Source organism: Castanea sativa, chromosome 3, assembly GCF_040712315.1.
Source record: "Castanea sativa cultivar Marrone di Chiusa Pesio chromosome 3, ASM4071231v1".
NCBI classification, from domain to species: Eukaryota; Viridiplantae; Streptophyta; class Magnoliopsida; order Fagales; family Fagaceae; genus Castanea; species Castanea sativa.
Window position 1 is genome coordinate 27,557,267 of NC_134015.1, and position 72,089 is coordinate 27,629,355.

The following is a 72,089-nucleotide window of genomic DNA, read 5'->3' on the forward strand; positions in this document are numbered from 1 at the left end:
TGTTTTTTTTGTAAGGAATAATAATTCCTTATGATATCTATTCCTTATTTTAAGGAATAGACATTCCTTATTAAAAGCATTGAATCCATATTCCTTTGTTTAATGTAATACGATCTATTAAAAAAAGAGATATGTTACGTCCACAACAGTTTTACAACATTTTCACAACATTACTTACTTGTCACTGCCAAGTCACAAAACACAACTTAAATAATCTGACTAGGAAAAGAAAACAAAAAATAAAATAAAATGAGAATTCAAAACAAAATAAAAAGATTAAGAAAACAAAACAAACAATATTTCGGTGAGGAGGGAAAGAAGGGGTTTTGGAGAGGGATGAAATTCAAAACAGCAACATATTTCGGTGAGCCAGAAAAGAAGGGGTTTTTTTTAGAAGGAAGAATCTTGCTCTCACACACCGGAGGCAGAGGTGGAGGCGGAGACGGAGTCAGAGGGCAAAGGGCAGAGGCAAAGATGCTCACTTCTTCTCCCCGCCGTCGCACATCATCGCTTCTCTATCTTCCTCAAAACGGTGAGACCCACATATTTTTATCTTTTTCAGATTTTGTTTCTTATTGGAATTATTGAGTTGTGATTGTAATTTTGTTGTTTCTTGCTCTGTAACATTTCATTCTCATTGAAAGAAAGCTGGACTTTTCTACATTCACAACAAAAAATAATAATAATTAGACTTCTCTATTTATTTATTTTCCACATAAAAATGTCATTAAAATTTTTAATCTTTTTTTTTAAGAACATAATTTTTGTTCTTGTTTTCCTGTACACACAATTTAAAAAAAAAAAAAATTCAAATCGATGCTTGAGGTGGGAGGGTTGAAAATTGAGGTATAAATGATGCTCGCAAAGTGTTTGATACAATGCCTGAAAGAAATCTTGATGAAGCCTTGAATTGTTTCAGATTGATGGTTAACGATGGTAGTGATCCCAATAATTATACGTATGTTGGTGCTTTATCTGCTTGTGCTAGTTTAGGTGATGCAATAGCTAGTAAGGAGATTCATGGAAGGATTTCTAGGCATGAGCCATGAGCAAGAGTTGAATGACAAAGGTTGGGATGCAAGTGCATTCCCTTGTCATCAAGTGTGGACTCAACCTTTCTATTGAGGTGTAAATAGGAGCAGCAGAAAATGCATTCCGCTGGTCATGTAATTTAGTCCTTTTTTGCCCCTTTTTAAATATATTATTTTGTCATAGTCTACTCATGAAATTGGTACTTACATATTTGCAGATTGTGCGATGATGTTGTGGATGTGGTGAAAGAAATGTATGGAGATTCACCCCCTGCAATTGTACTTGTTGGCCACAGGTTGAGCTCCTTCCATCCAATGTTCTTGTATATTATAGTTCTCTTGGTTACATACATGGGTACATTGATGAAGTGACAATTTAGTTAAGTCAAAAGTGTTCAATGCCTTTGGTCTAATTGCTTTTTCTCTAGTAAGATGTATTAGTAGTTTCCTAATATTATAAAGTTAAAATTGTAGTTTTGTATAAGCCATTAATCCGTATAAAGTATACAGACACATACAAGAAGAGATAGGGAGAGGGTGTTATGTACAATTTCATATTTTAGTGATAGTTTGGAACTTTGGTGATGTCATTTCATGTTCTTAGGATTAAAGTGGATGACATCACTTTATCTAGAGAGAAGGAACAAGTTTCAGTTGTTCATCTGTAGTCATCAACTATATGCAATTTTTATTGTCTTTTTTGCTTTGCATGTTGGGCATTTCATTTTCTATGTAACTGTTAGAGGAATATTTATTTTCATTCTAAATTGCTTTTTGAGATTCTGCCAATCACTTGGGATTTATTTCCTCTCATAAATTTTAATCGCTTTTATGCACATGGTACAGTTAGATATGTTGGAAACTAGTTGGAAAATATTGGTTAGAGTGTGAAAAAATTCTACTATGGTGTTGTCTAAAATGCATTTCCATTTGTAGATCTCCTAAAGCATGGAAGCTCAAATTCTGGCTTTGGAAGGCAATGCTGCTACTATTAGCACCAATTCAAGTGGGGTATTGTTCAAGATGTACTTCTTCGAGTGGATATCATAAAGCATAGATGATCAAGTGTTGGCTTTAGAAATTGGAATGTAATGCAGCCAAAGCTGCTATTTGCAATCATTTGATGTATTTGTTTATTTTGGGTGTTGATGTATATTTTGGTCACCTATTGTGTTATATACTTACCGTTTCTTTGTAACAAGAGTCTATATTAGTCGTAGAATTAGTCTATTAGATTTTTTTGTTAATTAGTTGTTATAATATTAAGTGGATATTGTAAAACCAGTTGTGGTTAATAAAGTTCTAGAAGATTGTTTTTGTTTTTTGTTTTTTCCTTTGTTGTGATATGATATATATCATTTCTAACTAACTACCACAACTATTGTCAAAGATGGGCCATACTAGCTATGATGCTTTTGTTTGGTTTCAAAATCTGCTGCCTATGGTGGATCATCCTTGCACCTCAATAAAGAGAGATTATCTTGTAACAGACTTATTACTTCTTAATATTAGCCAACCTATGTTAGCAAAGGATAAAGAAATTATGTACAAACAGATGATGATGAAAAATGATTTGCATTTAAAAAGAACTTTTACATTAATGTTCTAGAGTTAGAGAATGTTCCTACCTTATTACAAAAGGTTGCACAATGGGCTACATTATGAGACAAAAATATTAACTGTCAAATGTTTAAACTAATCTTATGATCCTGTATATCATAAACAAACTAACTGCCCCTGCCATCTTCGTGTAATTTTGGATTTCCAACCTTTGTCACATCATTGGTACCAAACTTCCCAATAGAATTGCTTGGATGCTCATTTGACAAATCATAACATGCCTTCTGGAGTGGAGAATTATCCTAAAAAACAAAATGAAAATATTTAGTTTCATTATAGAATCTACTAATCGCTAACCCGTGCAATGCATGAAATAGTTTAATAAAATTACATATATGAGAAGCAATTGAATAAAAACGAAAAAACAAAAAATGCCTAATCTATTTAAATTCAACTGCATATTAAAAGGATATTAATCTCAATAATACCATGCTTTACAAATCTATCAACAAAATTCACAAAATATTAAAATGTACATTTACGTAATTAAATTTATTAAATCAATGAGGTTAAGTTAAAACTTCAAATAGTCAAGATGACTGCTATAGAAGCATCAGTATGTAGATTTTCAATTTTCTTTTGTTTCTATATGTCTATAGTACTAACCTGCATCAATATGTAGCTTTTCAAATTTCCCTTGTTTCAATATGTCTTTAGTACCAACCTTCATGACTCTTTTACAATCTTTTTTTTTTGGATTGTGTTTTTCAGTTCCTCTTGATTTTAAACACACAACTATTGGGTCCTAACATTATACCAATACAATTATTAATTACTTAAAATCCAAAAAAAAATATATATTTAAACATGATAAGTTACAATTCAAATTGAGTCTCATGAGTTCTTTAAATGTAAAGAGAACACTACAAATACAATATTTAGAAATTAGGTGTAGATAGACAAATAGATAACCCTATACTAAAAAAAACAAAAAAACAAAATTAGAAACACATAAGAACAACAAAGTAAATAAGTACATGTCTGAGATGTGTTTTCATGGTAACTAAATGGTTGCATTCCAACCACTTGTCTATCATACTTGACTGAAATAGCGAGTTTCCTCCTTGTAGCATATTTGGTAGCCCATAATATGGACTCATTCCGATGATATTAGGAGGGCAATTAATGTTTAGCCACATGAGGGATTCTTCATAACTCTCTTTACCAATTTGTTGTGATTGTTTCAGTTCCAACTCCTACATTATGTATAATATAAAATTCAATATACTTAAATGATTAAAACAAATCTTAATTTCCTTGTGATACAAATAAAGATTCCTACATTTAAGTTAAAACTCTTTTGTACTCCAAGTACACTCAATCCTAGGTAGGGGTTGTACAAGACACATTCTCAACCTTAGTAGTTATTTACAAAATGTAAACAATAATAGTTAGTAAATATTATAAACAATTATTAATTTAAAATCAACAAGAAATATACTAAAACCTTCTTTTTCTTGAATTCATTTCTCTCACTTACTTTGGTTTTCTTTTGCCTTTTCCTTTCCTCCTTTGTTCTAACAACTTTTCAACTATTGACTGCTTCCTTTTAGATGGCGGTCGTCCCTTTTGTCTAACCACTACTGGATCAAGTATGTTTTTAGTCTCTTTAGAAATTGCAAGATCATCTCCACATGAGGCTGAATTTGTAGGAATACCTATAGAAATTTTTGTTGGGAAATCTGGTTTTGTATCTCATACAAAACACACAGTGAAAACAACAAACATGGATCTATTTTATTTATGATTGATAACATACACTATGTAAATTTCAGAATTTAAGAACAAGATAGCATACTTTGGTGCGGTGAAATTCAAAACAAAAGATTAGAAGTACTTGAGAACACTTTTAATCTTCACTCCAATTCCACTTTATACCCAAGAAGTGTGGTCTCTCAATTAGTTTTCAAGGGAGAATAATTGAGTGGTTTTACTCACACATACACATCATTTCACAAATGATGTCTCTCTTTTTCTCTAATAAAAAAAATTATGTATGTTTTTCCCTTTATATTTAACTAATTATCTAATTGGGCTGGCCTATTGGGCCTTTCCAATTGGACTTTAGTATGTGGCTTGGAGTGGGACCAAAATGGACCAATAAGACACTAGCTCTAATGGGTCTTGGGCTTTTATGTCAACTCTTGACAAGTCCAAAATTACTATTAATTATATTTAATATCACTATATAAATATAATTGCACTCTAGACTTTATTAATAAATTATATCTCAAGACTTTATTATATGTGCAACCCCTTCATAAAATATTCATAGTAATACAAAGTCATGAATGTAGACTGCTACTTTGAAGATTACTACATTTTAATTCTTGAGTACCCGGTTTAATCTTTTAAGTTATTTATCATATATTTATAAAATTCAATTTCATAAATATATACTTTAGTATCTTCTTACAAAAGTGGTTAGGCCTAACACTCTGAATAACCAAACCCATTAAACTTATCTCAAGAGAATATTTTATATCTCTGTTGAGAGATTATGAATTCCATCTTGAGAATATATGTTCCATCAACATTAAATGTGGCTGCCTAACATACTGAGGTTTTGATCGTGACTTTAGATCTCACTCTTGATATATTAAAGCAATCTACATCTCATGATCAGATCCATTATTTTCTCAGGATTAAGAGTTCATGCAAATAGAAGTCGTGAGATTTATTATTCATTTGACAGTCATTAAGAGAATAATAAATCTCATAGCGGTCCAGTTCAATATGTTTTAACTCTTAAAACATATCAATATATCAACTAGAAGTCTCCACTTCTATGATCAAGACAAATCATCTTAATTGATACGTTATAGTCTTTGTAGATGAAATGCCTAATTTCATTGCCGACTACGAACTATAATTTTGAATTTACAAAGAACTTGTGATTTATATCTTTTGTGACTTTTCACATAAATCAAATACTATGCATCTTATGGATTATATGATAATGTCCAAATATTCATGTTACCATTATTTTAGATAATAATAAAACAACTTTATTAATCATAACATTAAGTCATACATAATACCATACATTGCATTATACAATAGGATTTAAGGGCACACATCCTAACAATTTTTGATTAAGTAAATAAATTTATTAATAGAAAAGTGCAATCCTAATACACAAGTAGGCACAAAAATAATGCAAAATAAAATGATAAGACAAAAAAAAATCAATAAACAATTAATACTTGCAGAAATGGGTTCATTACTTCCACAAACAAGTTTTTCTTGTTTGAACTCTCCTTTTAATTTAAGAATTTGTGCCACCACCTTCTCACACTTATCTTCAAAATCTACTGCCAAGTTTGCAACCTCATTGAAGACTTTGTACATTTTATCAAAGCGTTGTGTTTCAGGGTTGACAAGCCGGTTGTCATAGTTGATGCGAACTTTGGTGTGACCCCTCTTAATATTTTTTCTCTATCTTTTCAAGATGGACTTGTTTGGTACCTGATCAATCTTCATGTGAAAGAGCACCATAATTTGATGCCTACACAATATTCCCCTAAATTCAAAAGACTGGCAATTACAATTTACTTCATTAGTATCCTTGTTAAAATAAACAAGGAAGGTTGCATGTTGGGAATTTTCTCCAAATGCTCCGTCTTCACGTATTTCATATTTTGAAATGACACCATCTTCCTTACATGAAGAAAAATTACAACAAACCTTCCCTATCAACTCTTTTCGAAACTCTTTGTATTTTGCTCGTGTAAACACTTTGAAATTGTTTCTCTATAGCATAATGAGTAAAACATGGTATGGATGATTGAAATGAATTGAAATCTTTGGTATTTTCATTTACCACATTTTTTGCCAAAGCCTTATCATATTGTTCTACAAATTCTTTCAAGGTTGTTTGATGATGTACATACACATCAAAGAATGCATTTATGCTTTCACTCTGCTGTGTGGTTGACATTCCTGCTTAGAATGTATCCTTCACAAAGGCAGGCACCCAATAAAACATTTCATTATACAACTCAAGTAACCATTCATTGCTTTCAAGATGATATTTTTCAATGAACCTACCCCACCTTTCTTCAAATTCTTCTTTTGTTAAGGAATCATAAACAACATTTTTCAAACAAAATTTGATTGATTTATATTTTTTGTATCCTTTAAATTTTTCAGGCATCTTTTTCAAGATATGCCACAAGCACCATCGGTGTCATGCTTTTGGAAAAACAATCTCTATTGCTTTTTTCATGACCTTGTCTTGATTTGTAATTATTGCATTAGGAGAAACTCTAGACATACATATAAGCCAAGACTCAAGTAGCCATCTAAATGTATCTATATCTTCACCTAAATTCAATCCACATCCTAGCAATATTGATTGTCCATGATGGTTTACCATAACAAAAGGAGCAAATGGCATGCTGTAAATGTTAACCAAGTACGTCGTGTCAAATGTAACCACATTACCAAACTCTTTAAATGCTTCTCTGCTTCTTGCGTCTGCCCAAAGTACATTTTTTAATCGACCATTTTCAGTAAAATCCATCGTGTAAAAGAAGTTAGAATTGTCGGCTTACATTTTTAAAAAGTACTTATTCATTGCTACAACATCTCCTTCCTCGAGCTCCAAAAGCTCGACTTTATCCATGTGGTTTCTACAATCTTTCTCTAGAAATAACAAGTTTTCATGCCCCCTTGCCTCAACCATGTGAATTGAAATTCTTGTTCATTTAAATACTAGCTTTAGCATTTAACTCAAGTTGTCTTTTCACATGTGGTTTTAATACTCTGTTGCATTTATAAGATCGGGTTTTGCTTGGACTTAATCCATGGTTATGGTAAGTTCCATGGATTTCAATATCCACCCATCTAAGCATCAAATCAGATTAAAATGAGCTTTGCAACCTGTTTTCGATTGTGGTGTGCTTTAAGTGAGTTGCTAGCTTTAATCTTTTGCTTTCTAGCACGATTACAAGCTACAGTCAAAGACTCCACCTCCCCATCATTTCCCTTTCTAGATGTTCTTTTAGCCACTACAAAACCCTTTTTATTACCATACCTTTTAAAATATTCCATGACATCATCAATGGAACCAAACAACATTCCTACACAAGGATCCTCCACTTTATCCTTCATTTTTTTATCACTATTGTGCTCATTCAACTCTACAAGCCTAGAACCACTTGTTATTTCTTCTTCCACGTGTCTGCAATATACATTATATAATGCACAGTATTTTAAAACAAAGTATGAAAATGGAGTTAATTTTTTTTAAAAAAAAACTACTACTAGTCTCTACCTGTAATAAGCGTAAAGCACAATACTGACTCATAGCAGGATCTTCAAGTTTAGTAATTACCTGAAACATTCAAGATGAAATAAGTTAATAGATTCCCATAACCAGATATAATGCAAAAAATGGGGGGCATATAACGCAAGAAATGTAAAAGTCTCCCATGCTGTATGATGGTTAAATTAGTGAGATCAATGATAATAATTAGTTAATGTAGTAAAGGAAGTAAAGTATAATCAAACAGAAGAATTAAGTAAGATTTTTAAGTTTTGTTAATGAAAACAAAGCAAACTAAGAGTAAAAGTGCGTCACAAATACTCTCCACTCTTCGAAAACATTCTATCGACACCATAACATCCATCTTATAATAATATCTCTTTACCAGTTTACATAGTTCAATTACTCTTCATTCCACCAAATTTTAGTGTTTAATAAAAATTTATTTAACACCTCCTTACCTTACCCAACCCCTGAAAATTTTAAAATTTCTCTTTATTTCCCCCTCTCTAAAAAGACTAATTAGCCCCTTCCCTGAACTAACCCTCTACACAGAACATTCAGAAAACATGACTCCACTTTATTCCTAAGAACATGAAATGACATCACCAAAGTTCCAAACTATCACTAAAACATGAAATTGTACATAACGCCCTCTCCCTATCTCTTCTTGTATGTGTCCATATACTTTATACGGATTAATGGCTTATACAAAACTACAATTTTAACTTTATAATATTAGGAAACTACTAATACATCTTATTGAAGAAAAAGCAATCAGACCAAAGGCATTGAACACTTTTGACTTAACTAAATTGTCGCTTCATCAATGTACCCATGTATGTAGCCAAGAGAACTATAAGATACAAGAACATTGGATGAAAGGAGCTCAACCTGTGGCCAACAAGTACAATTGCAGGGGGTGAATCTCCATACATTTCTTTCACCACAGCCACAACATCATCGCACAGTCTGCAAATATAAAAGTATCAATTTTCATGAGTAGACTATGACAAAATGATATATTTAAGAGGGGGCAAAAAAGGCCTAAATTACATGACCAGCGGAATGCATTTTCTGCTGCTTATATTTACACCTCAATAGAAAAGGTTGAGTCCACACTTGATGACAAGGGAATGCACTTGCATCCCAACCTTTGCCATTCAACTCTTGCTCATGGCTCATGCCTATAAATCCTTCCATGAATCTCCTTACCAGCTATTGTATCACCTAAACTAGCACAAGCAAATAAAGCACCAACATACATATAATTATTGGGATCACTACCATCGTTAACCATCAATTTGAAACAATTCAAGGCTTCATCAAGATTTCTTTCAGGCATTGTATCAAACACTTTGTGAGCATCATTTATACCTCAATTTTCAACCCTCCCACCTCAAGCATCGATTTGATTTTTTTTTTTTTAAATTGTGTGTACAGGAAAACAAGATAAAAAAATAAGTTCTTAAAAAAAAAAACAGTTTAAAAATTTTAATGACATTTTTATGTGGAAAATAAATAAATAGAGAAGTCCAATTATTATTATTTTTTGTTGTGAATGTAGAGAAGTCCAGCTTTCTTTCAATGAGAATGAAATGTTACAGAGCAAGAAACAACAAAATTACAATGACAACTCAGTAATTCCAATAAGAAACAAAATCTGAGAAAGGTAAAGATATGTGGGTCTCATTGTTTTGAGGAAGATAGAGAAGTGAAGATGTACGACGGCGGGCAGAAGAAGTGAGCGTCTCTGCCTCTGCCTCTGCCCTCTACCCTCTGCCTTCGTCTTCACCTCCACCTCTGCCTCCGGTGTGTGAGAGCAAGATTCTTCCTTCTACAAAACCCCTTCTTTCCCTCCTCACCAAAATATTGTTTGTTTTGTTTTCTTAATCTTTTTATTTCATTTTGAATTCTCTTTTTTTTTTTCTTTTCTTAGTCAGATTATTTAAGTTGTGTTTTGTGACTTGGCAGTGACAGGTAAGCAATGTTGTGAAAATGTTGTAAAATTGTTGTGGACGTAGCATTTCTCTTAAAAAAATTCTCAAAATCCCCCATTACCCGCTTCTTCTCCAAAATTTCATCTCCTTCCTCTTCAAAATTTTCTATCTCCCTCCTCTCTAAAATTTTAAACTCTTCTACTAGAGATCTATTTATATGACTATTGTCTTTCTCTCACCTTTAGTTGCCACTCTCTCTTATTATGATTTTTTTTTCTTCCCTTAGGTCTATGATTTCCACCGGTACTGCTCTCTCTCTCTCTTTTGTTTTTTGGTAATAGAGATTTATTTCTATGGGTACTACCTTTTTTCTCACCCTCAGTTGCTACTCTCTTCTCAGGATATTTTCTACCCCTAGGTCAGCAATTTCTATAGGCGCTGCCCTCTCTCTTGTTGGTGTCCTTATTGTATCTGTTATCCATAACAATTTTAGATTTGCCATATTTGTTATTTGTATAGCTATAGGGTTGAAATTGTCTCTCATGTATGATACTACCCATATGCCGTTGATGCGTGGATTGCAAACACAATGCAATTCACCATAGTTTTTGCATTGCTTTTCTCCTTTTTATTTTTATTTTTTTTATTGTGTGTGATTCTTTATACTTTGCTTTATAGTGTAATAATAAAAAGCACTACCTTATGCTCTGTTATTTCTAAAGTGTGTGTGTTTCTCTACTATTTGCTTTATGCTTAGTGGTTTCTATATTATGCTATATATATTGCTAGATTAACCACTAATTTAATTTTAGAGCACTTCCTTTTTACAAAAAAAGTAAATTTAGTATTCAAGATTGGGAAAAACTGAGATCGAAAAACAGTATAATTATCTCAACTATAGTCATGTATATTTAATATTTTATTTAAATTATCATCTTGTTCAATTATTTAAATTGTGTGCAAAATTTGTTCAATGCTATTGTTTGCAATTATGGCCCATTTGAGTTTAGCCACAAGAAGTAGGATAAAGAAAAGGCAATTGGTTTTGGCTAAATATGTTGCACATTAGTAGTGTGTTTTTTCAATTATTATGCTTTATAGTAGAACATTGTGTTAAAAAAGATTATTGAAAGCAGCATATGGTCATGATTTTCATTTGAGGAGAGGGAAAATTACCGTTTATACTATGAGAATGACGATACTTGCATTAAGTAGCTTAGGATGAATATAAATACATTTACCAGATTATATGATATGCTTGAAAAAATGGGCCACTTAAAAGATACAAAACACGCCATGTTCCTACATACACTAGCTCATCATGCAAAAAATTGAGTCATAAAACATCATTTTAGGCGCTTAGGAGAGACGGCTAATAGACATTTCAATGATGTATTACATGTTATGTTACGTTTTCAAGGAGAGTTATTGAAGAAACCAGAGCCGGTTCTAGAAAACTCTTTAGATGAGAGATGGAAATGATTTAAGGTATCCAACATCGTGAATTTCTTTTCTATTTATGAAGTAGAAATATAGAAGAATTGGCTAATTGCATTTTTTTTTTGGTAACTACAAAATTGTTTAGATGCATTAGATGGAACATATATTAGGGTGAGAGTGCCTTAAGAAGACAAACTTAGGTACCAAAATCATAAGGGGGAGATTGCCACAAATGTACTGGGAGTTTGCTCATAAAACATGCAATTTATTTATGTTTTGCCTGGTTAGGAGGGCTCTGCAACTGATGGTAAAGTGCTTCGAAATGCAATTGGTAGGAACAATTGATTGAGAGTTCCCCAAGCTAAGAGAAATATGTTGCCTACTAATTATTAATTTAAAAAAATTATACACTCATTATACTAAAGACATTACAAAATATGAGTTATTACTATCTTGTTGATGTTGGCTATACAAATGGTGAGGGATTTCTTGCCCTATATAAAGGACAATGATATCACTTAAATGACTGGAGAGATGGATAACAATCAAGAACCCAAGAAGAATTCTTTAATATGAAACATTCTTCAGTTAGGAATGTTATAGAAAGATATTTTATGCGATGAGCAATTCTTAAGAGCCCTTTATTCTTTTCTCCCAAAACCCCTCCAATTGGAAATGCCTATAGAAAATCCCCACCATTCCTAGGATCACCACACCTTTGGCTAATTTGGCACAATAGCCTTCCCACCAAAGAACTCCACACAGAGAAGTCATGTTTGATGACAGGAGTCCTCTATGTCAAAGCTCCAAGAATCAATATCTCATATCCCAAGAGAGTGCCCCTCGATAGCAACTATTTGGATAGAATTGGCCAACCAACAACTCCCATAGGGTTTCCACAATCAATCTCTAGCAAATTGGGTGAAGATGATGGTTATACATGCCATCTTGATATACATTGGAATGTGGCTTTCCCCATTGCAGCTTGGGATATTTGGTCTACTCACAACAAAAATATCATGGGAGGTCTACCCTTTGAGCATTGCTTTACTTCTTATTACCTCTTAAAACAAGAAAAACCAAACAAAACAACATTCTTCATTGGTTGGAAGCCCCTTCCCCTTGGTTTCTTTAAACTCAACACTAATGGTTTTGCTCGTGGAAACTCAGGTAGAGCTAGTGCTGGTGGACTTATCAGAGTTTGCATAGAAAGTTGGATGGTTGGTTTTTCTAGAAGTATCCATTCCGTGGTAGCTGAGCTTTGGGGACTTTGTAATGATGTTGCCCTTGCATAAGACCTCAACGTCCTCAAGCGACCCATTGAAATAGACAGTAAATATGTTGTTAGCATTAATTGTGACACATTGCCCTATGACTGGCATTTCTCATTCTTGTAGACGTAGTACCCTGATCTTTGATTGTTGGTCCCTTCTCCAGATTTTTGATGAGGTTCATATCCACCACATTCATCGTGAAGGTTTACATTGTGCTCTTATTCTCCTTGTATCTTGTATTAACTTTAGCTGACACTTGGGATGTTGTATACCATAGATCTTGCACTTAATAATCTTTTTACATAGAATTTGTTTGTTTAATGAACCATTTCACATTGACTTAGTCCAACAAAGTACAAACGGGTAAACCCCTAGAGACAACCAATGACTATTACAGCAAAAGCCCACAGATTCACGAAAACCGCTTTCAAATTCAATTTGAAGGTTTTTTCTTTGGCTAGTCCAATAAACGTATTAGAAATGGTAAATTTTCGTACCAAACTTGCAAAAGTTACCTCAATAGTCAAAAAGTTTTTGTGGCACACTTTTCAATTCAAAATTAGAAACACAAGTGCCGTTAGAGAATTGTATGATTCATAAATGCGACAATTAAGTGCCGAGGCTTGAATTAATAAAACAAAATGTTAACAAATAAACAAACAAAAGCGGTTTTTTGCGCGGAGCCCACGCGATCCCCACTCTCCTTCACTCCCATTCTGAAACTGAAACGCACGCTCCCTCTTCTCTTCCCATTTCGATAGCCATGACCCCACGAAATCAAGGAGAGATCATCATCCTCGAGATATTAAAAATAAAAAATAAAATAAACAAACAAACGAAGAGTTGACTGAAAATTTTTGTCTCGAAGTGACGAATATGCTCCGATCTTCAACGCCATTGGTAGTGGTCGATGCTGATCCCACATCGATTAATGCGTTGCCAGCGGAGACTATCGTTCCAACTACCTCTGCCTACTTCTTCTTCATCTTCTTCTTCAACGCCTTCGTTTCGCACAAGTAACAGCAGCAGCAGCTCTCATAGAAATACAACAACAACAACAACAACAATGATGGTACCAGAAGGTGCCTCTCTCATCCTCCGCCGTTTTCTGTTGTTGGTGGCGGTTTCGCTCTGTTTCTTAGTTCTCTTCAAAACCTTCTCCCCCAATTACTCTCTCCTCCGCTTTTCCTCCGCTTCTCTCTCTTCTATTCCCTTCGACGATTCCTCTCTGGTTAGTCACTTCTCTTCTTCTTCTTCTTCATTTTATTCATTTACTGTTCCAAATCACTTTTTTTTTTTTACTCTACTAATCACAATTCACAACTCTAAATATGGCGTTGAGATTGCTAAAATTAAGTTAGAAAAATAATATTGTTGGATTAAATTATTAAATTCACTGTATTCTAATAGTTTAGGAGCGGTAATTTATCATATTATCAGAGTTGGTGGATAAGTGACTAAATTCACTGTTTGTTTAACGACTTAAGTTTTTGGGACAATCGATGATTTCTCTCAAACGTGTAGAAGGTGGGGAGAGCGGGAAGCATGGAGAGTTACGTGGTTCAGCCTTTTGGCCTATGTCTGTGATATAAAGACATTAGGAGTGACATCTTTGCTATATAGGATTATCGAAATTGTGATATGCATGATAAATTAACTGAGGCCTTTGTTAAGATTTTGTAGTTTTGGTGAGAAAAAGTGTGGATCAGGAGGGTTAGTACAATCATTTTGTTGACAGAAGGTGAAAACTTACTTAAGGATTCTTTGTTCTTGTGAAAAAAATACTCATTGTGGTATGTACAAAGACTCATGTGAAGGCTTGCAACAAAATGTGTTTAATATGGTAAAAGATTTTGAGAAGATTCTATAGCCTAAAGTAGGATTTACTGGTATTGCTACCAAGTGAGTGTTTTTTTTTTTTTTTTATAGTGCTGAGGGAGAGATGTGTGGAGAAGAATATGGTATGTTTAGTTAGTCGCAGTTGGCAGTGACTATGTGACGTGTTTTTTAATGGTGTTGAGCAGCAAGAGTAATAACTTCCATTAGAGATTGCTAGGCCCTAATAGAGGGTTTATTAAATTAAGTCAGGCTTTGAGTATATTTTGTCTTCTTAGTTAAGGGGGGCCACAGAGTTTGATTAAAGCTAAAAAGGATAAGAAGATTATTCTGTTGAGAAAGAAAGGTATTGAATTTGATGAGGTTTTTTCAAATTTTTTTGGAGATAATCAAACACTTGAGATTTATAGGATGTCGATTGCTACCGACTCCAAATTAGGGGTTGTGGTGTGGTTCTCCTACCTAATGGGCTGGAGAGAGATTTATTAGGCTGGCATGGGTCCAAGCCATGAGGAATTGAAAATTGGTGTTAAGACAAGTGGGTTGGCAAAGACAAGGGGGAAAAAACAGGTAGAAAAGTAAGAAACCAATTAAAAGTTGGTTTCTTGTAGGCAAGGGTAAGAAAACCGTACATATTTGTATTAGCCTCAGTGGGGGCAGTAGAGTGACTTTGATGTGAAAAACCAAAAGAAAAAAGAATAAGGTTTTCCACTTTAAAAAAAAAAGGGTGAAAGGAGAAAGGAAGCAAGTTTGGTTTTTTTTTTTTTTTTTTTTTGGGGTGTGTGGAGTGCATTCTGAGGCTTGGTTAAGTTATTGCACTGCATTATATGATTTGTTCGAGCATGGCGACTTTTTTGAGGCTTGGTTAAGTTACTGCACTGCATGTGTTGTAATTCTTAGATTATATATATTTTTTCCCCATTATTGGTATGGATCTATAAATTTGAGAAGATTAACATATTTTCTTATGGTTCAGTTATTTGGAATTATCTCCTGGTTTTATCCTTCAAGTGGAAAGGGTTTTACTGTAAATGTCGATATTTTTGTACGTAGTTGATTTTCTTTGTGATTGGATGCTGTTCTTGGCTTGTGAATTTTTATTAGAATACTGTTTGGGATCGGTTAAAATTGTTAGTTGGATTTTTTAAATACCCATAAGACTAGGTTGTGGCCCAAGAAATTTCTATGGTGGTAGAGCTTCCACAACCCATGCTAGTATATTGTGAAGATATACCCACTGCTTGAACCAACTTTTTTGTTAGTGTGCTTCATTCAATTGTAAATGGGTGCAATTTATATTTTGAAAGGGGAATTCTAACCATAACCTGTTTGCTTTACTAAATATTTATATGAAGTTTTTTTTTTTTGATAGGTAAAGGTTTATTAAATGCAAGGAATATTTATATAAAGTTACTCAAGGTCATCGAACTATTTACTGAAAGATCTTATTTTGTGAAGTAACAATTAGTAGTTACTGATAATGATACTATTTGAATTATTTTAGTTTCACTTACTGATGAATAAAAATAGCTTGACCAGGCTACAGTCCTAGAAGATCCCATTTCAAAAAGGTTTTTTTTTCTTTTATCCTGTTCAAGTTTTGGTACAACCACTGGGCATTCTCATCAACCCCATCGTCTTATGCTTCATAGGGAATTTATTTCCATTATTTTCTTGTATACTTCCTTTGCACTTGGGTTCCACACCCCAACCCCCCCCCCCCCCCCCCACGCGCGCTTTTTAGCTTTATCAATGAATCATTTACTAACAAAAAAAGTGAATTTATCCCCAATAATATATAGTAATGTCATTGAATACATGCCAAGGGCATCAAATTAGTCACAATTCTTCTCTTGTGGTTATGTGTTTAAAAGTGTTTCGCCACAGAAAAATTTGTTGAATAATTTTTTTCTTTTATGTTGAAACTGTTATAGGTTAGTGATGAAGCTAGGCTTGAAAAGGTTTTGAAGGATGCTGCCATGAAAGACAAGACTGTTATTTTAACAACTTTAAATGACGCATGGGCAACTCCAAATTCTGTGATTGATCTCTTCCTAGAGAGCTTTAGAATTGGAGATCGCACCCGTAGGCTTTTGGACCATTTGGTGATTGTTGCCCTGGATCAAAAGGCTTTTGCACGTTGTCTGGTTATACATACCCATTGCTTTTCTCTTGTCAGTGAAGGAGTAGATTTTCATCAGGAGGCATATTTTATGACCCCTGATTACTTGAAGATGATGTGGAGAAGGATTGATTTCCTGCGCTCTGTTCTTGAGATGGGATACAATTTTGTTTTCACGGTAATCTCTTTCCTCTAACCTATGCACACTCACAAGTGCACAAGCACTCATGCTCAAAATTAATTTTACCAATTTGTAAAGCCTTCTTTTAGTCTGTTCCTTTTGCTCCTTGTGATTGTTTTTCTTTGAGATTGGTCATTACTGAATGTAACTGTCCTATTATGTAAGGGGTGGAGCTAGGATTTTCATAATGTGGGGCCCAAAATAGGGAGATGAGTGTGTGTAGACTTGTAAGTGCCATGCACAAGTCATGTAAGTAACTATCTTATAGGTTGACCAAGTGTATATCCTTATCACTTTCACAACATAATCAATTGGCATTTGAAAATGAAAGAAAAGCTTTAGATATTGAAAAAGTGAAGAGTTGAGTACATCTGTGTGTTTCATTTGACTGGGGGAGGTGGGTATAGATAGTGAAGTGGAGAGTTTTTAGCAGAATCGACAAGGAGCATATATTGTAAATTACATTTTGGTTTTTGATATTGAAGAAGTGAAGAGTTGAGTACATTTGTGTAATTTGCTTGGCGGGGGAGGTGAAAGGTTGAGATAGTGAAGTGGAGAGTTTACTACATCTACATTTGGTTTGATAGGGTAGATGTATAGGGTAGTGGAAGATTTAATGCTGGGTTTCTTGGGCCAAAGATAGATAGGAGGTGTTTGAGGAATGGGTGTACTAAATTTTTCAACCAACAAAAATAGAGTGATATACTTTCAACGAGGGATTAGAGTAATTCCTCAATTGATGATAGGAAAGCAGATAGGATTTTGTCAATGATTTGGGGATAAGAAAGACTAAATATAAACTTGATGTGCATTTACATTATGCATAAAAAACCTTTAGCTGTTCTGTGTATGATTTGCTTGAATGAGCATTTTGAAGAAGCCTCTACCCAGTTATTGTTATAAAAATAACTAGATTCTTGAGTTCAATTTACCAAATTACTTTTTAGATAACTTCAATTTGATTAAAACGAAAATAAAAAGAGGAAAAAAGAGCAGGAAACTGTTCCTATTGAAATTGTGAAAAATATAATATCAACCCTTTTGACTAGAACTTTTGCCAAAATTTTCACTGTAGCTTGAGGTCTGTAAGAGGGGCTGAAAATGAAATTTTGAAGTTTGTAGAGAAACAACTCAAAGCATTATAGAACACACTCTTTAGTTCAACTATTAAAAGTTGGAAAATTGAAAAATTGTGACACACTTGATAAGAAATGTCAGATTAGATGTACTCCAAAGGTTTCTTCAGTGGTATTTAGAATGAGCAACTTCCAAGGTATTTCTATTTATGGAACACATTACAACTGTTAGGTAGTATGATAATGTTGATGGCTTAACATTTTATCATTACTATTAGCTGTAGCCTATATTATGTCTGTATCTCCTGTTATGTTTCCTATCCAATTCAGAAAAGTTCTTCATATGTGGTTTTTTTTTTTTTTTTTCTTCCAGGATGCTGATATCATGTGGTTCAGGGATCCATTTCCACGGTTTTATTTGGATGCAGATTTCCAGATAGCATGTGATCATTTCGTAGGTGATTCTGATGATGTACAGAATAGACCCAATGGAGGGTTTAACTATGTAAAGTCAAATAATCGGTCAATAGAATTCTACAAATTTTGGTACTCTTCGCATGAAACTTATCCTGGATACCATGATCAAGATGTCCTTAATATAATCAAGTTTCATCCATTCATCATGGAAATCGGTCTAAAGATGAAATTCTTGGACACTGCTTACTTTGGTGGGCTCTGTGAACCTAGCAAAGATTTGAATCAAGTTTGTACAATGCATGCAAATTGTTGTTATGGTCTGAATAGCAAGCTTAATGATCTCAGAATTATGCTTCAAGATTGGAAGCAATTTTTGTCTTTGCCACCAAATTTGAAGAGACTGTCAATTTTATCCTGGAGGGTTCCACAAAATTGCAGGTACAAAGAACATTTATTCCTGGCTGTGTTGATTTCATTGCAAAATTAGTGCTCAAGATATTATGCATATTCAGTTACTGTATGAAACCTTTATTTTTATATGGATTATTAATCTGTGCAACTTTCTTTTCAGTCTTGATTCTCTCCAGCATTATGATTCCCCGGCCCCAGAGAAGGATGCTCAAGGATTGCAAGAGTGACTTGACTTGTATATATATTTTCCTGAAAAACCTTACCTTGAATGTGAATTTGTGAACATATCTGATGTCAATGTATCTCGGCGACATTTCTCGTATATGTACGGCTGGGTCAATTGACCTTGCATTTCTCTACCCCCAAGTAAGAGGAATTTGGGAAATAGGTGCATGCCACACATCTGAAGAAATGTCTTTTTGGAAGAGATGCCAGGAACCAGGAAGGAAAGTGCTATGCCAAAACTACTGGTCTGTTGTGGTTGTGAGAATTTGAACCTAGTGGAACCTCAGAGTTTCATGTGTCTCTTCACAGTGGTAGGACAAGCTTTGTTCCACAATGGTTGCTCAGGAAGATCTTTTGGACTATTTCCACTTCAATTGGAGATTTTTGGTAATAAATATTTCATCATGCTTGTATGCCATAAGAGCATTCACTTCTCATTCTTCAAATCATTTCTTAGCCAAACTGTATCTAGTTACTCATCATCAGTTTTTGTAAAATTGCTACAGCATGTGCTGTAGAGATGAGTTACTGTAGCATTTTTGTTTGGTTTTTTATTTAAAATTTTTTTCTTCTTCAAATTCTAAGAACGCTGTCTGATTACATGAGATTTGATCTGATTACTGAAGAAGTGGAAGGTGTAGGATAGGGAGTGGAATGGTAGGAAAAGAAGAGGAGCTTTGATCTGATGGTCAAGGAGGTGTAGGTGTGGAGGGGGTCAAGAGATCTAATTGCCAGAGTGATGTCTCAACTCCACAGTGTGACGCCAATGGATCTATTGCTATTGTCACTATCGTGACCCCAGAGTAGATCATTGTCTACTATGGTGACCCTTGCATTGTACTTTGCCGAAACAACGTTGCTTTCCCATTCTTAGTCGATCATACGGTCATCTATTTTGAAAGGAGAGATGGTTGGCATCTCCCCTAATAGTGACGGGAACAGCCATCAAGCTTTACCTGTTACCTAGACATCCGGATAAGGTCATTTATCTCTGAAGGAACAAACAAAACAAAAAAAAAGTATTGTGTTATATTTTTTGTGAGGTTCTTATGCTTGTGCCGGCTATGATTTTGGTGACTCGAGTTGATGCAGTTGGGCAGCGAGCAGACCAAAAGGGGAAGGTAGGGGAGGTTGGTGTTGTGAGTACGGAGATTTAGATGATTTAAGTGTGGATGTATTGGGTGGCATGTAAAGATGGTTGGGTGCTGAAAAAGGAGTAGAAAATAATTGAGAATGATTTGAATGAAGATAGGGAGTGGGATATGTAGTGTATCTTAAAAGTAGGTAGCTAAATTAGAAAGAGTTTTTATTTCAAATTTTGGCTCATTCTTATGGCAAAACCTACGAACCGTGCGTGTGCCTTGTAAGTCACAATACGGGTGGTGAGTGCACAAAGCACACATCTTGTTTATTAGGGAAAATTAATCAATTGAGGCGTTGTACGCAACGATTCCCTCATAGCATGTGGCTTCCATACTTCTGAATGGCTATTTTGTTCCTCAAGAGGTTGATATGATTTTGAGTATCCTTCTCTGCCGTAGTCATGTTGAAGACAAACTCATTTGGCCACGTGTCCTCGGGAATTTACTCTGTTAAGTCACGGTATAATTTTCTTGCAAAAGAAAATTTTATGGCCAATTCGAGTTCTGCTCACCAGAGTTATCATCAAGGTTTTTGGAAGCAGTTGTGGTCCTTGTGGAGTCTCTCAGTTCCAAATAAAATTAAAAATTTCTAGTGGTGAGCATGTAAAAATGCTGTTTCTATCAAAAGAAATTAGTACATTGAAGAGTCCTCACTGAAGATTTTTGTGTCCACTGCTATCACTCCTCAGAAGATGTTATCCATGCGTTGTGGGAATGCCCGGAGTCAACTCCTTATCTGGAAAGCAGACGCAATGTGGTTGTTTTGTCGTACACAACACTTGTCAAGCTTCTATGATCTAGTGCATTTTATTTTGGTTGAAGGAAAAAATTTGGAATTATTTGCAATGATGGTTTGGACAATTTGGTATCGAAGAAATCTTCTCAGAACCAACGACAAAGTTTACCCCATCTCACAAGTAGTTCCTTCTACTATCCAAACTCTTGAGGATTTCTTTCGAACTCTGCCATAGCAAACGATTCAGTCTCCACCTCTAATTTCCTCTCTCAATATAAATTTTGATGTTGCACTCTTCAGGGAAATAACTGAGGCTGGATTTGGAGTAGTAATTCGGAATCATCAAGGTGAGGTGATTGCTGCCTTATCCAAAAAAAAAAAATCAAGCTCCCTTCCTCTTCTGATGACGTTGAAGCCCTGGCTGCTGTCAAAGCTATCTCCTTTGACCGTGAACTTGATCTACCCTCTATTATTGTTGAGGGAGATTCAGAGGTCGCCATCAAAGCTCTGAGAAGTGTAGATGAATCTCTCGCCTCCTTTGGTCATTTGATTGCTTCTGCAAAACCATCTACAATTACCTTCCCTAGTATATCTTTTTCCTATACTCGTAAACTAACTAACTTTGTTGCTCATAACATAGCTAAGAATGTGAGACATGCTAGTGGTTTATTTGTGTGGATGTAGAATGTTCCCTCACGCCTTCATCATGTATTTCTAGCCGATTACGATTGATTTTTTTTAATAAAGTTCCCAGGTTTTCTTATTAAAAAAAAAAAGAAAAAAGAACATTTATAATAAACAAAGTCATAATAAATTTTCATTTTGTAAGTCACTATTTTATTCTTTTAAGTCCCTAGTTTAATCTTTTAGTTATTCATATATTTTATGAACTAATTTCATTTTTTTAATGAAGAAAAAAGAAATTAGTAAAAAGCTATTAAAGTAGCTAGACCCAGCACCTTGAATAATCAATTCCCTCTTCCCATTAACTATCTCAAGGGAATATTTTGTCTCTATAGAAAAAGATTATAAATTCTATCTTGAGAATATGCGGTCTATCAATACTACGTGTAGTTACTAACATACTAAGTTTTTAACCCGTTAGATTAGATTTTACTAATGATTTATCAAAGCAACCTTCATTTCTTGATTAGTTTCACAACTCTAGTTTATGAGCTTTATTATTCAGGTAAAATTTGTTAATTGAATAATTAATTTCATAGTGATGTAGTTCAGTGTGTCTTACACATTTAAGATATACTAATACATCAACTAAAAGTTTCCACTTCCACGATCAAGACAAACCATCTTAGTTGATATGTGTGTTATAGATGAAACACCCAATTTCATCACAGACCACGAACTTCATATTTGACTTTGCAAAGAACTTATGATTAAATCTTCTGTAATTAAATCACATACAATGCATCTAAATGACTATATGATACTATACATTTAATCCATGTACAAGTAGTCTCATATAATTAAATACTTTAATTACTTAAAATATGACAATAAATTTGATTTTAGGGCACAAACCCTAATAATATATATGAGAAAAAGAAAGGAAAAGAATGCTAATATTGGTAAATCTAAATCCTATATCCTTTTGTATGAAATAAGCATGCCATATCCTTAGATGCTTTGTTGTGAAACAACGGATACTACTCATGCGGTGGTGAATACCCTTCATCAACGTTCTTGACAGTAAAAAAAGTGTATACCATGTGCCAACATGGCAACATAATACTTCAATGTATTGTTTTTTGTTATATTATTTTTTTTCTACAAGTAGAATAACTTTGGATAGTTTTAAGAGCATTATAGCTCAACTTGTTGGTAGTTATTGGTGTTTTTATATAGAGATGTACATGGTTCAAATGTCTTATTCCTATTCATTTGAAATAGAGTCTGAGACACTTCATTATAATATTCAAATGCATTATATATGATTTAAGCGATATATGAATAATAAAAATATTTAGAATTTAGCAACTCGCTCCACTTGGACTAGTGTCTCTTTGGCATCTCTTGCTTTAGGAAATACAAGACCTTGATGCTTTAAGGCCGGCAACCTTTTGCCTTTGACAGTTTGACTATGTTGGTGTAAATGTACATTGAAAAAGAAAAAGAACTACACATTTATTTAAAATGCTAGGGAGAGAATGGATGGAAAAGTACACAATAAAATCGGCAACCTGTTTTTTTTTTTTTTTTCCTTGTATATTACAGCCAAAAAAGGAAAAAAAAGAAAAAGGAAAAATCGAAGAGAAAATATACATCTATAAGCGGATATAATTCCATAACAAGAGGAGTAAACAATAATTATTTGACATCAGTATCAGAGTCCAATTGCTTACTACTTACAAGAACACCTTGATCCCAAATCTCAAGAGACCTGTAAAAATGCAGATTGCACAGAAGAGGATCATTAAACAGGAATTTTCTGTTAATGGAACAATCCAAGACTATTCAGTCAGGGAAAAGAAGTGTGAGAAGGGAAGCTATTGCAGACAAACCTTGTCCCATCGACATCAATACAAAGAAAGTGGCCATGTCGCCATCCATCTTGAAAATGGCCAAAAAAGACATCACCAGACTTCGAATAGAAACGACCTTCACCATTGGCCTTTCCCTTCCAAAAGTTAGCAAACCAGCGATCCCCAGTGTGAAAATAAAACCAACCCTACAAGACCAAAGAGATTTATGTGTCTCAGGATAACCCACAAAGAATTCTTCAAGGTACAAAATATGTTGGTGATTAGTATTAAAGATAAGAAAACCATTAATGAAACATTTCACCACCAGCAATAAACAGGATGTGTAGTTCTAAACATTTATGCCCACTACGTCACTAACTAAAGAAGCAAAAAATGCATGGGTTTGAAGTATGTATGGTTGGTGGACTTTATGAGGTTAAAAAAAATATCCTCCTGGGAAAAATGAAGATAAGTCATGTATGATGGTAATGTGAAGTGCAATGAATGTTGAAAACCGATAAAAGAAAAATTTTATGGACAAACATAACTACCACAGTAGCAACACTAGTCAGCTAAGGCAAGCATCTGGACATTATCAAATGGGATAAATTTGTGTTCTTTGAGTTGAAATGTTTAAAGCATTCCATTTGAATGGTATTGACCACAAAAATTTCTACAAAAATCCTCACGATTTAATGTGCTCAGCTCCATTTAGCACGTAGACCGACTGAGATAGCACAAATTGAGGAAAATGTTAAGTATTATTCTAGTGAGGGCCACTTAGACAATTACATATACAAAACTTTTCATCCACCAATATTTACTCAATTCTCACCAAAACTAAATGTTCAGATAATGTAGATTCCATGTCCTTTGACAAATTTTCATTTTATTGTTATTTTTCAATCTTTCCATGCACATGTTTTAATCCATATGTTGTAATTATCGTTAAAATTAACAAAACAAACTGCAGAACATATATATGAACTCAAATCCATAACCATGTGTCCAGATCATGCAAGTCTGAGTCTAAAAAGTAATGAAAAAAACCACCTAACTGGATTTTATGGTGTAACAAAGCAATCTATTTACAATGTCACGATGACACATTTACCAGAAATAACGAACTCAAATCCATAACTCCCTGATATTGTTTAACTTTTTACGTACTTCAGATGGCTTCATGTGGATAAAAGCGACATAATAAGATCATTTCTACAGTACTGCATCTTATTAAACTTATATTTACTAATCAACTAGACAACATTCTTTTCCCCAGTAACAAAGTGGTATTAGTCATTTAGAATAGCTTCATGTAAGTTGTGGCATCACCCAATTATTCCCAACCAAACAAAAGACCATATGCCAACGCTTGAACTACTAGAAATTTAGGGACAAATGATCTATTGATTCCCCACCCTCCTTCACATGCAACATGAATCCATAATCATGATACCCCTTCTACGCAAATTATCTGTAGTTAGAATCTTGCTCCTTTCTGCAGTCCAAACAAATAAATTCACTCTTGGTGGTGATTTGATCCTCCATATACACCAAAAAAATGAACTATGACCCTCTGCTTTTAGTGCTTCATAATAGGTTTTAGCTTGGAAACCACTATAGCAGGAAGTCAAATCACCTTATCCTTTTCTCTTGGATTGGTGTGGATTGCATATAATAGTTCTAAAAACTAATTGGGGATTCCAGCTCCCAGTCATGCAAAGATTGGAATAAAATAATATTCCAAACATATAGAGATTGACTGTCTCTTTTTTGGGGATTTATTGATGACGAAACATATTGTCAGTTGTCATTCCCTATATTCGCTTGGATGATTAATTAGGTGATATTCTCACTAAGCCATTAGAGTTAAATATTATGTTTTATATTGGCCTTTTATTCTTACGTTAGCTTAAGTTTATTATTGTAATTATGTCATATCACTCCAATATAAATATATGAGCGGTGAAGGGCTTAATCAATTCTAACTATGCTATTTCCATCAAATTATGAAGTATTTCCAAAATTTGCATATCCAAATTCAATAATTGAAACATGTAAACATGAAAATATATTCGAAATATTCGAAATATTGGAGATATGATATGCAGTAAAGTGGAGTAGAACTTATCACATGACCCATATAGTGGTCTATCTAGTCAGGAATCAATTTTAGTTTGAAAGAAAAGGACAAACCTTACTTTGAACCCCATTGCTAGCATTATTATACCAAACCATCAGCTAAGAAAAGAAAATGACAAACCTTGCCATGCATAACATCTTCCCTCCATGATCCTTGGAACACATCCCCATTACTGAAGTAGAATGTACCCAGACCTGATTTCTTACCATAGCGCCACATACCATCATATATGCTTCCATCTCCAAGAACCAGACGGCCCTGTACACATTCACTCATAAACTGTCAATCCATTCTGTCTGTCCAAATGAAACAAATCAAATGCAGAAGATATTTGCTCAACATTTTAAGGTTATGGAACAGTACCTTTCCTTCAGGAAGACCCCCTTGGCATCGCCCCCTGTAAATCCCTCCTCTGTATTGTATCTCTAAAATAGGACTCCACTTTTTCGGTGAATCTCTTTCTGCTTCCTGTATAAAAAGTAAAAACTATACAATCAGAACTGAAATCATCAGATTCAGGAGAGCATAAAACAGGTCAACATCAAGATAGAAGAACAGACTATATCAAACTACTTCATTAGGCTACATCATCTTAAAGAAATGTTGGAACTTTTTCATCATTTCCAGAAAGTACAGCAAGATGTCATAGAAAATTTCAGTTCTAATGCTGAAATTACAGCAAGATATCAAACTACTTGAACAAATGATGTAGAACAATTTTCATGAGCTGCAGATTACCAACATAGATGCTGCACGAACAGAGACAACTCCTTGCTTCTTAGGGACATCAACATATTTTCCATTAAATAGAGTAAATGCACTATTATAAATGTCCTTCACTGCTTCAAAGCTTGCATCAGTCAATGCACTCCAAGAAGAAACGCTTGGATAAACAGTTGGTCGTGCTTTCACATCATCATCAGTTTCTGGATCTGGATTTTGTGTTGTGAATGAGATATTAACATTGTCTCTCAACTCATCTGAAGGTCGTACTCCAACTGGAAGGTGGAAGATGCTCAGGTCATCAATTTTTGGAGCAGTTCCAGTGTCAGTAGCTCTTTCTTTAGCCCACTCCTCTGCAATCTGATATGCAGGCCCCAAGTTCCAACTAACTAGTGGCTCCCTCTGGAAAGCAGGAGTTCCTAGAGAATGCATTTTAAACATGATTACTTAAAAACCATTGTTTGACTAAATCAGATGTAGTAATCAGGTGTTTCAAGAATTATCTAGGGAGCGCAATTCAAACTGCAAATTAGTGATTCACAATAAGAATGATTAAAAAGATACAGTGTGCTACCTTCAGTAATTGTGTTGTAAAATCTGAAAGACTTGGTACTGGTTTCTGCTAATCCAACCTCACTTTGTTCAGATTCACTATTATAATTCCTACAAAATCCAAAGAAAAATAGTATAGCAAAGATATCATTAAGCGAACTAAACCAAAAGGAGAAAAGCAATCAAACCTTGAAGCATATAACTCATTGTCATCTCTGCTCAAGACTGTCTGTAAATCTTCAGCTGTACTGTTTTCATCAATCCCATTTCCTCTCTCATGAGTCAGTCCTGAATTTATATCTTCACAACTTGCATTTACATGTGAATGATTTCCCTGAATGTCATTGAACTGCGGGTGGTGTTTCCTTAGAAGATCAAAAACAAAAGGGAAATGCTGGGCCAGTGTAGACAATATGCTGTTGTTTTTCTGAGAAGACTGTTGCCCAGTATCACTGGTAATCACATAATTTATACATCAGAATGTTGGAAAGAAAATTTATTAGCCAGACTAAATTTGAGGGACAACTTTAATTGAACAATATCACACACTAGTCACTGAAAATGAGGCATAGATTGCAATAAATACCAAACACATGAAGGATTACAACTAGAATATAGCAGGCAGTATGAAAGTTTCCAGGTTGCCTGGACTACATATTCAAAGAAAAGCATCTTCTCTCTTTCAAGCTACAGAGATAAATTTCACACATTCAAAAATATTTATGTCCTAGGGGGGAAAATGGAGTAAACTGCAAGAAAATTTCCATGACCACTTGTGACACCCAAGCAAGAAAGGTTGAGAAAAATTCCTCTTTATCCAATGGAGATCCTTTCTGTTAACATGAGACCCAGCAAGATTGTCCTGATCATAATGGAAAGCGAGATCGCATTTTGACGGAGCTAAATCAAGAAGGCAAGAAGCTTGCCAGTCAATGACAAAGACTGAAATTTCTGGGCTCATCGTTTAGTTTAGGCCCCCCTATTCAGTTGTTTTTAGTTTACTTATCTCTTGTAACTTCTTTTAGAAAAAAAAAAAAAGGGATTAGCCTCTTGATCAATCAATTGATTGGATCAAAGTACAAAGGGGTTTTTTGAAGTGTAAGATCAGCCCCAAGACTAAGGCTGAGCAACTAGCTCTGGCAGGATTGGATGTCTATCTATCTTGCCACACTCTCTGACTCCTATAAATACCGGTGGAAGGAATGCTCTGCTCATCTTTATTTCTTATGGCATAGTTGGTCTAGTTGCCATCTTAAAACCCCACCCTCAAGGCCATACAGTAAAAGTCTATATATATAAAACAAGGAACCTCTTCAAGGCAGGGCCACTTTGTGTACCCACTCCTAATGAGCAAACCCCGAATATATGACCCTGCCCGCAAGAACCATGTATGGGTAATCCTAGGACTCGAATTGAAGACCTCATGGGGGGTTCTCATGAGGGCAACTAGTAAAAGTCAATAATTTCAAGAACAAAATTTAGCTACAAAACTGGTTATAGTCTTATGGTTCTCCAAAAACTAACACCATAAGTTTCCGATACTTCATTTGTACACCGGCCACCCCAATCATTCCTATATTTAATGTTAATAACCCACCTCCGAAGGTGAGTTGTCTCCATTCCATATTTCCACAGCCATTTCCCTAACAAAACTTGATTGAAAATTCTCAAATTCCGAACACCCAATCCTCCAAACTTCAATGGGTTACAAACCTAAGCCCACTTAACTAGACGAAATTTGGGAGACTCGTCAATTCTACTACATAAAAAAATCCATCTGAAGCTTCTTAATACAATTAGCAATATCCACCATAATAGGGAAGAGGAATAGGAAATAAGTTGGCAAGGTTTTATAAGTTGACAAAGAATGGGGATTTTGATATTTGCTCGTTTTATAATAAGCTACGAGGTCCCTTGCCCATTATCTTTTCTTGGAAAGGTATTTGGAAGGTTAAGGCTCCTCAGTATGTTCCCTTCTTTGTTTGGACCGTCGTTTAGGATAAGATTCTTACAGGTGACAATTTGCGGGGTAGAGGGTTTGATTTTGTTAACAGGTGCATTATGTGTCATTGTAATGGGGAAACGGTGGATCATTTGCTACTTCATTGTGGAAAGGCTTATCGGTTGTAGAGTTTGGTTTTTAGATCTTTTGGGATTTCATGGGTCTTGCCAAGATTGGTTGCAGGTACTTTTTTTGGCTGGTGGAATTAGTTTGGAAAGCATTTGTCTAACATTTGGAATTTAGTTCCGTTGTACTGAATGTGGTGTATTTGGAGGAAGTGAAATTGATAAACGTTTGAGGACATGGAAAGCTCTGACAACCAGCTGCTTGCTTCTTTCAGTGGCTCCCTTTTTGACTAGTCTAGGGATTGGGCTCACCTCTAGTGATTCTCTCCCTATGTTTCTTAGTTCTCTCATTTGTAATTAGTATTTTCTTTGTTCTTTCATTTCTCTTTTTGTAATATTTGATCTGCCTTATGCCTTTTTGCATGAGGTAGCTTTTTGAATATACATCTTTATTACTTATCCAAAAAAAAAAAAAAATTAAAGTAACAATACCTCCCTTTGATAAATATCACTGCTTCCAACTTGCTACTCTTCGCTCAAGTTTTTCAAGAATAGGGGTCCATATTGCCCAATCCTTGAATTTAGCACCCTAAGGAAGCCCCAAATATGTCATTGGAAGTGAGGACTGTCTACAACCCAACATGGCCACAAGCTCCCCCACAAGCTTGATTGAAAATTACTTATATACATAAATAAATAAATATATATATATATATATATATATATAAGTTTTAGGGTTATTGTCTTAATAATGTTGGGACTAGATTATTCTGGAAATTCTATTAGTATTAAAAGAATTTTATTGGGTTTTCTTAAGTTGATAGGCCTTTAGTACTAGTATAAATTAGGAGTTCAGTCCTGGTAGATCAAGTCAGACAAGTCAGTCAATTGGTCTATATAGATATGCTTAATTGTATTCAAAGATGAGACCTTGGCCAATTGAACATTGGAATATTGAGTTTATTTTTTAGTATTGAGACTTGTCCGTTCACTCTTCTCTCTCTTTCTTTATCTCTCCATTACTATTTTTGGATACTGTTCAGAAAACCTTTGCGCAAGAAGAAACTTCTTCTTTTCCTTCTTCTTAGGGTCAGCTTGATACAATTTTATGTCCAAGTTGATAAATTTAAGTGAGGTATTTTCTTATTCATATTTGAGATTTCAATTAAATTTTTTGATATATTTTGTTCAGTGCTAGTAACAAATTTAACAATAAAATCACCCAATAACATTAGCTTTCACACGTAAAGCTAGATTCACTTTAAATCAAATTAATAATAGGTTTTTTTTTTTTCCTTTTCAAACCAACTGTATATAAAGCATAATATACAAAAAAAAAGAAAAAAAGAAAAAAACTTATTTTCTTAAATGTGTCATGAAAATAAATTCGTTGGAAATTCCTCAATTCTTATTTGGATTTAATTTCCTTATTGGGTTTCCTTGGTGCCAAAGGAAAGAGTTTTTCTTATTGAGTAAGTAATTGGGTAGTGCCAAAGTAATCCTCTTGTGCAAGGAGTAGTGTGGTAGTGTTTTTTGGGATGACAAACACCTGCGTGTGAGGTACACTTGAAAAACCCTTAAGATATTTCACAATGCAAGGGACAACCTCCTAGTGTGGAAGGCGAGGCACCACCATGTATTGACTAGCTAGGTTGACAACAAAGGATATATCTGGCCAAGTAAAGGCGATGCGGTTTAGTTTGCCAACGGTATCTCTCTCGATCATCCCATTTTGGTCATCTCCCATTATGATGATATCATCAACATAAACTATCAAGTAAATACAAGCTCTTTTAGAAGTGTAAGAGACAACATAATATGCAAATTTACATCACATTCCAAAACTGGCAATAACGTCACTAGGGCTGTCCAACAAGACCCGGACCCAAAAAAAAAAACCAACTGACCTAGAGCAATCCGAACCAAAACTCGCTCGATCTGAGCAGTGTGGTGGTCAACAGCGGGTCTGTGTCAAGAAAAACTGATATTGGACGGTCAAGTGGCGGCTTTCACTGTTTGAGAACTGATTGGACCAATTCGACAGAAAACACTGCCATTCTCCTCATCCCCTCACCGTGAGCTATGTTCTTTGACTTTTTCCGCCAATTTTTGCCAAATATGATGGAGATCTCAACATATCAGCCAAGATCTCCCCCATGTCTGGGGGAGATCTCAACAAATCTGGTAAGATCTCACTGAAACTAGTGAGATCTTGGTCTGATCTTGCGATTCCCCACCGTGCATGATACGTTAACAATCCATTGTACCTGAAACAGCTTTGACCGATCCGACCAAAGGAATTACAAAGCTTTGGCGGTTGATTCCGATTGAATCGGTGGTCAATGACGAGTCTGAAATTTCAACACCCATCAGGTTGAATGGTGGGTTCACCCTAAACCCGAACCGACTTGACTCATGGACACCCCCTAAATGTTGCTAAACTTACCAAACCATGTTTTGGAAGATTTTTCAAGGCCAACAAGGCTTTGCGTAGCCTAAAAACCGTCCTAGACTCTGGCTGAACAAAAAACCTAGGCGGTTACTCCATGAAGGCTTCCTTTGGTAAATCACCATGGAAGAAATAACTGCCAATCATATTAGTAGCTAGGGAATGAAAATGCAAACATGGAAAATCTTAGCAACTAGGGAAAATGTTTCAGAATAATCAATGCCATAGTTTTGGATATACCCTTTACCAGATGACGAGCCTTCAAGAGCTTAATATACACCCAATGACAGCCAACAATAGCCTTCCTTGAGGGAGGAGGTACTAAATCCTAAGGGCCATTCTTGTGAAGGGTTGACCTCTCTTCTTCCATAGCTATCTTCCAGCCAAGTATTGACAAGGCCTACTAGACAAACTTAGGGAGACAAATGGTCATAGGAAACAAAGTTGGATACTGGGTGAGATGGAGACCTTGAAAAATCTTTCCTGAGTCCAACCAGTGCTTATTAAAGAAGAATGAAGTTATAGCCATCTCAAGGCTTTAACTCTTCAAACAAAATGGTATCAGATCTTAAGTTTTTTCTCAAGTTTGAACACACATGACATGGAAGAATGGGTCATGGCCATGCACACAATTTCAACTTCTCAAAAAATACCCTAAACTAAATTAGCATATCGAATAGCCCTAGTGAGTGGTTCAAACACATTCAATTGTGACTGTGAATTCTTGATGACAACTATGAGATATTGTTAATATCAGCGAATTCCGGTTCCTGGAAATTTGCACAACATGCAACAATTTCCAGGATTCTTCTTTAAATATCTCTGATGCGAAGATCATAAAAATGTAAGAGGACACTAAAAAAGTTAGAGAACAAGAGAAATAAAAGTCAACGTATAAATTCAATTGATCATGCTCTAATATAAAGTTGACATTTTGCTCAGTTTCAGCTTTTGGAGCAACTGGTTATCAAAAAGTTTCTATTTACCAAGAAAAAAGGCTAGAAAAAGTTCAACAACAACAATGACAAGCTAACAACTAAGTTAAAAACATAGATTTTAGAATGCTCCTTGAAGATTTTTAGATTTTATAAGATTAGAAATTGTACATTCCTCAAAACTCAAAGATGTGGAAGAGAATAATATTAAAATTGATGCCAAATTTGTGATCTGAATTTCATTTCATGATGATTGATGGTCAAGGAAACAGTGCAGTTTTAATTAAGGAACAATAAACTAGCAGACAAACCAAGAATTAAGGCAACATTAACAAGCATTCTTATATAAATGACATCTCACCCTACTATAAGAACTGTTGTTACTAGCAGGTTGGGCTCCAGATTAGGCTCGTGAATAACAGATAAAATAATGCTTTGTGTGTATTCTGTAATTTGACGGAAAGTACGCAGAAAGGCATGTATATCAGTGTTGTTGACAGTATCTGAACTTGCAAGGATGCATATAACCATGCCATTCAAGTCCTACCAAAGAAATTGAAATAAAAAAAAAGCCACCATTAATGGAATGGAATAAGTAAACATGGTGGGGGGGGGGGGGGGGAATTATTTGCCACCCCCCACTTTGGGTTTGGTTTCTCTTTGGCCCCTGAACTGCCTATTCGAAGCAATATTGAGCCTAAACTTTACTAATTGTTGCAATGTCAACCCTCTTGCTTATGTGACCAACTTTAGCCATGATATCTGGCCACAGGTAGTATCCAAAAAATCTCTCTCTCTCCCCCCGCAATGACACCAATATTGGCGACACAACAGTAGCAGCACATCCTTCAAATTCAGGTAAATGATGAGAGCTGATTGCAATCACAAATAGACAGCTTCTATCGAGTATCAATGCCAAGAAGCAAGTGTATGCTGCAATTAAGTACACTAAATTTTTCTATAAACTGCAATTAAGTACACAAACAATGGTCTAAGGGGCACAAGCTATAGAATTGAATTATAAGTCATGAAACTTGATTGTTCCCCATGAGGAGGTTTTCTCAGCCATGAAAATGTAAAAGGTCAATCTTGTTGACCCAAAAGCAATTTCGTCTACTCCAATTGTAAGCTCAAGTTCTCCCAATTCCTTTTTCTTTTTCATCAATTCCAGCCAATTAAAATCCAATCATTGTCAATGCAAACTCCTCCCAAACTTCAAACCATTTATTTTTTTACCGGTAAGTCAAAAATGGTGGGTCTTGAATCCCAAACTCACTTCCACTGTACTTCTTACAAAAGAATGAGATCCCATTTGAGCTAGAGCTCATTGGCAAAACATCTTCTGCTACATGGATTTGAATTCGGATTCTTCCAACTCAAGAAATTCTAACTTCAAACCCATTTAATTTTACTTCAAAAAAATCTTTGTATGTAACAGATAACAGTGGTTCTTTGCTCTTTCATTGGTTCCTATTTCTTTATGGCAATGAGCTCTAGCTTAAGTAACACTTTCCCCCCTGTAAGACAGAGGTGGATAGTAAGGTGTTGTGTCCAAGATTTACAAGGTGAAAGTATAACTTACACCCCCTCCCAAAAAAAAGAGTTTCCATTTCTTTAGTCAGTCTTTTTGTGCTATTTTCTGGTTTTGGTATTACAAACTGATTGATGAGAGAGAGACAGAGAGCCGATGTGCACCGAGGGGGGGGGTGGGGGGAGAGAGAGAGAGAGACTATTTGGATTAATGCACATGGCCAGACACCTATGCTAAAGCATGTGATTAATCAAATGCTTATTCCTTCAGAAAAATCTAATAATGGGTAATAGAAGGTTGATATTGCAACAATTCATAAAGTTTAGACTCAACATTGCTCAAATTAGAGGTCCAAATAGAAACCAACCTCAAGTTTGGCGGGATAAAATTGTGGTTTGCTTAAAACTTAATGATGCATACCCTAATGAGATATATAACAAGAAGAGAAATATTTATAATTAGAGAATCTAATAGCAAAGAAAGCTACAAGAGGGAAATAAAAATTTATTTATCATACAACCAGAGCAACTGAACTGACAACTTTGATCATACCTTTACACCAACACCAAGGAAGGGACAGTCATACAGAGATTGTAAAATTGAAGTTTTGGCATTGTAACCAGCTCCAAATCCAACTTTTGCTTCGTTATAGTTTTGCAGAATCTGTAGATGGTTGCATTAGCCATACAAAATACTTGAATAGAAATAACAGAAAGGAGAAGACACGCAACACAGGAAATTGGTAAATAAAAGACAAAATTGTAATGTTTCTTCCTGTAACAAGCTAGAACAGAATATAATACAGCAAATCTAAGTAGCTAAAACATCATAAGTCATGAGGAACAGCCTAAGTGAAAAACAAAACATGAATTTAAAGTGGTAAATTAAATCCATCAATAACTAATGCATGAGGGAATGATCTTGGAAACTTACTTTAGTAAGTTCTGAAACTTGGACTTCTTTCACATCACTGTGTGGTACATCAATAAATTTTCTGTGTCTCTCCTAAACATGTCCCCAGTATAATCAAGAGACAGCAAGGCTGATAAAAACTTTAAGAGCCAAACAGATACCAGAGAAAAGTAACTCACAGCTATAAGAACAGATACAGCATTAATAGCCAATAGAACAGCATTATTTGCAGTCTTTACAGCCTCATCCAGAGTAACCAAGTCCTTTCTGAGTAGCATGTCGGTGTCAACATCTATGGATGAAAAAAAATGAGATGCATTACCCTTTTTTTTTTTGGTAAGTTACAAACACACCCAATAGATCTTGAACCCAAGAATTCAGAACAAGGGGTGGATTTGCAATTTGAGCCCGAACTTTTAGGCAAAAATTACAACTTAAGTTTAGCAAGTTGATTAGCAATATAATTAATTCACAGCATATATTTATCAGAGCACAAAAAGAAAAAGAAAAGCAAAGAAAAAAGAGCAACTGTTATGTTAATGAGGTATCTACCAACTTCATGTACATCTTTTTTAAGAATTCTTGTGGAAAAATTAGAGGTAGTAGGTTGTTTCTCTCAAGAATGTGATTGACAATTTTGAGTGGGCATTTACTGGGGTTTATAGGCCTTCTGACAGAGACAGAACGCATTTGTGGGAGTTGGCTTGGGTTAGAAGTTGGTGGAATGTGCCATGGTGTGTGGGAGGTAATTTTAACATGGTGTGGTTTCCATTAGAACGGCTTGGTGCTTAGTTCTTTACCCCTGTAATGCATGAGTTTTTGAACTTTATTGCAGATCATAGTTTGTTAGATTTACCTTTGGAAGGGTGTGCTTTCACGTGGTCTAATTCTCGTCACGATCTTGGTTTGACAGATTTCTGTTGTCACCTGATTGGGAGGACAAGTTACCTACTGTTAATCAATGTCGAATGGAGAGGCTACTCTCAGATCATTTTCGGATTTTGTTAGAAGGGGGAAATTTCTAGAGGATAAAAGACCATGAGATTTGAGAACATGCTGTTGAAGGCAAAGGGTTTGTGGAGAAAGCTAGGAAGCACCTGCATGGATACGGATACGGATACGGATGCGAGTGCGGGTGCGGGTGCGGTGCAGCGACACAACAATTTTTGAAAAAGTAGGGCATGGGTGCAGCAGGGATACATTTATTAATTAATTATTAAATATATTTTTATTTATATTTTCTATATATTGCTAAGCATTTTTTTAATATAATGGTAAGCAATGACACTTCACACTTGACATCCAAGCATTTAGTGGCTAGTGGGAGACTGACAGAAAGCAATTCATCTTCTTCACTATCTGCAAAGAAGAGAAGGCTTCAGAGAGAGCAAAAATTCAGAAACGGCAAAAACGCAGAGAGAGAGAAGAAATGTATCAGGCTGTATCGGATTTAAAAATATGTGTGGGACGTGCATGCCGCTGCATCCAGGCCGCACCTTGCGTCCCAGACGAGTCTGACATGGGTACGGCTACCATGTAGCTGCACCCATGCTTTCCTAGGATAAAGTGAGTTCTTGGTGGGGCTCTTATCATATTCAGGGACCCCCTAGTTATAGAATTGCTAATAAGCTGAGAGCTTTAAAGAATGATATGAAGATATAATATAGGGAAGAATTTGGTGATGTGGAGGAGAAGAAAAATAATTTGTGGAAGGGCCTGAGTGAGTTGGACACTGTTGAGGAAGCTCACCCCTTATCTGATGAGGAAAAGTTAGACAAGGATTGGCCAAAAGTGAGTTGAAAAAGACCACTCTTTTGGAGGAAATTTGTTGGAGGCAGAAATCAAGAACTCTTTTTCTTACAGAGGGTGATTGAAATACTAAATTATTTCATCAAATAGAAAACTCTCACAGAAAGTTCAACACCATTGATAATCTTATGGTGAATGGTGAGTTGACATCAGACCTGGTTTCCATATTAGAATGAATTTCTCAGTTCTATAAGCAGCCGTACACTGAGAATGGAGGACAAAGACCAATGCTGGATGATTTGGAGTTCTTCAGTAAATTTGAAGAGGAAGTGGCTTGGTTGGATAGACCTTTTGAGGAGGATGAGGTGCTAGGGGTGATCCAAGGTTTTAATGGAGATAAGGCTCCAGGTCTAGATGGTTTCTCTATAGACTTCTTTCAGTCATGTTGGCATGTTTTAAAGCAGGAAATTATGGAGTTGTTTCAGAATTTTCATGCCCAAGCATTTTTGAGAAGTGCCTAAATTTTTTAGAAGAGCCTTAATTCTTCTTTCTTGCTCTCATTCCAAAAAAAGTGGATGCTATGGATGTAAGAGATTTTAGACCAATTAGCAGGTGGGTGGAGTTTACAAAATCATTTCTAAGGTGTTGGCTAATAGCTAAGAAGGGTGTTGCATGGAATTATTCTGGAGTCACAGAATGCCTTTGTCATAGATAGGCAGATTTTGGATTCCATTTTAGTGGCTAGTGAGTGCTTAGATAGTAGATTGAAGGCAGGGATTCCAAGAGTGCTGTGTAAATTGGATGTAAAGATAACTATTGATCACATGTCTTGGGACTTTCTTATGTATTTAGAGATGCAGGTTTTCAAACAGATGGTGGAAGTAGATAATGTTTTGTATTTCTGTTGTTCAATTTTCCATTCTGATAATTGGCAGTTCTAGTGAATTTTTTGGGAGCTTTAGGAGTTTACATCAAGGAGATCCTCTTTCCCTGATGTTATTTAGCATTGTGACAGAGGCTTTGAGTCATTTGTTGCAAGTAGCAGTTAATGATGGGCTAATATCAAGATTCACAGCAGGTACTGCAGGCAATAGGTCATTGATGGTGTCTCATCTTCTATTTGCAGATGATACCTTAATCTTTTGTGATGTTGATTTGAGTCAGATAGCAAAATTGTGGGATATTCTCGGGTTGTTTGAATCTACACCAGGTCTCAAGATTAACTTAGGAAGTCTAGAGTTGGTCCCAATAGGGGAAGCGAGCTATATGTGAGAAATAGTGGCTTTGTTGGGATGTAGACAATCCTCTCTTCCAGTGAAATATTTGGGTCTTCCCTTGGGTGCTAAATTCAAGGAGAGGACTGTTTGGAATCCTATCCTTGAGAAGTTGGAATGAAGGTTAGCAAGGTGGAAGCAGCTTTATTTTATCCAAGGGGGGTAGGGTCACTTTGATTAAAAGCACACTCTCATGTCTACCTACTTGCTTTCTTTCTCTCTTTCCTATCCCAATGAAGGTGGCCAAATGTAATGAAAAACTTCAGAGAAAATTTTTATGGAGTGGGATTGGCGAGGAGCATAAATTCCATCTAGTTGATTGGGCACAAAATTGTAAACCAGTTAGATTTGGGGGTTTGCATATAAGAAACTTGAGAAGATTTAATCAAGCTTCATTAGGGAACTAGCTGTGGAGATCTGGGATCAAGAGGGAGCATCTTTGGAGGAGGATTATTGAGGCTAAGCATGGGAATGATGGTTGGGGGGGGGGGGGGGGGCTATTCTCATACTGTGACGGGTCCCAATGGTGTGAGTCTTTGGAAATTTATATGACAGGGATGGTCGATATTTTCCCGGTTTCTTCAGTTTAAAGTGGGAGATGGTAATAGAGTGAAGTTTTGACATAACATGTGGTATGGTGATGACCCTCTTAAGGTGGCTTTCACGAAGTTATTTAGAGTCCATTGTAGTAGAATCCTCAATAGATGAAGTTTTACATCTCTCTAATGGGGTGTCCCATTGGGATGTTTGATTCTCTAGACTAGTCCAAGATTGGGATTTGGGAGTTGGAGCTCTCGTTGCTTTTATGGAACTTATTTATTCCAAGCTTGTTAGGGTGAAGGGGTGGATAGACCCTGTTGGAGACCTAACAAGAGTAGAGGTTTTAAGGTTCGAAGTTATTATCAACCCCTATCCGCATCTAATAGCATGTCATTCCATTTGAAATTGGAGTGGCAATCTAAGTTCCTGCCTAAGGTTGTCTTCTTTTCTTGGGCTGTTGTTCTAGGATGATTTTATCTACTGACAATCTCCAAAAGAGAGGTACTATTGTATTGGATTAGTTCCGCATGTGTAAAAGGTGTGGGGAGTTAGTGGGCCACCCTCTTCTTCATTGTCCAATAGATTACGAGCTTTGGAAAATGGTGTTTTGTTCATTTAGACTCCAATGAGTTATGCCAAAAAGGGTTATCAATTTGTTTGCAGCTTGGCAGAGTTTTTTGGAAGGCATAGAAATATTGGCTTTTGGAAGGCTGGGCTACATTGCATCTTGTGGTGTTCCTTTCCCGCCAAATGCCCCACATGGGGCAATAAGGGATCACAGCCCAAATCGCCCCGAACCTATACTTGTTGAACTTGTGCGGCCAACTAGCTAGGAGATCAACAACCCCACTCCGCATAACCTAGTGAACTTCACATAGTGAAAACACCATATTCCACAGCTCTCTAGCTGTAGGGCAATGCAAGAATAAATGATCAACTCTCTCCATACCTCTTACACATGTAGCACCAATCAATCACTATTACTCGACACCTCCTCAAATTATCAGTAGTCAAGATACTACCCAGTGCTGCTGCCCAGAGAAAGAAACTAACATCTGCTGGTGCCTTCAGCTTCCACAAAGGCTTCCAAGGAAAAGAGAGTTGGGTAGTAGAATGAAGGACACCCTATAATAGGATCTACCATCGAAAATCTTCTTGGAAGAGGGATTCCAGCAAATTTGATCTACTCCACTCAGTCTTTGCAGTCTAGAATACATTAGATCAAAGAGAGAAGCAACTAATTCCAACTCCTAATAATGTACCGGTCGAACAAAACTAACATTCCAATGGTAAGTGTCCTCTGCAAGAGATAACAATTCAGCCACTAAAGCCTCCTTATTTGAAGCAATGCCATAGAGATTGGGGAAGTCATCTTTTAGAGGTTCCCCACACCACAGGTCATGCCAAACTTTAATTGAAGAGCCATCTCACACCTTAAAACTGACACAACCACAGAACACATCCCACCCCTTCCTAATGCTTTTCCAAACACATACTCCATAAGGCCCCTGCACTAGATTAGGACACCAACCCTGAGCCCCCCCTTCCCCCAATAGACTACCATATTTGGCATCCACCACCCTCCTCCGTGAAGCATCCTTCTCCATAGCACATCTCCATAACCATGAAAGTGATGTTGGACAGCCTAGAGGTATAACTCAATTTATAATCAATGGTGGAGGATAAAGAAAGCTTGAATGTCCTATTGTTCTCTATATGGGTGGATGGGACTTCTTATTGGAATCTTAGGTTGATTCGTAATTTCTACCATTGGGGAATGGAGGGGGTAGAGTCTCTAATAGATTACTTATATTCTCTTATTTCTCTTCCTAGAAGGGCTGATTGCATGAGATGGAGACCTAGTAGCACTGGGATGTTTAGCGTTCATTCACACTGTGAATGTGAGAACTGAGAAGTACTAATAAAAATACTTCCCATGCAAATGTGTTTGGAACCGCAAAGTACCCAAGAAGGTGATTTTCTTTGTGTGGACTGCAACATTGGGTAAAATTTTGACCATAGACAAAGAAACAAAGATGAATTAGTTTTGAAATTTGATGGTCAAGAGATACCAAAGAGTGAGTACTTTCAGTATCTTAGATAAATAAGGATTGAGAGAATAAAGAGGATGTGGATCATAGGATAAGAGTAGAATGGGTAAAGTGCATAAGCGAATCAAAAATATTGTGAGATCGTAGAATACCTATTAAGTTGAAGGGAAAGTTTTACAAAACTGCTATAGGCCAGTTATGCTATATTGTATTTGAATTTTGGGCTATCAAGAAACAATATGATCATAAAATAAGTGTAGATGAAATGTTCAAGACTACAGCTTTGTTGTTTGAATAACTATTAGTCCAAAATAAGTATACCAGCCAAAACACCTGAAACAGCCCATATTTAACCAGTTTGTTTCAAGTGGGGTTACCATACCACTTTGGTGATTAGTACAATGTATTTCATCCATTCCAGCCAGCATAGTAGTTAGTATTGGACAATAGATAATTTGTGTCGAATCAAAGCAAAATAGTGTCATGTTGTACAATGGTATCAGACATTCTCCTGAGTGGTACAATTAGACATGCATATTAATTGAATTGTACCGAATCAATGAAACAGACATATTGTTCGATAAATAAAAATGTGGGTTTATATTGGTCTTTTGCTACTATTTGAGATTTTATCAAAGTTGGTGGGCTTGTTTTGATACAAGTTGCTTGGCCAGTCGGTTAAGCCTAATAAAATAACCATGTCCATGACTTCTTTCTCGCTCTCCTCACCAATTTTTTTTCACACTCATCAATTTCAGGTTTGATTCTCTTTCTCTATCTCATCTCTACAACTCTCAACCCCCCCCCTCTTTTGTCTACCCTCTCTCTCTCTTCTTTTTTCATTTTCTCTTTCTTCACTTCTCTCTTTTTGGTCCTTTTTGACTCCTCTCCTTTTTTTCCCACTCTAATCATGGGGACAGGAGGCACTCCTGGTCCTAAGAAGTGGATTATCTCCAACTTTTGACTTAGATTAAATGTTCTTTTTTTTTTTTTTGGTCAGTAATTTTATGTGGATTTAGCAAATTTAGAAACTCCGTACCAGATTACTTTGTGTTAATGGAGTATGGACAGGCATTATCTATTATAAGGAAATAGATTAAGGCCATGTGATTGTACACATAATTTTATTTATTTAGATTATATCAGTAAAATATAACTAAATGACTTATAAAAAAAATTAGTTTAATGTAACTAAATGTGTACATATACAATGAAAATACTAAACCACATCAAGTTTTTATTTTTATTACAGGCATTTTGCCTTAGTTCATTATAATAGTAAGTGTCACTTAAAACTGGTCATTGGTTGATAATGTCCCAAGTTTATAATCAATATACCTTTTATAAATGTTATCTATAATTTTACTATAAATTATATGAAGTGTTCTTATATTTTACGATATATGATATGATATGAGACATGATACAAAAATAAAATAAAAAATTGATTCATAATAGGATTCGCATTTTGACAACTATGTCAATCAGTATGGTATATATCAATCTTTGAAATGAATTTTATAAAATTGATTTATTCGATTCTTTTAACAAATGCTCTCTGCAAAACCAGTAAACAGAGTTGTTCTAATACAAGATATGGCACATCACTCACCAATAAACAAATTTGTATGCTCCCGAAGCTTTCCTACCAAACGTTTAACCTGCAAATTAAGTATAGAGTCACAATGTTTAGGATACAATAAAGGTTGATCAATAGGACAAACTATCCATTAATCATAATGGTAAACTCAATATCTCCACAGCTGTGTAATGTCTTAACCATAATGGATCACAACAAAATGAAGGTTTGTAACTGACGAAAAGATTAAGCTGACAACCTAGAAATTTTCTAGGATTAGAATGCTGTGGATAATCTAATACACCAAGGAAAAAAAAAAGGGAGAGTAGATACAGGAAGATGCATATTCTTAGATAATTTCTAATAAACCATGAACAAAAACTACTGATCTCTTCTTCTTATTTATTTATTTTTTCTTATTAGTCGCTCCAGGAGCGACAAGGATTTTATGTGTTCCAATCATGCTTTTTACCCCCTGACAAAGTTGTGTTCCAATCATGGTATAAATGTAATAATTACAAAATATGTGCATTAAAGGTCCAGGAGAGTTGAACCTGGGACCTCTGGCTCCTTTTCCAGAGCTTAAACCAACTCTTCCACCCTGGTGGGATATGAATTTAATGTGGAGTTTACATTATAGACAACTCTAGTTTGCATCATCTTTAACATCACAACTAAAGCTCGATAAATTTTGACCACTTTTTTAGTTGTACTGCATTCATGGCATGTCACAGAAGTAAACTCAAGTTCGTAACTGACGTAGGACAAGGGGTAACAATAAAATCTGATTTAGAACACCAGGGGCAGATCTGGTATAGCTTGGGTTTTGAAGAATTAGGGTATGGTTTTGGTGGTGAATAGGCTAGAAAATAACAGGGATTATAGGGTTTCCAGAGGGGACAAGGATTAGTAGGGTTTGGGAATGAAAACAAAGGTGAAAATCAAGATTTGGGTTGTTGTAAACAGTGATGTGAATAGTAAACGTAAATAGTAAAATTAAAGGTTGCATCACACAAACCATAAGAAAGATTCCTAGCTCTTAAATTGTGAAAACATTAATTATCTCCATAGAAAGTATTACAAATCTTTAAATAGAAAACTAATACCTAATCCTAGTTGAAATAGGATTTCTTAAAACCCTAATAAGACTTGGACTTGGACTCCTTAGGCTTTTACTACTAAGCCCAACTAAATAACCAAACTTAAATAAAACCCAAAAGAAGATCTAATGGACTGTTAGCATAGCTCATTCCAGAGTATTTTGAAATTACAAAATTGCCCTTGATACTTAAAATCAAATAAAATATAATAAATCTGACTTCTCATTGCCTCCTACATCAGTAGCTAACATTTTTTTTTAAAGGAGCATGCATGTCATAGTACCCAAGCACACAATACCTCATCTTGGCGCCTCTGTCCTTCAAAGCTGAATGGCTTCAAAATAATTACAACAGTAAATCCATTTGCAGATTTTATCGTACTCAGAATATCAACAGCTGTAATGTGATCAAATTCATCCCCTGCACTAGCAACCTAGAGAAGACCATATAAAGCAGATAAGTATTTATTGCCGGTAAGCATTTCATAGAGTTGCCTATCAATGTTTAGTGAAAAATAGGCACAGAATTAATCCAAACAGATATAGACTCATAAATAAAAGAGTAATAGGTAAGGAATGTACAAACAAGAATAATAGGTTTTGGAACTGATTGTAAAGATAGTGGAGCTTCAACAATTCTTGGAGTAAGATCTGCAAAAAAGTAACCCAATGGAGCAATAGATTATTTGAAGTGATGAATTTTTTTTTTAAATTTTTTATAAGTAAAAAATTCATTAAAACAAGAAAAAGGGTGCTACCCAAGTACATGCACTGTATACATAGAGTAAAGCACAAAAACAAAAAAGAAAGGACTAAGAGAGACTGCAGAAACAGATATTTCAGCTTCACCACACTGTATTCTTGCCCCTCAAAGCACCGAGCATTCTGTTCCCTCCAAAGACACCATATTAGGCACAGAGGAACAGCTTTCCAAATCCCTCCCTTACTTCCCAAGAGTCACAACCAAATCCTCCATCATCATTAATGAAGATTGTGACCTGGAATGTTAGAGGTGCTGCTAATGTTCATTTCCACATGAATGCTCAAGATCTTATTAATACCCATCATCCTGAAATCCTTGTCATTCTGGAACCTAAGATTAGTGGTACACATGTTGAGCATGTGATTAACCAGGTGGGGCTGCCTCATCACTTTCAAGTTGATCCAACGGGATGTCAGGTGGTATCTGGGTTCTATGGGAAGATCACAGATGCAATTTAGATATTGTTCGCATTACTGAGCAGTGTAACCATTCTTGTCCAGGTGGCTCCTAGCCAAACCTTGGGCAGTTCATGTTGGGCACATATGGAGTGAAGCCAACATTTGTGCAGATATGTTGGCAAAAAGAGGAGCTTCTCAGTTTGAGAGAGTGATATTCTATGATACATGCCCCACATTTTTGTTACAATGCCTCTTTTAGGTTTCCATGGGTTTTGCTTCTACCCATGTGGTGTGCTGCAAATAAGCTTGGCCTACTTTTTGGTGTCATGAAGTCTATGTTTGTAATCTCTTGGCCAGCTTGTGTTGTTTAGCTTTGTTTGTTTTTTGTTATGTGTTTATTTCATTTCAGTTTCGTATGTACTTTTAATCAAGGGTTTCGTCACTCTTGTTTTATCATTTAAACTCTGTTCTGTGTCTGTAAGTTTATTTCCTTTCAATAAAATTTCCCTTTTATTAAAAAGAAAAAAGAAAAAGCTCCCCATCCAACACACCACCATCTCCTGCACGGGCTTCGGCATCACTCAGAACAAACCATATAACAAAAAACCATCAGGACCCGGTGCTTTATCCCCACTAAGATGTCTAAGCACCTCTACAACTTCCTTAGTAAATTCCCTCTCTAGCCAAAGGCCAAATGCACATACTCTCTATCCAGGTCCTAAACTATACTCCTCCAAGCTGAGGTATCCACGTCTCCGTTTCCAAATACAGCCCTCTAAAAAAGGTAACAATACCATACCTAATCCAATCTTAAGTATCCCAAATACTCTCCCCCATTGGTTTTTCTGGCAATAAAATTGTAAGTGGAAATTTGCAAGACAATTGAAGAAATTCGTTTTTTTATCTCCCTCTTTTAACCACAAGGCCGCCACCTTTTTGTTTCCAAGAGATTTCCTCTAAAAGCATAGTTTTTTTTTTCTTTTTCTTTTTTTTCCAATTCCTCCTCATCAAATCTCCTCATTCTATCCTCCAAAGACAAGGGCCCACTATCTTCTTTCTCATCCAACAACTGAAGCTAGCGAGAGATTAAAATTTCTATTTTTGGAGTAATTTTGTACTTCAAAAATGGAGTGACATCAATTGGATTATTTGGTTTCATAGTCAATGATTGATTTGGTTGTGAATCTATTTAATAGGTGATTCAGTTATTCATATTGATTCATGATTTTAATTGAATAAATGCAAGTCTTATAGCGACAACTGGAGAACTTCATTCAACAAACTTTTTCCGCACCCCCTATTTTTATAGTGAGACTCCAAGTTTTGTCTAGGTAAGATTCCCAAGACTCAGTGAGATTCTAAAGTTTCATATTCCTTTCTTCTTCATTGTAATGATTTTAATGATCATCATCTTCATTTTCATCTTTATATTAACCCATACAATTAGGTTGTGGAAGTTCATAAGATATTCCAGTTGTAATTGTCTCAGTTGTATTTCAACTAAAAGTAGTCGAGCCTAATATATATTTTTTTGATATTATTAAAGATCTAAATAAAACTGGAGTGCAGAGTGAAACATCTCCTAAAAAAGGGTCCAACTCAACAAAGTTAGTAAAAGAGTAAGTGCGATAGAATCTTGAGATTCAAGTATAACATGAAGGAAGAATAAACCTTTTCCCAGGACCCTTTGTTGTAATTGCACCTTCATTGAATCTTTCATGAGAATATTCCTGCAACAAGTTGATCATGATGGATATATCATATACAAATTACATCCTGAAGTATGAAATTTCCAAAATAATTGACTAATCCCAGCACATTTCAAGTATAGAATACAAAGATAATTTGACCACATATTTAGTTTCACACCTAAGAAATTTACGGAAGGCAAATGTCCTGTGTATGCAAACATTTCCTCTTGAATAAAACTATTTTACTTATAAAAAATAAATATAAATAAAAAATAAATTTATAGGAAGCAACCACGTAAGTGGAGAACCCCCCCAAAAAGAAATGAAGAAGAAAGAAGAAAATAAATAAAAGTAGTTCCTAGAGTTTACGTCATCTATAAATTGAAAAAATAGGCAAGAGGAATTGACATATGAAAAATTGGGATATTTGTCTACTTGAGATTGTGGGGTTTAACATTAGGAGAATATTTGGATCTAAGGTTTAGAATGGAAGGGAGGGTTATGGGGTTGTGTTGGGGATTAAAAGATGGCTTGATAAGTTATTTGATAGCTATTTGGTTGAAGAAAATGTGGGGTTTCAGGTTTTAATAGGTAAAATAGGGGACTTGATTTGGGATTATAAAGAACAAGAAAGAGAGAATTTTATGGGGCTTAAGGGCTGTATGAACAGTATCCATGAACAGCTCAAGAAAGAGAAGTAGAGAGGAGAAACGGAGAAAAGAATACAAGAAGGCCAAAACATGCCTCAATACTCAAAATGCTCAATATTTGTATTAATCAAACTTCATCTCTTCTTTGAGCACATTAAGCACAAATACATATTAGGAATCTTTTTTTTTTACTAGTAGTATTAAGACTCCTTGTTCGACTCATAAACTAAAAACCTAATAAAAGACTAACTTGAAGTCAAAGAAAATAAACCTAAGATACTTAGGAATTCTTAGAAAATTCTAGACTACCAAAATACCCATAATTCGTAAGGATTGCAGTAATTACAATTTTCCCCCTAAATTCAAATTGACCATAATCTATTAAGTAAAAACCCAAATAAAAAAAACAGTTATAACCCTAAGCAACACCTAACTAGACCTTTAAAATCACATGAATTTTACTTAAATTGGACTTCACTTCACATGCAAGCCCAATAAAATAAGCCTTGAATATGCAAACTACAAAGTAGTAACAAATCAATCTTCCATGGATTCATCAGGAAGGCAAGGAAGAAGATTGACATTGATCACACAAAAATAAATCAGGAAACACATCCTTCAGCCCACACACATAACTCAACAGCCTCAAACCAACAGCAACATGAATTTCTTTCACAAGAGGATCTCAAAAATATCTGCTTTATTACATTTTGAGGGCATTCAAAACCTTCAGAAGTCCAAATATTCCTCTCCATATTGTCCACAACTCACAATATGTAACAACATCCCAAGCTGAGTTTTTTTACATACCTTGTGTATGCGCTTGGATGGCTACACTAAGTGGTCATTCATTTTCTAGAATACTATATTTTCTAGATTATTGTACTTTTGTTTGATTATCTCTTACAGTATACGACCTGTACTGTTCCATGTATTTTTTTTTTTTTTTTTTCTCATTCTAGTTAATCAAGTTTTCACTTACTTATCAAAATTTTAAATATATATATAACCTCCTAAGTTTTAAACTCTTATGCCAATCAAATCTTCATTGCCAACAAGTAAACATCTGAATGGGATCACACAAGATACACTAGAAATGGAAAATTCAAAAAACCAAATATCTCTTACCACTAAAAAATTGAGTAAGAAATGATCAACTGACAAACAATAGCAACATCTTTAAACATCATAGCTTTTCAATGTATATATGTGCACAAAATTACTGCTACTTAACAACAACACATAATCACAAATGCAGTCGCACACATTTGATTGCCTATTCACCACAAAAATTCACAAAGCAACATAGAGGGAACAAAAAAAAGGTTTAATTTGCGTTACCAAAACCGCATGGACGACGACATGAAAGGCGAGTCCAAACAAAAATCAAGAACCGCATCCTTCCTACTGCCAATGCCAATGACCTCAACAAACTCAGAATCTCCCCATATATCATCCCCAACATTCACTTCACCTACACACTCTTTTCTCTCCGAACTCATTGAAATTCGAAGAAACTGCTTCGAATTGCTGTTTCTACTTGTGCTGCTGCGCCTCAATCTTAGGTTAGATTTCGTGAAGGTTTTATTATAGAAGAAGAAGAAGAAGAAAGGGTTTGGAGAATGAGGGGAGGACAATGGGGAGGGCCGAGATAGCGCTCGGACACTGGTGAATACGGGTAGCTCTACCGCAATGGGCATGGTTTGGAACGAGTTTCATACAAACGCTATTCGAATTTCGGATTGGGATAGTTGAGACTAAAAAGATTTGAGAGAGTTTTTGGATTTGGCCACTGTGAACTGTGAAGACAAAAATTTGTCTATTTATAGCGTTTGTTTGGCAAAAAATTAAAAATTCACCTTTTTTTTTTTATACTGTTTATGGCTTACTTTATATTATTTTAGCTAACTTTTAGCTTTGTCTACAATACTAGATAAAGTACTTTCAACAAAAAAATTTCAGTTTCAGTAAAATAAATAAATCCCAAACAGACCCTTAAGCATAAAAAATTGGAAAAATTTCTAAACATAGCATTAATATTAGGAATTGACAAACTTTTTAGTTATGTAGCACTTTTTTTGAAATTCGAGTTCCAAGTGAAACTATTTATCAAACTTGAGTTTCAAGCATTATATTTGATACTTTAATTAGATTGCCATAATTCCACAAACTTGAGTTCCAAAAAAAGTGCTACATTACTAAATAAGTTTATCCCAATGTTTTTTCTTAAATATTTCTTAAATTATGCTATTCAGCAAAAAATGCCATAAAAAAAATTTTCTTTTATTATTTTTTATTTATCATTACATTATCTATTTTAAAGCTATTTCAATAAAATGTTTATCCTTTCGTTAATTATTTAAAGTTTTAACATTCACAATGAATTAACAATTGAAGAAAATCTATATTTCTATATTTATATCTATCTATATCTATATAATATAAAACCAAAACCTTTTGACTTTTTGTTTACTCTTCCTTATTGTGCCACGTGGTTATATAAATTTATGCCACGTATATATTTAAAAACTCCGAACAATTGTGCCTTTTCGTTTTACTCATTAAGTTTCAGCATCTACTCATTGTTTCACACAAGATGTATATATTAAAACAAAACCATTAAGGTGTGAATGAGAAATTGATGTCGTAAGTGCCGGCCCAAGTGAGTTGGGCTTATTTCAATGTTTGTATGTGCACATTGTACTTAATTTTGAACCAATATGTCTACTGGTAAATCAATATGTCTATTGGTTATTGCACCTTTTCTGAACTAACAATATATCTATTCACAATTGTACCTATTTTGAACCGGTTCTAGCGTGCCTATAAATAGGCATCCCTCAGTTCATTTTAAAAAGTTAGTTTTTTCATTCATTCATAAGAGTCTTCAAAGAGAGAGAGAGAGAGAGAGAGAGAGAGAGAGAGAGAGTTTTGCTCATTGTGTATGGAGATTGTAGTGCTTCTTCTACGTGTTGTTGATCATTATATCTTAGGAGGCAAACGTTTAAGAAACTCAAAGCATCACTGAATAGTGTGAGGGGCAAAATTTGTCTTAAGGACATAGTGTCAAACACTAGCCTTGATCAGTTTTATATCAACCATTCGGTGGTATTCATTTGATCTGTAAGTTTTACTTTATTTTTCTTATAAATTCATACACAGATTTGTGCATATATTGTTTATTGATTGTATTCACAAAATACAAAAAAAGTAAATTATTTTTGGAATAGTATCCAACAATTTTAAGATAGATTTTCCTCAATTTATTTTTGTGATTTCCATGAAAAGTTTCTATGTGTGCACTAAATAAGTTTTGAGAAGTTATTTTGTGATTGAATTGGGATCATTCTTTAAGTTCTAATATTGGTGTTCGCATTTTGCATAAATAAAATTGTGTTTGCACATAAAGAAGTTTTGTTTTCAACATTAATTTTTTCTTTTCAAAACTAATTGCTTGCACCGTTAAAATACACAATATATATTTAATAGACTCATCGCATGCGCTTTGCGCGTGCAATAACACTCTTATTTATTTATTTATTTTTTAGTTTAGTGTTATAATGTTTAAAAGTGATATAGTTTAGTGAGGAAAATGAAAACATCACCAAAGGAAATGGCCAGTCAATGGTTTGGAACTTCCACGCCAATGAGGCGGAGGGTGGTGGAGGTAGCACAAGAAGCAGCAACATTCAAAATTCAAAAAACGCTAATCACACATGCGGAGGTGACGTCTCTGAAGCTCAAACATGCCAAGCAGTAGATAATGGGGTTAGATGGGACGGATGGGAAAAAGATAGTCAGCTTTTGAGATTGGAGTCTGCCCAAGGTGAAGAGATGACAACACACAATGTAGATACTAGTATTGAAGCAGGCGTAGAGAGAGAAGTGAATGATGCTTTCTCTAAAGTGGGCCTCCCACTCCATGAGGCCGAAAACTCCCTTGAGGTTACTAGCCCACACAAGCCCAAAAGGAGTTTTGGGCTGGTGTCATAGTGGAGGAACACAAACCGGCCCAAGAAGTTAGTAAAACGCTAAAAGGTAAGGGGAGGTTAAAAAGGGCAAGCCCATTCCCAAGGGACTGAGAACAAAAATCAAACTTTGGGGTCTAATAGACAGAACTCTGAGGTTTTTATTGAGTGTGAAGAGAACATAGTCCACAAGAAGCAGTGTGGAGGTTTCACTAAAAACTTGTATAAGATGAATTTATTGGCGGTAGCTACTAGGCAACACTGCTGGGAGCCATGAATTCTTTATGCTGGAATTGTCGGGGGCTTGGGAACCCTTGGTCAGTTCATGCACTGCACGATATGGTGCGACAATGGGATCCAGGTTAGTGTTTCTTTTGGAAACTAAGCTTAGGAAAAGGCGTATGGAAAAAGTTAGAGACATATTAGGCTTTGCGAATGGTCTTTTTGTGCCAAGCAAGGATCACAGTAGAGGTCTGGCCCTTTTGTGGAAGAGGGAATTAAACTTGAATATAAAGAGTTTTAGCAATTTCCATATTGATGCAACTATCACTGAGGTAAGCTCTAGTCTAGAATGGAGAATAACTGGTTTTTATGGTCATCCTCAAACACATTTGCGTCATGAATCATGAAATTTACTCTCTCTTCTTAGTAGCCAAATGCAACTCCCTTGGTTCTGTTTTGGAGATTTTAATGAGATTGTCTCTATGGGAGAAAAATGGGGAGGTGTTATCAAACCACAAAATCAAATGGAGAGTTTTCGTAACGTCATTAACTTATGTGGTTTCAAAGACTTAGGCTACAGTGGTCCGGACTATACTTGGTGCAATATCCAAGAGGGGGTTGGAAGAGTTTTCTTAAAGCTAGATAGAGCTTTAGCCACAAGTGATTGGATCGAGAAATTTGGTAAAGTTAAAGTCCACCACCTGGTTGACTCTACTTCGGATCATTGTGCTCTATTCATCTTTAACCCCCTGATTACCAAAAATCACAGATCGCGACGATTCCATTTTGAGGCCATTTGAACAAAGAGAGAGGAGTGCAGAGGAGTTATTAACTCTGCGTGGGGTTCTACTAGTGACATAAACACTTTGGAGGGTATGGCTTGTGGTCTGAAGTTATGTGCCTCTGAGCTAGCATTATGAAACTCCTCTACTATTGGTTAGATTCCAAAGCTGATTCAGGAAAAGAGGAAGTTGCTCTCTAGCATGACTGAGCAAGACAGAGATGGTTCTCTTGGAGTGGAGATTAACATGGTCAGAAAAGAGATAAATGGGCTTTTGGATGATGAAGAAATTTACTGGGGGCAATGTTCCAAGGTCCACTAGCTTAAAGAGGGTGACAGAAACACGAAATTTTTTCATGCTCGGGCGTCTGAAAGAAGGGAGCAAAACATGATTACTGGAATTTGGGATCAGCATGGGAGGTGGTTTGAAGACAAGGATAGTATGGCCAATGTTGCAGTCTCTTACTTTGAAGATATCTATTCCACCTCTAATTTGAGTCTAATTGAGGAGGTTACAGCAGCAATTCCAGCTAGAGTAACTAATGAAATGAACATGGAGCTGACTAAAACCTTTACCAAGGAGGAAGTTGTGACTGCTCTCAAACAGATCCACTCTACAAAATCTCCAAGGCCTGATGGTATGTCTGCTATTTTCTTTCAAAAATATTGGGATATTGTTGGTGCTAATGTCTTAAATATGGTTCCAAATGTCCTTAATTCTAGCATGTCATTAGATGTTATTAACAAAGCCAATATTTCCCTCATCCCTAAAACAAACAACCCTAAAAGAATGACTGACTTCAGACTAATCAGCCTATGCAATGTGATTTACAAGCTCATTTCCAAAACTTTAGCTAATCGTCTTAAAGCTTTTCTTCCTCTTATTATCACAGAAAATCAGAGTGCGTTTATTGCGGATAGGCTTATTACGGATAATGTTCTTATAGCTTATGAGTTAATGCACTACCTAAAGCATAAAAGAGAGGGGAAAGACTGCTTTATGGCAGTAAAGCTTGATATAAGTAAAGCCTTTGACAAGGTTGAGTGGAGATTTATTGAAGGGGTAATGAGAAAAATGGGGTTCAATGAGGGATGGATAAACTTAATCATGAGGTGCATTTCATCTGTTTTATATTTTGTCATCATCAATGGTGATTCCTTTGGAAACATTGTTCCGTTTAGAGGTCTCAGACAAAGGGACCCCCTCTCCCTTACCTTTTCCTTCTCTGCACTGAAGGACTTTCGGCCTTTCTCCATGAAAGAGCAAGAAATCAGCTTTCGAATGGAATATCTTTATGTAGGGGATACCCAAAGATCACTCATCTTTTCTTTGTCGATGACAGCTTCCTCTTTTGTAAAGCCAACAGTGAAGAATGTAGGAAGCTTAAGGAGATCCTTGAGAATTATGAGGCAGCTTCTGGGCAAAAGGTCAATTCAGATAAGTCCTCAATTTATTTTAGCCCAAACACTTCCCTAGTGCTTAAGGAGGCAATCTTTAACATTTTGGGGCCCATGCATGACTTGAGACATACCAAATATATGGGCCTCCATTCCTTCATTGGCAGATCTAAGAAACAAGTTTTTGCAGAAATCAAAGAAAGGGTGAGCTTGAAGTTGGCTAGTTGGAAAGGGAAACTGCTTTCTTCGGGTGGGAAAGAAATTCTTATCAAAGCGGTAGCCCAAGCCATCCCCACCTACACCATGAGCTGCTTCCAACTTTCGAAAAGCCTCTGTGATGAGCTGGAAAGAACGATGAGGAATTTTTGGTGGGGGCAAAAAAACCAAGAGTCGAAAATCGCCTGGATTAGTTGGAGGAAGATGTGCAAGCCAAAATCTTTTGGGGGTTTAGGGTTTCGAAATTTGCAAGCTTTGAATCTTGCCCTTTTAGCTAAGCAAGCTTGGAGAATTCTCACAAATCCAAGTTCACTAGGAGCTCGCATTCTCAAGGAAAAATACTTTCCCAACGATGATGTGCTTAATGCTAGCTTAGGTAGCAACCCCTCATATACCTGGAGGATTATTTATAACAGCCTTGAGGTCCTTAAAAGGGGCACTCAATGGAGAGTTGGGAATGGTTGAAGGATACACATCTGGGATGATAAGTGGCTTCAACTCCCTCAACCTTTAAAGTCATTACCCCCCCTCGGATCACTGATGACTACCCCATGGTCACCTCCCTCATTGACCTGGTAACTAGGTGGTGGAAGACCAACTCTGCTAGAGCTCTCTTCCTTCCCTTTGAAGTAGACACTATCCTCGAGATTCCCTTGAGCTTTAATCTGCCTGATGATAAGATTATCTGGATCGGGAATAAAAAAGGAGAATTTTCTATCAAAAGTGCTTATTTTGTTGCTGTCAATCTCCTTGAATCGTCTGAGGCTGCAGAGTGCTCTTCAGGTGACCCTAATTCCCCCCTTTGGAAGAATCTATGGAAGTTAGAGCTCCTAGAAAAAGTCAAAATCTTTGCTTGGAGAGCTTGTTTAAATGGCTTGCCAACATTGGCCAATATGCAATTGAGAGGTCTGTGCACCAACTTCAATTGTCTGGTCTGTGATGAGGAAATGGAATGTTTAACACATAGGTTAATCACTTGTGACTTTGCCCTCTCAATTTGGGCCCTCTGGCAAGACTGCCCTCTTCGTTTGCTACTGGAAACCCGAGATTTCAAAGAGCTTGCATTCCATTTTCTAGCGAATTCCCCGCAACAGCACTTGTTGTTTTTCTTTGCCATTTCCTGGGCAATTTGGCATAATAGGAACTTGCGTTTTCATGATAAAGGCAGCCTTTTGTCCCTCCAAACTTGGGAGATGGTTCAAAGATTAGTTGATGACTTCCACGGCGCCATCAAGATGAATTTCCCTTCTAATCCTCCCAATTCTTTGGGCTGGTCTGGCTCACCCCCGAGAATGTTTAAGGTAAATGTTGATGGGGCGTGTTCCACTGATTTAGGAGTGAATTCAGCGGTTGGGGTGGTCATTAGAGATGTGTCTGGTAGAGTTATCGCAGCCCTCTATAAGTCTTTGCCTTTGCAGTTTCCTTTGATTGGACAGAGCTCTATGCTTTAGAGCAGGGCATTTTGCTGGCACAAGAAATGGAACTCTCCCAAGTCATTTTTGAATCTGATGCTCTCTCGGCTATCCATGCTATTAACCAAGGTAATATAGGGGCGAAACCGGGCACTTGGTGGAGGGTATTTTGCAAGCCAAAGCTTCTTTCTCTAGCTGCTCTTTCTCTCACTTGAAAAGGGACTACAACATTGTTGCTCACGAGCTTGCTCAGTTTGCTAAGATCAACCATTGTACTCAAATTTGGAAAGGTGTTGTCCCACCTTGTGTATCTCATCCGATCTAGAGCCTCTCACTGCGTTTTCTGCTAGTGGCTCTCTGTTGTAATCATTTTCTTGTTTAGTGAAATTAGCTTTCCTCTAAAAAAAAAAGTGATATATATATATATATAAAATGACAGATGAAAAACGATATATAAATAACCATTTGTATTTTTTTTTAAGAAAGAGTTAAGGTAACGTGAAATAATGTTTAAAAATGAGATAAAAATAGTATCCTAAGTTTTAGGTTGAATGGCGAAGATAAAGGAAAAAGCCTAAAACTTAGGAATAGTAAATTACTCTTTTAGCCAGTTTGTGTTTCTTCATTTAAATTATTTAACTATAAAATAGGAGTATTTTAGAGAGCTTAAGAATTTGTGTGAAGATATTTTAGTATGCAAAATGTTGAAACCCAAACAGAAAATCTTGTTATTAATAATATATATACATAGCAAAAACTGTTTGCACTATTTGATAAATCTTCAGAAAAGTTTTTGACGTTTGGTTATTATAGTTGTTATATAACTATTGTAATTGTATGATATATAATCATCATTGTTATAATATATTATATGAATTTGGTTGATACTGTATCAATTTTCGTGGTATAATACACATTATATAATTTATTTAAATATTTTTATATTGTTGTGATTCATAGGGAAGAGAATGAGAAATTAGAGAAGAATAGGATTCGTAAGGTGTGTAAAGAAATCGTTCAGTATTATTGTTGCTACTATTAGTGTGACTTGATTCCTGGACCTTTTCACTATTTAAATGTTGGTGCAAAACACAATAATAATGGAAATAATACAAAGAGAAATTGAATAATACAAAGAGAAATTGAATAATACTTCCGAATATTATTAATTTGAAGATAAGAAATATACAACATTATTTGGACTGAGGCGCGACACTCGCTTTCTTTAAGGAGATTCAAACCCTTAGTTGGCTAAACTTTGTAACCAATATTCTCTGACTAGTATACTATAGGACACAACAGCCCAAAAATATCGTATGACTAGAACAATCTTTGCACAAAGTGTTCAAGCTCAAAACTCCGCCAGAAAGAACACCTTTCTTTGCCTAGAACCTTTCTATTTTTTAGTGTATATGAATGCTTGCAATTGCTGAATTTTTTGGTGTATTAACTTTGTTATATTGTAGTTACTTGGATGGGTTTGAATAAATCTATTTTTAGGCTCAATGGGCCTCACGAAATTATTACCCAAATCAATTTGATTAATTAGATCCATTATTTTGATGTAGTGAGTGTTACAAGATTAATTGATGGACATATATCTAATGGGCTGAAGTTACACAATTAATGGATGTGATAAGGAGTTTCTGAAGAATAAATAGGACCAATAGCTAATCCATTAAGTAGGTGAATAGCTTTTCATTTTCCATAATAAAAAGGTCATTTATTCACTAATGAATAAGGAAATTATATCTGAATGTATCTAGCCCACAAATTGCTCTAATACATATCAGCCTATTAATCAACACAATTAAAAAGAATAAAAGAGTCTCTCTCCTTTTTCAATGTGGGATTAAATATTTTCACTAACTCCTTATCTTCCATATTAACTCCCACATCTTTACATTTATATTGTCATATAAATCAATTTTAATTAATTAATATTAAAATGCTCCAATAATCCCCCACTCATTTTAATATTAAATTTAATTAGTTAAAGAAAGATTACTAGGTAAAGACGGGTTACTATGCCTCATGAAGGTGTGCTCTGCATTGAACTTTCATTTAGTAAAACAACGATCTCAACTCCAAAGTCGTAGTGGTGTCCGACTTGAACTATGACTACTTTGGGGAAATTAAGCGTCACTGCTTACACATAACAACCCAGGTCTTGACATGATTTTTTATAGCTAGCACTTTACGACGGTGTGCTAATTCCAATTTTATGAGTGTATTTGAAATTAAGTCAAAATCTCATATGGAGTGGCCCCATCCACACATTCACATAAGTGAAATTTTGTCATGAGTGCTCCTGTAATTATGACACCCCACTCATACGAGCTACAAATTTCATTAAGAGTTTTTTACTTAATTCCTTCACATTACAAGATAAATGCACTTACATCATAGGGATGAACAATTAAAAAATTATTTACAAAATAAATAAGTAAAGCATTAAAATAGTGCATTTCTTACGACCATCATATGGTTTGTTTTTCCCATTGAACCCAATTCTCAGGATTTTTGGTCCTTGGGTTGGGTATCCTCATACATGGCTTATGAATATATGGACTTTAGTTCCATCCCCATCGATGTATTCCAAACCCTATATTTTGCCAAGGCCTTGGTAAATGGATTTGCAAGATTATTATTAGATTTAACATAATCCACAGTTATGATACCACTATTCAAATAAGATTGAACGGTACTGTGCTTTATTCTTATAGGTCTGGATTTACCGTTGTAATAATAGTTTTTAACTCTACCAATTGCGGCAGCGCTATCACAATAAATTAATATAGGTGGAATTGACTTTTCTCAAAGTGGAATTTCATATAATAAATCTCTAAGCCAATTTGCCTCTTCACTAACTGGAACTAATTATTGTTGAATTAACAATTATTGTTTACTTTTTAGATTTCCAAAAAATTGCACTATTACCTAAGGTAAAAATATAACCAGTTGTAGAGAGAGAATCACTTGACAAAGTATTCCAATTGGCATCACTAAAAAGCTTCATTCATAGCAAGATACTTTTTATAAAATAGGCCATTGCTTTTGGTACCAATTAACTATCTCATGACTTGCTCAATAGCTAGCCAATGATCTCTACTAGGCTTGCTAGTAAATATGCTAAGCACTCCTACTGCATATGCAACAAGGTAGTCAATACCATACCGGTACCGACCGTACTGGCCTATATGTACCGTACTGGCCGGTATGTACCGTATCGGTACGTATACCGGTATCGAAATGTCAATATTTCGTACCGGTTTAAATACCGGCTGTACCAGTCATACCGGCCAATTTCGGGTAACATCGGCCAGTACCAAGCGTATAGCCGGTACCTAAAAAAAAGTTTTTTTTTTATTTAATTTAAAATTTTGTAATTTTGAATTTTTGTAAGGGCAAAATGATAACTTATTAGTATTATTTGTTTTCTTAGTATGCAATGAACAATTAAATTTTCTATTTTTTATATTGTTTTTTTTTTTCTTTTAATTGATGCTAAAGTCTAAAACCATAAATAATTTATTCTGAATTGAGGTAATGTTTTATGGTAAATTTTTATATTTATTATAATACACACACACACACACACATATATATTTATTTATTTATTTATAAATATAAAAAATAACGGTAAACCCGAAATGGTACACTGGTATTGACCAATACCGAAATATATCGATCCACTGGTCAAGCCGGTATAGTCTCCGGTATGTGATAGACTTCCTTGATATGCAACGTCAGGTATAGTTTAATTAGTAGCATAACGCAAACTACTAATGATGCTAGCATAATCCTTTTGATTAAAAATCTCGTCATCATTATTCACAGGAAGTAAATGTACACTAAAATCAAAATGAGTAGTTACATTTTTGTGATCATGAAAATTATATATTTTTTAAATTTTCCCAACATAATTTAATTGATCAAGAAATACTTTATCACGTGTTTTTGTAATTTTCATGCCAAAATAAAATTAGCCTCACCAAGATCTTTCATATCAAAATGGCTTTTAAGCATATTTTTTGTCTCATTTATAACATGCATATTTGAGCTAAATATCAACATATCATCCATATAAAGGCTAATAATATGTAAATTATTCCACGATTTAGATAAATACATTTATCATATTCATTTGGTTTATAACCATTTTCAATCATGCAAGAATCAATCTTTTCATGCCATTGTTTAGGTGCCTGTTTTAAGCCATATAGAGATTTATTTAGCTTACATACCTTGCTTTTTTGTCCAGGCTCTATAAAGCTTTCGAGTTGATCCATATAAATCTCTTCCTCTAGGTCCCCATTTAGAAAAACAGTTTTTACATCAATTTGATGAATTTACAAATAAAAAATTGCAGCAGTAGCAAATAACAATCTAATAGATGTAATTCTTCTTATTGGAGAAAATGTATCAAAGAAATCAATATCAGCTTTTTGTTTAAAGCCTTTTATAACAAGTCTAACTTTAAACTTATCTATTGATCCATTTGGTTTCAATTTTTTTCTAGGGACCCATTTACAACCTATGGTCTTACAACTCAGTGGAAGATTCACTAATTTCCAAGTTCTATTAGAAATTAGAGATTTTATCTCATCAAATTATGCCAGCTACCACCAAATTATCCCTAATCTTGAGATCTCCAACACTCTCATTTGGTTTCTCTTGTGTATGCTCCATGTGTCTGAATCTTCTTAAAATTGTTAGTGCAAAACACAATAATAATGGAAATAACACAAAGAGAAACTAAATTATACTTTTGAATATTATTAATTTGAAGAAAAGAAATATACAACACTATTTGGACTAAGGCGTGGCACTCACTTCTTTAAGGAGATTCAAACCCTTGGTTGACTAAACTTTGTAACCGGCGTAGATATTCTATGACTTGTCTCCCCTAGGATACAATAGCCCAAAATGTCGTATGGCTAGAACAATCTCTGCACAAAGTGTTCAAACCCAAAACTCTACCAGAAAGAACACCCTTCTTTGCCAAGAATCTCTTTATTTTTTAGTGTATATGAATGCTTGCAATTGCTGGATTTTTTGGTATATTAACATTGTTATATTGCAGTTACTTGGATGGGTCTGAATGAGTCTATTTATAGGCTTAATGGACCTCATGCAATTATTACCCAAATTAATATGATTAATTAGGTCCATTATTCTAATGGAGTGGGTGTGACAAGAATAATTGCTAGACCTAAATCTGATGAGCTGGAGTTATACAATTAATGGATGAGATAAGGAGTTTTTGAAGAATAAATAGGCCTAATAGCTAATCCATTAAGTGGGTGAATGACTCTTCATTTTCCATAATAAAGAGGTCATTTACTCACTAATGAGTAAGGAAATTATATTTGACTACATCTAGCCCACAAATTGCTCAAATACATATCAGCCTATTAATTACCACAATTAAAAAGAATAAAAGAGTCTCTCACCTGTTTTCAATGTGAGATTAAACATTTTTACTAATTCTGTATCTTCCATATTAACTCCCACATATTTACATTTATATTTTCATATAAATCCATTTTAATTAATTAATTTAAAATGCTCTAACATTAACAAAAAAAAAAAACGACTTACAAATAGCAATTTTGGAGAAGATCCATAGATTTCTTGTGTTTCTAAGAAAGATGAAAGATTAAAAGTTGAGAAGTTACCAAATGAAGAAATCGTTCAACATTATTGTTGCTACTATTGGTATGGCTTGATTTTTGGGCCTTTTCACTATTTAACAAAGAAAATTGACTTACAAATAAAATTTTTGGAGAAGACCCGCAAGTTTCTTGTATTTCTAAATAATATGAAAGAGAAGTTATCAAATGAATATGAATTATAATTTATACCCAAAGGATTATAGCCCTTCAATAGGCACCTTTTCATTTAGTATGCTCATTTTTGGTCAATAGACACATTTTCATTCAATAGGCACATTTTCAGTCAATAAGTACTTTTTCGTTCAATAGACACATTTACAACCAATAGGCATTATGGGGGATTGGGTGCAAAAGGACCAAACAAGCCAACTTGATCAGAACCCAAAATAGGGCCTGGTGCCCATCAGAGCAACTTGTTGTGACACACGTGGAAGGAGTTGACCCTGGGCCTTATAAACACAAGCCCAACCCTAACGCTGGGATGAAAAGTAAAGGGACACCACCCCAAGGGAGTTTCAGGTGGTTGGCCTAGACATCGACAGGTAAAGAGGAAAACAGGTATAGGACACTTACATGGCAAGGTCGATAACTGAGGGTAGACTGTGCCTATGGGGAAGTTCACTGCTGAATACTCATTGGCGTTTGGAACAAGTTCCAAGCGAATACTCTAAAGTTGTGAGGATACCTTGGGATTTTAAGGGACGTGGGAATAAGTGTGAAGTGGGGAGACAATGATGAAGACCCCACTATCAAGAGACTATAAAGGGGAGAGGTGGACAAAGAATAGAGGTTGGAAAATTTCTAGAGAGGAAGGCACAGGGAGGGAAACACTGGGAAACACAGGGGGAGTAAGGGAAAATTTGGTAAGGGTTGTGAACTAAGGCTGGGGAAGCCAAACCAGGTGAAGCTCAGAGCCCCATTTGGTAGGATTGTGTGATAGCCCACCTATAAATTAATTGGGGGCCCAAATACCATCATACAAGTTGAATCTGGTGCTAACAATTGGCGTCGTCTGTGGGAATCCTACTTCACTCAAGGTTTTGAGCAAGTTTGGTGCTGTCCAACCATGGAAAGACCATATGTCAACGAGGGTTCCATGGGAGGAAATCAGTCAAGGGCCTCTTCGAGGGGTCATAGGAGGCATAGGAAAGGGAATGTAGGAGAGAACAACAACGCATGCAGGATGGACATGAGACTAGAGTTGATTCTGATGAAGGATCTTCACAAGGCAAACAGACAGTATCATACATCCCCGAACGGTTTCAATGTAGGGATTGGCTATGAGAGTTGGAGAATCTGCGAAAGTAGGTCAATGACCTCAAAATTGAGCTGAGAGGGAGACGCCGCAGAAGGGACTAGGAAAAGTCCTCTGATGATCTCGATTACAATGTAGAAGAGTCATCTTGAAGGAGCGGCTCACTTAGGTCAAGGGACAGATCTCGTGAAACTGCTGGGCATCGTAACGAATCTCCCCATCATCCATAATAACGCGGCGCTGGATGCCATGAGTTGAGCGCTAAGGAGAGCAGTCTAATCACCCTTTTATGAAAGGATACAGCGCATGAAGATGCCAAGGAGGTTCAACCGCTCACCGTTCATTATTTATGACGGGAAAACCAACCTTGTAAAGCACGTAAGTCACTACATACAGATGATGTCATTGTACTCGTAGAATGATGGTTTGATGTGCAAAGTTTTCTCATCCAGTCTTGGACCCACTGCCATGAGGTGGTTTAACGGTCTAAGGAAGGGTTCCATTCGAGACTTTGGAGAGTTAATGCAGACATTCGGAGCTCGATTCATAACATGCAGCAAAGTTCACCAACCAATAGGCTCGCTATTATCCATGAGGATGAGGAGTGGAGAGACCTTCTGATCTTATATGAACATGTATTGGGAGTTATACAACGAATTCAGGGGAGGGAATGGATAGGTGATAGCTAGTACTTTCCAATTGGGACTTCCCAAGGAGTTAGAGTTAAGGGACTCTCTGACCATGTAGCCGCCCAAAGACATGCACCAGTTGATGAGGAGGATAGAGGAGTACAAAAGATTGGAAGACGACCAATTGCAGGGCAAACGCAAAGCCTCAGCTGCGTTTCAATATCGCAAAGAGTATCGTCCTGAAAAGTTCTAGTAGAAAGCGAGAAGTGAGTCAAGGGCCCGGGGGATGGATCAGCACAGCACGCCGAAGGGGTAAATGCAACGTTCAAGGAGCCTGTCCATAAAATACTAGAACGCATTAAGAATGAGCCTTACTTTCGGTGGCTGGGAAAAATGGGTGGGGACCCGACCAGAAGGAACTAGAGTTTGTTTTGTACTTATCATAAGGAGAAAGGCCATACCACCGAGTAGTGTCGAGTATTGAAGGATCATTTAGATCAGCTCGTGAAAGCGGGGAATTTGAAAGAATTCCTGGTCGGTCAAGAAGGGCGGAATACGGGTTAAAGCTCGGGGAGTCGGGCAAACAATGTGCTTCCATCGCCCCTTAGGATTATTGAAGTTGTTCATGCAGTTTCTAGAGGAGTCAACATGAGCCATCAGAATGGAGTGTTGAACATCGTGATTCCACTAGAGATAGGCAACATTAACCGACCACAGAAAAGGCTCAGAAAGACCTCGACCTTGGTCGTGTTCAGTGAAGAAGACCTAAAGGGAACATCTTAGCCTCATGATGATGCTTTGGTGGTGACGTCAAGGATCGGGGGATTTTTAGTCAAGAGGGTGTTAGTAGATCAAGGTAATGGGGCGGAGATCATGTACCCTGACCTTTATAAAGGGTTAGGTCTGAAGCCAGAGGATTTGAGCAAGTATGATACCCCTTTGGTTTGGTTTGACGTGAAGATAGTGATACCTGAGGGTCAGATAAAACTTCTAGTAGTGACTGAAGGGAAGGAAGTCGAAGTGAATTTCATAGTAGTTAACGCGTTTTTGCCGTACACAGTGATCTTATGGCCGCCCTAGATTCATGTTATGGGAGCAGTACCTTCCGAAAATCAAGTTCTCGTTTGAAAATGGGGTGGCTGTGGTGTGCATCGACCAGGAAGCAGTAAGGCAATGCCTAGTGGTGGTCATAAACCATGAGATCAAGCAAAAGGATTAGGTTGAGACGAACGCTTATAGCAATTACTGGACACCGAGGGTCGAACGGGAGTAGACAGTGAGGAGGAATTAGTTTGGGTATGAAGTTTGCCATACGATGATAGGTTCTTTAAGATAGGAAAAAATATGCAGTTGGAAGATCAGGTGGAGCTCCTGTTGGCGTTGGTGTGAAACTTAGGCTTTTTTGCTTGGAGCCCGTATGAAGTACTCGGGATGGATTTAGAGTTTATCATGCATCGGCTAAATGTCAACCCTTCTGTCGCCCCAAGAAAAAAAAACCCAAAAGATCGGCGAAACCCCACGTGGAAGCTGTAAAAGATGAGGTAAGGAGATTGAAGCAAGCGGGGGCTATCAAAGAGGTGTTTTTTCCCGAGTGGTTATCCAATACAATGGTGGTAAAAAAGAAGAGAGGGAAATGGAGAGTTTGTATTGATTTTATTGACCTTAACCGAGCATGCTAGAAGGATCCTTTTCCCGTACTGAAGATAGATTAGTTGGTGGACGCTACAATCGGGCATGAGAGGATGAGTTTCCTAGATGCGTTTTAGGGCTATCATCAGATTGCTTTGGCACCTGAGGATCAAGAAAAAATCACCTTCATATCCCCTGAGGCTAACTATCATTATACGTTGATGCCATTAGGATTAAAGAATGCGGGGGCAATATAGCAAAGGATGATGACCAGAATGTTCCACGATCAGATCGGTGAGATGGTGGAAATCTACATTGACGATATGGTTGTGAAGAGAAAAAAAGAAGTAGAGCATATCCCTGACTTGGTGGAAGTGTTCAGGATTTTGAGACAATACAAGCTGCAGCTTAATGTAGACAAATGTACTTTCAGCATAGGGTCAGACAAATTTCTGGGTTACATGATAACTACTAGGGGAATAAAGGTCAACCCCAATAAAAAATTAAGGCCATTCAGCTGCTTAAACCCCCTATTAACCCAAAGGAAGTACAGAGGCTCATGGGGATGGTCGTTGTTCTAAGTAGGTTTGTTTCAAGGTCAACAGATAAGTGTAGGCCTTTTTTTTAACTTTTGAAGAAATGGAAGGGTTTTCAATGGACGGGGGAGTGCGACATGGCATTCAAAGATTTAAAGGCGTATTTGATGAGCCTATCTATCCTGTCTTGGCCCGACCTAAGGGAGGATCTGTACATGTACCTCGCATTCAGTTTTGTTAAGACATAAGGACGGAGTGCACAATCTAGTGTACTACCTTAGTAAAACACTGGTGGATTTTGAGACCAGATATTTGTTGCTAGAGAAAGCGGCACTAGCTCTTGTGCATGCCACGAGGAAATTGCTGCATTACTTCTAGGCCCATACGGTATGGGTGCTTACTAAACACCCACTCCAATATTTGCTGAGAAGGCCGAACTTCACTAGGCGAATAGCTAAGTGGGGAACCAGGCTTATAATGTTTGACATACGGTACAAACCAAGGGGTGCTATAAAAGGGCCAGTGCTTGCAGCTTTCATTGTGGAATTCACACTCGAACCGAAGGCCTTAATTGGGGTATGCCAAGTCACGGCCAAAAAGTGGTGTGTATATGTGAATGGAGCCTCGAACATAAGGGGATTAGGGATCGAGATAGCAATGGTGTCACCTGAGGGGGTTTGACTGGAAAAGTCACTAAGATTGGGTTTCTGTGCTTCCAATAACGAGGCCCTCATTTTTGGTCTCAAAGCAACCCAACAATTGGGGGCAGAAGAGGTGGAAATGTTCTCAGATTCAAATTTAGTGGTGAGCCAAATGGAGGGAAGCTTTGAAGCAAGGGATGCCAGTATGCAGCAGTACTTGAAATCGTTCAGAGCTTTGTAGGCAACTTTCTAGAAAGTGAATGTAGCTAGGATACCGAGGAGTCAAAACAACCATGCTGATTCATTGGCAACCATAGCCTCATCATTAGATAAGAACACACCTTGAATGATCTCCGTGGAGTTGCTAGAACAACCAAGCGTAGAGCAGATTGTAGAAGTTGTGTCGACAACGAAGATGACCTGAGTTGGTTGGATCTCTACATTTCCTTTTTGTGTAATAGGTCTTTGCCTAAGAGCATCCACAGCAGTTGAGCTAAAAATTTAGCTTTTTAGCTCCACAAAAAGTTACTTTATCTATTTTACCTAAAACATGTTGCAGCAGTGGATCTATTTTAGCTTTCAATACAATAAAATAATATAAACATCACAATAAAATAATATATCTACTACAATAAAATAATATATCAAATACAATAAAATAATATATTCACTACAATAAACAACAATTACAACCACCCGCAACCGCAACCGCTGCCACTACCGCCGCCGCCACTGCAATTGCTACTACCGCCACTACCACTGCCGCCGCCGCCACTGCCACAACAATCTTTATTTTTTCTTCTTATTCTATTCATTCTTAAGAATTATATTTAAAAAAAAATGTTACATCCACAATATTTTTTGCAATACTTTCACGAGAATCATAACAAAATCTTATATGAAAAATTGTTACTAATTCTAATTTGATCCCGCCACTGAAATTATATTTTTATTCACCAATATTAGCTAATTACTTAAAATTTATTGTGAAAATATTTTTAAATTGTCATTTCTTATTCTTTGCCTTTCTTTCATCCACACTTTTTTTTTCCTCTTGCATTTTGTCCACCACACACGTAGCATAGGATTCCATCCACTCTTTTTTTTCTTCTTTACTTTCCCCTTTCTCTAATTCCTCCCTCAATCTTTCTTTCTGCCTGCAGCTCTCTTGTTTTCTCCTCTCTCTTTTTTTTTTTTTTTCATTTTCTACTTGATTCCATAAATTCTCTAGCTCTTTTTGTGGTTTGGGTTCGTGTGTTTGGGTTCGTGGAATGGGTCTAGGTCCGTGTAGATCGGTAGTGGTGGTGGGTTTGCTCATCAATGGTTTTTTTTTCCTTCTATTTTTGAGATGGGTTTGGTGATTGGTGGTAGTAGGTTGATGGTGTTGGTTTTGGTTTTGGTTGTGTTGATGGTGGTGTGGATTTAATGGGTTTTGAGGTTATTTTGGTTGTTGTTGGTGGTGGTTCATGGTGGATTTATGGGTTTAGTGGTGGTGGATTTATGGGTTTTTGTGTGTTGGAGGTGGTGGAGGTGTGTGTATGGTGTTGGAGAGGTTGCTGATTTTTTTTTTTGTTGTTGTGATTGTTGAGGTGTGTGTGGTGGTGAGGTGGTGGAAGAGACAGTGTCGGCGTGGGTCTGAGGCGGAAGAGATGTGGGTCTGAGGCGGATGGGTCTGATCGGTGTCTGGGTCTGATCGGCGTCTGGTGAGCATTGAGATGGAGGACTGGGCGGAGGCAGCTTGGGGCTTGGGTCAGTGACGTTGAGACCGGCAGCTTGGGGCTTGGGGCTTGGGTCGGCTTTGGCCGGTGACATTGAGGCCGGCGGAGGTGTGGGTCGGAGACTTTGAGACAGAGAGGTGGGAGGGACTGAGAGAGAGAGAAAGAGAGAAAGAGAGGTGCCATTTTTATTATTTTACTCCGGCCGGGAATAAAATATTGTTTTTTTTGTTTAGCTCTTATGAACAGTTCACATCTATCCATAGATGTGCACTGTAGCAATCAGCTAAAAAAAAATAGCTTTAGCTCCACTACTGGAGCATGCTTTTTGGTGTTGGAGGAGCAAAAAAATACCAATATACCTATTTAGCTCCACTGTTGTGGATGCTCTAATGACCCTAAAGAGTTGGAGAAGATTAAGAGGGTCTCTTCTCGATTCTGGTTGTCTTAAGATGGTAAGTTGTATCGGCGCTTATTTGGGGGTCCCTATTTGCGTTGCCTCTATCTAGACAAGGTTACCGAATTGTTAGCCGAGTTACATGAGGGGATATATGGAGGACATTTAAGGGGGAGATCCCTAGCTCACCGAGCTATGACGCAGGGTTTCTAGTGGCCAAGCATACAAAGAGATGCGGCTGAGTATGTCAAAAATTGTGATCAGTGCCAGAGGCACGATCCGATCATTCACCAACCAGGTAGGAATCTGAATCCAATCATCGATCCTTGGCCTTTTGCATAATGGGGCTTAGACATAATAGGGCCATTCCTTCAGGTCACCGGGAATAGAAGGTTTAAATTGATTACCACCGATTACTTCATGACATGGGTGGAAGCAGAGGCTCTGGCAAATATCCGAGATGTGGATGTGAAAAAGTTTGTTTGGAAAAATATTATAATGAGGTTCGGGGTGCCTAATATACTTATATTGAATAACGAGTTGTAGTTCGATAGCAATGCCTTCCGCGAGTATAGTGGCAACTTTGGGATAGTCAACAAATATTCATTACCAGCATATCCCCAAAGCAACGGACAGGCAAAGGCGATGAACAAGTTTAAAAAAAAGGCTGGAAGTAGCAAAGGGAAGTTGGGCCGAAGAGTTACTGAACATTCTCTGGGCGTATAGGACCACACCAAGGAGGTCAACGGGTGAAACTCCTTTCTCCATGAAATATGAGGCAGAAACTGTGGTACCGATTGAAGTAAATTTGTTGAGCATGAGGGTTGCTGACTATGATCAAGACGGTAATGAAGCTTGGTTGGTTGGTATGCTGGATACATTGGAAGAAAGGCGGGATGCAGTGACCATTTAGTTGGTAGATTATTAACAAAAGCTGGCTAAAGGGTACAATAGAGGAGTGAAGTACAGGGAGTTTATGTTGGGCGAATTAGTCTTGCGGAAAGCTGTGGGGAACATGAGGGATTGGAATGTGGGAAAGCTCGCCTCGAACTGGGAAGGACCTTATTGGGTGATAGCCACAACCGGAATCGGAACTTATTACTTGGAAGATATGGAAAAGTGACCCCTCCCTCGATCATGGAACGTGTGTGATCTCAAGAAGTATTACCCTTAAGTAAATGACAGTGAAGGGAAAAGCAGTTGTAAGATGTACTTCAATTTTCTAAGTAAACGCAAGATGAACAATTCAAAATTAAAATCATTATACATAATGCTTGTCAAACCTTAGTTATTTTTCTCTAAGGGCAGAAACATGGCCTTGGCTTGACCCCGGTCACCTACCATGTGGAAACCTTAATAACTTTACTCTAAGGACAGAAACATGGCCTCGACTCTATGAGTTCACCACCCACATGACGACACGATCGTCATTACCCTGCTCACTGCTGATTATACGACTAGAAGGTGTTGGTAGACAATGGCAGCTCAACGGATATCTTGTATTACCTCGCCTTTCAACAAATGAGGCTAAGATGAGATTAGCTCCATCTGGTGAATTCGCCCTTGGTGGGATTTGGAGGAATGAAGGTACAACTTTTGGGAACCATTACATTACCTGTGGTAGTCGGAGTGTACCCACAACAAATAACCAAAGAGGTAAACTTCCTTATTGTTGATTGTTCATTATTATACAATGCCATTATTAGCAGACCGACTTTAAATAGTTGGAAGGCGGTAACATCTACCTACCATCTGTTTGTCAAGTTTCCGACTGAGTATGGAGTAGGTCAAGTACAAAGGGATCAATTAGCCGCCAGAGAGTGCTATTTAGCCATGTTGGCTGTGGACAAGCACGTATAAATGATGAGCATAGACGAGAAAAGGATTACTGCGGAGCCCACTGAAGTACTAGAAGATATTCCTTTGAATGAGAACAACCCCGAGAAGTTTATTAGAATTGGGGCGAGTATGAAAAAAAAAAAAAAAACAAAGCAGACCTTGGTCCAGTTTTTGAAGAAGAGCCTTGATGTGTTTGCATGGAGTCACGAGGACATGCCAGATATCGACCCAAGTGTCATTACCCATCGTCTAAACGTGTATCCTTCCTCCAAGCCTGTATGTTAAAAGAAAAAAGTTTTTGCTCCTGAACGAGACAATGCCATCAAAGAAGAAGTCCAGAAGTTGACCACGACAAAATTTATTCGGGAAGTCTATTATCCAGACTGGTTGGCGAATGTGGTTATAGTCAAGAAGGCTAATGGCAAGTGGAGGATGTGCGTGGACTTCACTAACTTGAACAAGGCTTACCCAAAGGATAGTTATCCATTGCCACGCATTGATTAGCTGGTGGATTCGACGGCGGGTCATAAACTGCTAAATTTCATGGACGCCTTTTCAGGTTACAATCAAATCAGGATGGACAAGGTGGACCAAGAGAAGACTTCTTTCATTACTAGCCAAGGGTTATTTTGCTACAAGGTGATGCTTTTTGGTTTAAAGAACGCGGGGGCGACTTACCAAAGACTGGTTTACCATATGTTTCTGTTAAGATGTGTGCCCTTAAATCCTATTGTATAATGCTATATATGACATTATGTATGGCTTAATGTTGTATTTAATAAAGTTGTTTTATTATTATCTAAAATAATGGTAACATGAATATTGGGACATTATCATATAGTCCATGACATGCATAGTATGTGATTTATGTAATTTAGTCACAGAAGATATAAATCACAAGTTCTTTGTAAACTCAGAATTTATAGTTCATAGTCGGTGATGAAATTGGGCATTTCATCTGCAAAGACTATAACGTATCAACTAAGATGATTTGTCTTGATCATGGAAGTGGAGACTTCTAGTTGATATGTTTTATGAGTTAAGACATATTGAATTGGGTCGCTGTGAGATTTATTATTCTCCTAACGACTGTCAAATGAATAATAAATCTCACGACTTCTATTTGCATGAACTCTTAATTCTGAGAGAATAATGGACCTGATTATGACGTGTAGGTTGCTTTGATATATCAGGAGTGAGATCTAAAGTGACGGTCAAAACCTCAGTATGTTGGGCAGCCATATTTAGTGTTGATGGAACATATATTCTCAAGATGGAATTTATAATTTCTTAACGGAGATATAAAATATTCCCTTGAGATAAGTTTAATGGGTTCAATTATTCAGAGAGTTAGGCCTAACCACTTTGGTAAGAAATTACTAAAGTATATATTTATGAAATTGGATTTCATAAATATATAATGAATAACTTTAAAGGATTAAACCGGGTACTCAAGGATTAAGATGTAGTAACTTTCAAAGTAGCAGTCTATATTTTATGACTTTGTATTACTATGAATATTTTATGAAGAGGTTGCATGTACAATAAAGTCTTGGAATATAATTTATTAATAAGGCCTAGAGTGCAATTATATTTATATAGTAGTATTAAATATAATTAATGGTAACTTTGGACTTGTCAAGAGTTGACGGAAAAGTCCAAGGCCTATTGGAGCTAGTGTCTTATTGGTCTCTTTTGGTCCAACTCCAAGCCACACACTAAAACCCAATTGGAAAGGCCTAATAGGCCAACCCAATTAGATAATTAGTTAGTTATAAAAGGAGAAACATACAGAATTTTATTATGAAATGGTGTGTATGTGAGAGTGAGACACACTTTCAGTCTCCCTTTGAAAACTGATTAAGAGACCACACATCTTGGGCATAAAGTGGAATTGGAGTGAAGTATAAAAGTGTTCCCAAGTGCTTCTAATCTTTGTTTTGAATTTCTCCACACCAAGGTACGCTATCTTGTTCTTAAATTCTGAAATTTACATAGTGCACGTTATCAATCATGAATGAAATAGATCGTTATTTGTTACTTCCGCTATGTGTTTTGTATGAGATACAAAACCAGATTTTCCTACAATTGGTATCAGAGCCAGGTTTTCATATCATGATTGTATAGCATGTGATTGGATTTTAGAATTTTAGAAAGCCATTATCTTTGTGCTTTCAAATTTCTGCATAAAGATATTGTTCCATAAACCTTGTGTGCATTGATCAATATATGCGATATATTGTTTTGCATGACACCAAGAGTGCATGGATTGGTCATTCATTCAATAACCATTAATGGAAATCTTAGTTTGTAATATATATATATATATATATATATATATATATATATATATATATATATATATATATATATATATAACTACCTTATGCGCTTGGATTGTTTTGCACCTTCGTGATTCAGTTATTGAATGCATGATTCAGTTATATATATACCGCTTAGCATTCATTGCATGAATGGAATATTATTGCATGGCTTGAATTCTATTGCACGGATTGGCCAACTTGCATGCATTAATTGCAAAGATTCAATAACTTTATCTAAGCAAGGATTCCACTTGCATGTACAATCCGTATAGTATATTCATACAATGCAATCTATATGTTATATATATAATGTATTGTAATAATCATATATTACATATATTAATCCATATATTATATTATATATATATATAATATAATATAATATAATATTGGTTTATAATGTCATATGAGTTTATTATACATTATATATATATATATATATTTATATATATTAATGCTAGGATTTTGAAATTTATTCCTAATGAGATTAGGATTATGTTTTCAAAGTCTCTAGCATTATTATGGTTCTTGATCTTAAAAACCTTTAATTTAAAATATCTAGTGGGAGAGAGATACAAGGGTTGGATCTCACGGTCTCCATTATCGGTTCATAGTAGTGTGGGATAAGAACCTCGTCTTGGCATATATGCCTCACGATCCCAAAGGAGGGTGTTTATTTCATAGTACTACAAGATTGAACTTACCCATTTAAAGTAGTGTGGACAAGCACCTCGTCTTGGCGTATATGCCTCGCAATCCCAAAGGAGGGTGTTTTGTTCCATGGTATTACAAATTTAAACACTATAAAGGGAGAATGAAATGTGGCTACACATGATTTTAGATAATGGTGTACACTAGATTAATTGTAATGTTAACCTCCCAAATGGGTTATGTCATTATTACTTAGAGGCTAAAGGTAATACGGCATATTGTTAGTGTTTGATAAGAGTTATCATGATAACACTAGTAATGAAAATAGTTCTCAACCAATTAATGTGTTTATAATAAACTTGCTACTAAGGAATTATAGACATGGATTGGGTTGTCGTTGCATATATTATTTTATAGTTTTATTAAGGTTCCATATTATATGCTTATATGCTAAATTGATAATGTCCAGTTCACTTATTATATTCATGTTTA

The 72,089-nt window shown here is 36.1% G+C and overlaps 2 protein-coding genes and 2 pseudogenes across 2 annotated transcripts; 2 read left to right on the forward strand and 2 right to left on the reverse strand.

Moving 5' to 3' along the window:
* Positions 1 to 2,758: 2,758 nt before the first annotated feature.
* On the reverse strand, positions 2,759 to 9,265 carry LOC142628769 (protein FAR1-RELATED SEQUENCE 6-like; annotated as a pseudogene).
* A 4,025-nt stretch (positions 9,266 to 13,290) lies between these two features.
* LOC142627045 (uncharacterized protein At4g15970-like) lies at positions 13,291 to 19,423 on the forward strand. The gene is made up of 4 exons (XM_075800830.1): positions 13,291 to 13,805; positions 16,345 to 16,710; positions 18,163 to 18,644; positions 18,778 to 19,423. Exons 1-4 carry the CDS (start codon positions 13,485 to 13,487, stop codon positions 18,842 to 18,844), a joined length of 1,236 nt encoding a protein of 411 aa, XP_075656945.1. The 5' UTR covers positions 13,291 to 13,484; the 3' UTR covers positions 18,845 to 19,423.
* A 307-nt stretch (positions 19,424 to 19,730) lies between these two features.
* Positions 19,731 to 19,880, forward strand: LOC142630074 (U6atac minor spliceosomal RNA; annotated as a pseudogene).
* A 3,006-nt stretch (positions 19,881 to 22,886) lies between these two features.
* On the reverse strand, positions 22,887 to 48,102 carry LOC142629577 (protein ACCUMULATION AND REPLICATION OF CHLOROPLASTS 3, chloroplastic). Its single transcript, XM_075803580.1, has 16 exons — positions 47,648 to 48,102; positions 45,637 to 45,695; positions 43,391 to 43,455; positions 43,104 to 43,238; positions 41,739 to 41,787; positions 34,692 to 34,804; positions 34,534 to 34,605; positions 34,153 to 34,263; positions 32,431 to 32,612; positions 26,807 to 27,070; positions 26,641 to 26,729; positions 26,082 to 26,485; positions 25,707 to 25,811; positions 25,464 to 25,601; positions 23,240 to 23,406; positions 22,887 to 23,118 (listed from the first exon to the last, which is right to left on the reverse strand). Exons 1-16 carry the CDS (start codon positions 48,004 to 48,006, stop codon positions 23,046 to 23,048), a joined length of 2,385 nt encoding a protein of 794 aa, XP_075659695.1. The 5' UTR covers positions 48,007 to 48,102; the 3' UTR covers positions 22,887 to 23,045.
* Between the last annotated feature and the right edge of the window lie 23,987 nt (positions 48,103 to 72,089).

Coding starts and splice junctions, on each gene's coding strand:
- LOC142627045 (XM_075800830.1), top strand. CDS start 13,485: ATGCTGATCCCACATCGATTAATGCGTTGCCAGCGGAGACTATCGTTC. Junction 16,711..18,162: donor GATACAATTTTGTTTTCACG/GTAATCTCTTTC, acceptor TTTTTCTTCCAG/GATGCTGATATCATGTGGTT. Junction 18,645..18,777: donor AGGGTTCCACAAAATTGCAG/GTACAAAGAACA, acceptor CTTTCTTTTCAG/TCTTGATTCTCTCCAGCATT.
- LOC142629577 (XM_075803580.1), bottom strand. CDS start 48,006: ATGCCCATTGCGGTAGAGCTACCCGTATTCACCAGTGTCCGAGCGCTA. Junction 34,606..34,691: donor CTGTATCTGTTCTTATAGCT/GTGAGTTACTTT, acceptor GGACATGTTTAG/GAGAGACACAGAAAATTTAT. Junction 26,486..26,640: donor TTACAACACAATTACTGAAG/GTAGCACACTGT, acceptor TGCATTCTCTAG/GAACTCCTGCTTTCCAGAGG.